This window comes from Anthonomus grandis, chromosome 6 (genome assembly GCF_022605725.1).
Source record: "Anthonomus grandis grandis chromosome 6, icAntGran1.3, whole genome shotgun sequence".
Taxonomy (NCBI): domain Eukaryota; kingdom Metazoa; phylum Arthropoda; class Insecta; order Coleoptera; family Curculionidae; genus Anthonomus; species Anthonomus grandis.
Window position 1 is genome coordinate 10,392,384 of NC_065551.1, and position 72,089 is coordinate 10,464,472.

Genomic DNA, 72,089 nt, shown 5'->3' on the forward strand with positions numbered 1-72,089 from the left:
TCAAAATATTTTTAAAAATCATTTAGGGTTAATCAAATTATATCTAAAAATTGAATTAAAATTAAATCGGAACAATCGCCAACGCTATTAGTTATTATATTTTCTTAACTCTGGTTGTGTTCAAACCGTAAAAAACATAATTTGGCTATCTCGTATATGCGAAATAGTAAATTTAAATTATATTCGAATAATAGATAACAGTAATACTGTGAAATATGATTATTTTTTTTTAAAACAATACATCAAAAAAATTTTAAAAATAATTTACAGGACATCAAATGAACTTCAAAAATTAAATTGGAATGAAATCGGACAATGCTATAATGATTAATTGTTCTATTTTCTTAACCCTGGTTATGTCCAAAACTAAAAAGGATTATTTGGATCAGCTTATATAACCTAAATATAAATTTTAAAATAAATTCGAATAATAGGTAACCGTAATTGAGTGAGATTTGATTATTTTTTTTGAACACAATACATTAAAATATTTTTAAAAATCATATAGGGGTAATCAAATTATATCTAAAAATTTAATCGGAACAATCGTTAACGCTTTTAGTTATTATATTTTCTTAATTCTGGTTGTGTTCAAACCGTAAAAAACATCATTTGGCTATCTCGTATATGCGAAATAGTAAATTTAAATTATATTCGAATAATAGATAACAGTAATACTGTGACATATAATAATTTTTTTTAAAAACAATACATCAAAAAAATTTTAAAAATAATTTACAGGACATCAAATGAACTTCAAAAATTAAATTGGAATGAAATCGGACAATGCTATAATGATTAATTGTTCTATTTTCTTAACCCTGGTTATGTCCAAAACTTAAAAAGGACCATTTGGGTCATCTTGTATATCCTAAATATTCATCTTAAAATAAATTTGAATAATAGATAACCGTAATTGAGTGAGATATGCCTATTTTTTTAAACACAATACATTAAAAAATTTGTAAAAATTATTTAGGGTTAAACAAATTATATCTAAAAATTAAATTGAAATCATATCGGAACATTACCTATAAGTAATAGTAATCGATTTTTTTTATCCTGGTTATGTCCAAAACATAAAAAGGATCATTTGAGTCATCTTGTATAACCTAAATAATAATTTTAATTTATATTTGAATAATAGATAACCGTAATTGAGTGAGATATGACTATTTTATTTAAACACAATACATCAAAATATTTTTAAAATTCATTTAGGGTTAATCAAATTATATCTAAAAATTGAATTAAAATTAAATCGGAACAATCGCCAACGCTAATAGTTATTATATTTTCTTAACTTTGGTTGTGTTCAAACCGTAAAAAACATCATTTGGCCATCTCCTATATGCGAAATAGTAAATTTAAATTATATTCGAATAATAGATAACAGTAATAGTGTGAAATATGATTATTTTTTTTTAAAACAATACATCAGAAAAATTTTAAAAATAATTTACAGGACATCAAATGAACTTCAAAAATTAAATTGGAATGAAATCGGACAATGCTATAATGATTAATTGTTCTATTTTCTTAACCCTGGTTATGTCCAAAACTTAAAAAGGACCATTTGGATCATCTTGTATATCCTAAATATTCATCTTAAAATAAATTTCAATAATAGATAACCGTAATTGAGTGAGATATGACTATTTTTTTAAAACACAATACATTAAAAAAATTTTAAAAATTATTTAGGGTTAAACAAATTATATCTAAAAATTAAATTGAAATCATATCGGAACATTACCTATAAGTAATAGTAATCGATTTTCTTTATCCTGGTTATGTCCAAAACATAAAAAGGATCATTTGAAGGACAAAATTAAATTGGAATGAAATCGGACAATGCTCTAATGATTAATTGTTCTATTTTCTTAACCCTGGTTATGTCCAAAACTTAAAAAGGACCATTTCGGTCATCTTGTAATATTCATCTTAAAATAAATTTGAATAATAGATAACCGTAATTGAGTGAGATATGACTATTTTTTTAAAACACAATACATTAAAAAATTATTTAGGGTTAAACAAATTATATCTAAAAATTAAATTGAAATCATATCGGAACATCACCTATAAGTAATAGTAATCGATTTTCTTTATCCTGGTTATGTCCAAAACATAAAAAGGATTATTTGAGTCATCTTGTATAACCTAAATAATAATTTTAAAATAAATTTGAATAATAGATAACCGTAATTGAGTGAGATATGACTATTTTATTAAAACACAATACATAAAACTATTTTTAAACGTTTTATTATATATTTTTAACGCTATTAGTTATTATATTTTCTTAACTCTGGTTGTGTTCAAACCGTAAAAAACATCATTTGGCTATCTCGTATATGCGAAATAGTAAATTTAAATTATATTCGAATAATAGATAACAGTAATACTGTGAAATATAATTATTTTTTTTAAAAACAATACATCAAAAAAATTTTAAAAATAATTTACAGGACATCAAATGAATTTCAAAAATGAAATCGGACAATGCTATAATGATTAATTGTTCTATTTTCTTAACCCTGGTTATGTCCAAAACTTAAAAGGATCATTTGGGTCATCTTGTATAACCTAAATATTCATTTTAAAATAAATTTAAATAATAGATAACCGTAATTGAGTGAGATATGACTATTTTCTTTAAACACAATACATCAAAATATTTTTAAAAATCATTTAGGGTTAATCAAATTATATCTAAAAATTAAATTAAAATTAAATCGGAACAATCGTTAACGCTTTTAGTTATTATCTTTTCTTAATTCTGGTTGTGTTCAAACCGTAAAAAACATCATTTGGCTATCTCGTATATGCGAAACAGTAAATTTAAATTATATTCGAATAATAGATAACAGTAATAGTGTGAAAGATTAAAAACAATACATCAAAAAAATTTTAAAAATAATTTACAGGACATCAAACAAACTTCAAAAATTAAATTGGAATGAAATCGGACAATGCTATAATGAATAATTGTTCTATTTTCTTAACCCTGGTTATGTCCAAAACTTAAAAAGGATTATTTGGGTCATCTTGTATAACCTAAATATTAATTTTTCAATAAATTTGAATAATAGATAACCGTAATGGAGTGAGATATGACTATTTTTTTAAAACACAATACAATAAACTATTTTTAAAAATCATTTAAAATTAATCAAATTAAATCTAAAAATTGAATTAAAATTAAATCGGAACACTCGCCAACGCTATTAGTTATTATCTTTTCTTAATTCTGGTTGTGTTCAAACCGTAAAAAACATCATTTGGCTATGTCGTATATGCGAAATAGTAAATTTAAATTATATTCGAATAATAGATAACAGTAATAGTGTGATATATGATTATTTTTTTTAAAAACAATACATCAAAAAAATTTTAAAAATAATTTACAGGACATCAAATGAACTTCAAAAATTAAATTGGAATGAAATCGGACAATGCTATAATGATTAATTGTTCTATTTTCTTAACCCTGGTTATGTCCAAAACTTAAAAGGATCATTTGGGTCATCTTGTATAACCTAAATATTCATTTTAAAATAAATTTAAATAATAGATAACCGTAATTGAGTAAGATATGACTTTTTTTTTTAAACACAATACATCAAAATATTTTTAAAAATCATTTAGGGTTGATCAAGTTATATCTAAAAATTAAATTAAAATTAAATTGGAACAATCGTTAACGCTATTAGTTATTATATTTTCTTAATTCTGGTTGTGTTCAAACCGTAAAAAACATCATTTGGCTATCTTGTATATGCGAAATAGTAAATTTAAATTATATTCGAATAATAGATAACAGTAATACTGTGAAATATAATTATTTTTTTTTAAAACAATACATCAAAAAAATTTTAAAAATAATTTACAGGACATCAAATGAACTTCAAAAATGAAATCGGACAATGCTATAATGATTAATTGTTCTATTTTCTTAACCCTGGTTATGTCCAAAACTTAAAAGGATCATTTGGGTCATCTTGTATAACCTGAATATTCATTTTAAAATAAATTTAAATAATAGATAACCGTAATTGAGTGAGATATGACTATTTTCTTTAAACACAATACATCAAAAAATTTTTAAAAATCATTTAGGGTTAATCAAATTATATCTAAAAATTAAATCGGAACAATCGTTAACGCTATTAGTTATTATATTTTCTTAATTCTGGTTGTGTTCAAACCGTAAAAAACATCATTTGGCTATCTCGTATATGCGAAATAGTAAATTTAAATTATATTCGAATAATAGATAACAGTAATAGTGTGAAATATGATTATTTTTTTTAAAAACAATACATCAGAAAAATTTTAAAAATAATTTACAGGACATCAAATGAACTTCAAAAATTAAATTGGAATGAAATCGGACAATGCTATAATGATTAATTGTTCTATTTTCTTAACCCTGGTTATGTCCAAAACTTAAAAAGGATCAATTGGGTCATCTTGTATAATTTAAATATGAATTTTAAAATAAATTTGAATAATAGGTAACCGTAATTGAGTGAGATATGATTATTTTTTTTTAAACACAATACATTAAAAAATTTTAGAAAATTATTTAGGGTTAAACAAATTATATCTAAAAATTAAATTGAAATCATATCGGAACATTAGCTATGGGTAATAGTAATCGATTTTCTTTATCCTGGTTATGTCCAAAACATAAAAAGGATCATTTGAGTCATCTTGTATAACCTAAATAATAATTTTAATTTATATTTGAATAAAAGATAACCGTAATTGAGTGAGATATGATTATTTTTTTTAAACACAATACATTAAAAAATTTTAGAAAATTATTTAGGGTCAAACAAATTATATCTAAAAATTAAATTGAAATCATATCGGAACATTAGCTATAGGTAATAGTAATCGATTTTCTTTATCCTGGTTATGTCCAAAACATAAAAAGGATCATTTGAGTCATCTTGTATAACTATCTAAAGGATTATTTGGGTCATCTTGTATAACCTAAATATTAATTTTAAAATAAATTTGAATAATAGATAACCGTAATTGAGTGAGATATGACTATTTTTTTAAAACACAATACATAAATCTTTTTTTAAAAATCATTTAGGGTTAATCAAATTAAATCTAAAAATTGAATTAAAATTAAATCGGAACAATCGCCAACGCTATTAGTTATTATATTTTCTTAACTCTGGTTGTGTTCAAACCGTAAAAAACATCATTTGGCTATCTCGTATAGGCGAAATAGTAAATTTAAATTATATTCGAATAATAGATAACAGTAATAGTGTGAAATATGATTATTTTTTTTAAAAACAATACATTAAAAAAATTTTAAAAATAATTTAGAGGACATCAAATGAACTTCAAAAATTAAATTGGAATGAAATCGGACAATGCTATAATGATTAATAATTGTTCTATTTTCTTAACCCTGGTTATGTCCAAAACTTAAAAGGATCATTTGGGTCATCTTGTATAACCTAAATATTCATTTTAAAATAAATTTAAATAATAGATAACCGTAATTGAGTAAGATATGACTTTTTTTTTTAAACACAATACATCAAAATATTTTTAAAAATCATTTAGGGTTGATCAAGTTATATCTAAAAATTAAATTAAAATTAAATTGGAACAATCGTTAACGCTATTAGTTATTATATTTTCTTAATTCTGGTTGTGTTCAAACCGTAAAAAACATCATTTGGCTATCTTGTATATGCGAAATAGTAAATTTAAATTATATTCGAATAATAGATAACAGTAATACTGTGAAATATAATTATTTTTTTTTAAAACAATACATCAAAAAAATTTTAAAAATAATTTACAGGACATCAAATGAACTTCAAAAATGAAATCGGACAATGCTATAATGATTAATTGTTCTATTTTCTTAACCCTGGTTATGTCCAAAACTTAAAAGGATCATTTGGGTCATCTTGTATAACCTGAATATTCATTTTAAAATAAATTTAAATAATAGATAACCGTAATTGAGTGAGATATGACTATTTTCTTTAAACACAATACATCAAAAAATTTTTAAAAATCATTTAGGGTTAATCAAATTATATCTAAAAATTAAATCGGAACAATCGTTAACGCTATTAGTTATTATATTTTCTTAATTCTGGTTGTGTTCAAACCGTAAAAAACATCATTTGGCTATCTCGTATATGCGAAATAGTAAATTTAAATTATATTCGAATAATAGATAACAGTAATAGTGTGAAATATGATTATTTTTTTTAAAAACAATACATCAGAAAAATTTTAAAAATAATTTACAGGACATCAAATGAACTTCAAAAATTAAATTGGAATGAAATCGGACAATGCTATAATGATTAATTGTTCTATTTTCTTAACCCTGGTTATGTCCAAAACTTAAAAAGGATCAATTGGGTCATCTTGTATAATTTAAATATGAATTTTAAAATAAATTTGAATAATAGGTAACCGTAATTGAGTGAGATATGATTATTTTTTTTTAAACACAATACATTAAAAAATTTTAGAAAATTATTTAGGGTTAAACAAATTATATCTAAAAATTAAATTGAAATCATATCGGAACATTAGCTATGGGTAATAGTAATCGATTTTCTTTATCCTGGTTATGTCCAAAACATAAAAAGGATCATTTGAGTCATCTTGTATAACCTAAATAATAATTTTAATTTATATTTGAATAAAAGATAACCGTAATTGAGTGAGATATGATTATTTTTTTTAAACACAATACATTAAAAAATTTTAGAAAATTATTTAGGGTCAAACAAATTATATCTAAAAATTAAATTGAAATCATATCGGAACATTAGCTATAGGTAATAGTAATCGATTTTCTTTATCCTGGTTATGTCCAAAACATAAAAAGGATCATTTGAGTCATCTTGTATAACTATCTAAAGGATTATTTGGGTCATCTTGTATAACCTAAATATTAATTTTAAAATAAATTTGAATAATAGATAACCGTAATTGAGTGAGATATGACTATTTTTTTAAAACACAATACATAAAACTTTTTTTAAAAATCATTTAGGGTTAATCAAATTAAATCTAAAAATTGAATTAAAATTAAATCGGAACAATCACCAACGCTATTAGTTATTATATTTTCTTAACTCTGGTTGTGTTCAAACCGTAAAAAACATAATTTGGCTATCTCGTATAGGCAAAATAGTAAATTTAAATTATATTCGAATAATAGATAACAGTAATAGTGTGAAATATGATTATTTTTTTTAAAAACAATACATCAAAAAAATTTTAAAAATAATTTAGAGGACATCAAATGAACTTCAAAAATTAAATTGGAATGAAATCGGACAATGCTATAATGATTAATAATTGTTCTATTTTCTTAACCCTGGTTATGTCCAAAATCTAAAAATTAAATTGAAATCATATCGGAACATTACCTATAAGTAATAGTAATCGATTTTCTTTATCCTGGTTATGTCCAAAACATAAAAAGGATCATTTGAAGGACAAAATTAAATTGGAATGAAATCGGACAATGCTATAATGATTAATTGTTCTATTTTCTTAACCCTGGTTATGTCTAAAACTTAAAAAGGATTATTTGGGTCATCTTGTATAACCTAAATATTAATTTTTCAATAAATTTGAATAATAGATAACCGTAATTGAGTGAGATATGACTATTTTTTTAAAACACAATACATTAAACTATTTTTAAAAATCATTTAAAATTAATCAAATTAAATCTAAAAATTGAATTAAAATTAAATCGGAACACTCGCCAACGCTATTAGTTATTATCTTTTCTTAATTCTGGTTGTGTTCAAACCGTAAAAAACATCATTTGGCTATGTCGTATATGCGAAATAGTAAATTTAAATTATATTCGAATAATAGATAACAGTAATAGTGTGATATATGATTATTTTTTTTAAAAACAATACATCAAAAAAATTTTAAAAATAATTTACAGGACATCAAATGAACTTCAAAAATTAAATTGGAATGAAATCGGACAATGCTATAATGATTAATTGTTCTATTTTCTTAACCCTGGTTATGTCCAAAACTTAAAAGGATCATTTGGGTCATCTTGTATAACCTAAATATTCATTTTAAAATAAATTTAAATAATAGATAACCGTAATTGAGTGAGATATGACTATTTTTTTTTAAACACAATACATCAAAATATTTTTAAAAATCATTTAGGGTTGATCAAGTTATATCTAAAAATTAAATTAAAATTAAATCGGAACAATCGTTAACGCTATTAGTTATTATATTTTCTTAATTCTGGTTGTGTTCAAACCGTAAAAAACATCATTTGGCTATCTTGTATATGCGAAATAGTAAATTTAAATTATATTCGAATAATAGATAACAGTAATACTGTGAAATATAATTATTTTTTTTTAAAACAATACATCAAAAAAATTTTAAAAATAATTTACAGGACATCAAATGAACTTCAAAAATGAAATCGGACAATGCTATAATGATTAATTGTTCTATTTTCTTAACCCTGGTTATGTCCAAAACTTAAAAGGATCATTTGGGTCATCTTGTATAACCTGAATATTCATTTTAAAATAAATTTAAATAATAGATAACCGTAATTGAGTGAGATATGACTATTTTCTTTAAACACAATACATCAAAAAATTTTTAAAAATCATTTAGGGTTAATCAAATTATATCTAAAAATTAAATCGGAACAATCGTTAACGCTATTAGTTATTATATTTTCTTAATTCTGGTTGTGTTCAAACCGTAAAAAACATCATTTGGCTATCTCGTATATGCGAAATAGTAAATTTAAATTATATTCGAATAATAGATAACAGTAATAGTGTGAAATATGATTATTTTTTTTAAAAACAATACATCAGAAAAATTTTAAAAATAATTTACAGGACATCAAATGAACTTCAAAAATTAAATTGGAATGAAATCGGACAATGCTATAATGATTAATTGTTCTATTTTCTTAACCCTGGTTATGTCCAAAACTTAAAAAGGATCAATTGGGTCATCTTGTATAATTTAAATATGAATTTTAAAATAAATTTGAATAATAGGTAACCGTAATTGAGTGAGATATGATTATTTTTTTTTAAACACAATACATTAAAAAATTTTAGAAAATTATTTAGGGTTAAACAAATTATATCTAAAAATTAAATTAAAATCATATCGGAACATTAGCTATGGGTAATAGTAATCGATTTTCTTTATCCTGGTTATGTCCAAAACATAAAAAGGATCATTTGAGTCATCTTGTATAACCTAAATAATAATTTTAATTTATATTTGAATAAAAGATAACCGTAATTGAGTGAGATATGATTATTTTTTTTAAACACAATACATTAAAAAATTTTAGAAAATTATTTAGGGTCAAACAAATTATATCTAAAAATTAAATTGAAATCATATCGGAACATTAGCTATAGGTAATAGTAATCGATTTTCTTTATCCTGGTTATGTCCAAAACATAAAAAGGATCATTTGAGTCATCTTGTATAACTATCTAAAGGATTATTTGGGTCATCTTGTATAACCTAAATATTAATTTTAAAATAAATTTGAATAATAGATAACCGTAATTGAGTGAGATATGACTATTTTTTTAAAACACAATACATAAATCTTTTTTTAAAAATCATTTAGGGTTAATCAAATTAAATCTAAAAATTGAATTAAAATTAAATCGGAACAATCGCCAACGCTATTAGTTATTATATTTTCTTAACTCTGGTTGTGTTCAAACCGTAAAAAACATCATTTGGCTATCTCGTATAGGCGAAATAGTAAATTTAAATTATATTCGAATAATAGATAACAGTAATAGTGTGAAATATGATTATTTTTTTTAAAAACAATACATTAAAAAAATTTTAAAAATAATTTAGAGGACATCAAATGAACTTCAAAAATTAAATTGGAATGAAATCGGACAATGCTATAATGATTAATAATTATTCTATTTTCTTAACCCTGGTTATGTCCAAAATCTAAAAATTAAATTGAAATCATATCGGAACATTACCTATAAGTAATAGTAATCGATTTTCCTTATCCTGGTTATGTCCAAAACATAAAAAGGATCATTTGAAGGACAAAATTAAATTGGAATGAAATCGGACAATGCTCTAATGATTAATTGTTCTATTTTCTTAACCCTGGTTATGTCCAAAACTTAAAAAGGACCATTTCGGTCATCTTGTAATATTCATCTTAAAATAAATTTGAATAATAGATAACCGTAATTGAGTGAGATATGACTATTTTTTTAAAACACAATACATTAAAAAATGTTTTAAAATTATTTAGGGTTAAACAAATTATATCTAAAAATTAAATTGAAATCATATCGAAACATTAGCTATGGGTAATAGTAATCGATTTTCTTTATCCTGGTTATGTCCAAAACATAAAAAGGATCATTTGAGTCATCTTGTATAACCTAAATAATAATTTTAATTTATATTTGAATAATAGATAACCGTAATTGAGTGAGATATGACTATTTTATTTAAACACAATACATCAAAATATTTTTAAAAATCATTTAGGGTTAATCAAATTATATCTAAAAATTGAATTAAAATTAAATTGGAACAATCGCCAACGCTATTAGTTATTATATTTTCTTAACTCTGGTTGTGTTCAAACCGTAAAAAACATCATTTGGCTATCTCGTATATGCGAAATAGTAAATTTAAATTGAATTCGAATAATAGATAACAGTAATACTGTGAAATATGATTATTTTTTTTTAAAACAATACATCAAAAAAATTTTAAAAATAATTTACAGGACATCAAATGGACTTCAAAAATTAAATTGGAATGAAATCGGACAATGCTATAATGATTAATTGTTCTATTTTCTTAACCCTGGTTATGTCCAAAACTTAAAAAGGATTATTTGGATCAGCTTGTATAACCTAAATATAAATTTTAAAATAAATTCGAATAATAGGTAACCGCAATTGAGTGAGATATGATTATTTTTTTTAAACACAATACATTAAAATATTTTTAAAAATCATATAGGGGTAATCAAATTATATCTAAAAATTTAATCGGAACAATCGTTAACGCTTTTAGTTATTATATTTTCTTAATTCTGGTTGTGTTCAAACCGTAAAAAACATCATTTGGCTATCTCGTATATGCGAAATAGTAAATTTAAATTATATTCAAATAATAGATAACAGTAATACTGTGACATATAATAATTTTTTTTAAAAACAATACATCAAAAAAATTTTAAAAATAATTTACAGGACATCAAATGAACTTCAAAAATTAAATTGGAATGAAATCGGACAATGCTATAATGATTAATTGTTCTATTTTCTTAACCCTGGTTATGTCCAAAACTTAAAAAGGACCATTTGGGTCATCTTGTATATCCTAAATATTCATCTTAAAATAAATTTGAATAATAGATAACCGTAATTGAGTGAGATATGACTATTTTTTTAAAACACAATACATTAAAAAATTTTTAAAAATTATTTAGGGTTAAACAAATTATATCTAAAAATTAAATTGAAATCATATCGGAACATTACCTATAAGTAATAGTAATCGATTTTTTTTATCCTGGTTATGTCCAAAACATAAAAAGGATCATTTGAGTCATCTTGTATAACCTAAATAATAATTTTAATTTATATTTGAATAATAGATAACCGTAATTGAGTGAGATATGACTATTTTATTTAAACACAATACATCAAAATATTTTTAAAAATCATTTAGGGTTAATCAAATTATATCTAAAAATTGAATTAAAATTAAATCGGAACAATCGCCAACGCTATTAGTTATTATATTTTCTTTACTCTGGTTGTGTTCAAACCGTAAAAAACATCATTTGGCTATCTCGTATATGCGAAACAGTAAATTTAAATTATATTCGAATAATAGATAACAGTAATAGTGTAAAAGATTAAAAACAATACATCAAAAAAATTTTAAAAATAATTTACAGGACATCAAATAAACTTCAAAAATTAAATTGGAATGAAATCGGACAATGCTATAATGATTAATTGTTCTATTTTCTTAACCCTGGTTATGTCCAAAACTTAAAAAGGATTATTTGGGTCATCTTGTATAACCTAAATATTAATTTTTCAATAAATTTGAATAATAGATAACCGTAATTGAGTGAGATATGACTATTTTTTTAAAACACAATACATTAAACAATTTTTAAAAATCATTTAGAATTAATCAAATTAAATCTAAAAATTGAATTAAAATTAATTCGGAACACTCGCCAACGCTATTAGTTATTATCTTTTCTTAATTCTGGTTGTGTTCAAACCGTAAAAAACATCATTTGGCTATCTCGTATATGCGAAACAGTAAATTTAAATTATATTCGAATAATAGATAACAGTAATAGTGTGAAAGATTAAAAACAATACATCAAAAAAATTTTAAAAATAATTTACAGGACATCAAATAAACTTCAAAAATTAAATTGGAATGAAATCGGACAATGCTATAATGATTAATTGTTCTATTTTCTTAACCCTGGTTATGTCCAAAACTTAAAAGGATCATTTGGGTCATCTTGTATAACCTAAATATTTATTTTAAAATAAATTTAAATAATAGATAACCGTAATTGAGTGAGATATGACTATTTTTTTTAAACACAATACATCAAAATATTTTTAAAAATCATTTAGGGTTGATCAAGTTATATCTAAAAATTAAATTAAAATTAAATCGGAACAATCGTTAACGCTATTAGTTATTATCTTTTCTTAATTCTGGTTGTGTTCAAACCGTAAAAAACATCATTTGGCTATTTTGTATATGCGAAATAGTAAACTTAAATTATATTCGAATAATAGATAACAGTAATAGAATGAGATATGACTATTTTTTTAAAACACAATACATGACACTATTTTTAAAAATCATTTAGGGTTAATCAAATTAAATCTAAAAATTGAATTAAAATTAAATCGGAACAATCGCCAACGCTATTAGTTATTATATTTTCCTAACTCTAGTTGTGTTCAAGCCGTAAAAAACATCATTTGGCTATCTCGTATATGCGAAATAGTAAATTTAAATTATATTCGAATAATAGATAACAGTATTAGTGTGAAATATGATTATTTTTTTTAAAAACAATACATCAGAAAAATTTTAAAAATAATTTACAGGACATCAAATGAACTTCAAAAATTAAATTGGAATGATATCGGACAATGCTATAATGATTAATTGTTTTATTTTCTTAACCCTGGTTATGTCCAAAACTTAAAAAGGATCATTTGGGTCATCTTGTATAACCAAATATTAATTTTAAAATAAATTTGAATAATAGATAACCGTAATTGAGTGAGATATGACTATTTTTTTTTTAAAATTTTTCATAATACTATTTTTAAAAATTATTTAGGGTTAATCAAATTATATTTAAAAATTGAATTAAAATTAAATCGGAACAATCGCCAACGCTATTAGTTAATATATTTTCTTAACTTTGGTTGTGTTTAAACCGTAAATAACATCATTTGGCCATCTCGTATATGCGAAATAGTAAATTTAAATTATATTCGAATAATAGATAACAGTAATAGTGTGAAATATGATTATTTTTTTTTAAAACAATACATCAGAAAAATTTTAAAAATAATTTACAGGACATCAAATGAACTTCAAAAATTAAATTGGAATGAAATCGGACAATGCTATAATGATTAATTGTTCTATTTTCTTAACCCTGGTTATGTCCAAAATTTAAAAAGGATTATTTGGGTCAGCTTGTATAACCTAAATATGAATTTTAAAATAAATTCGAATAATAGGTAATCGTAATTGAGTGAGATATGATTATTTTTTTTAAACACAATACATTAAAATATTTTTAAAAATCATATAGGGGTAATCAAATTATATCTAAAAATGTAATCGGAACAATCGTTAACGCTATTAGTTATTATATTTTCGTAATTCTGGTTGTGTTCAAACCGTAAAAAACATCATTTGGCTATCTTGTATATGCGAAATAGTAAATTTAAATTATATTCGAATAATAGATAACAGTAATAGTATGAAATATGATTATTTTTTTTTCAAACAATACATCAGAAAAATTTTAAAAATAATTTACAGAACATCAAATGAACTTCAAAAATTAAATTGGAATGAAATCGGACAATGCTATAATGATTATTTGTTCTATTTTCTTAACCCTGGTTATGTCCAAAACTTAAAAAGGATTATTTGGATCAGCTTGTATAACTTAAATATAAATTTTAAAATAAATTCGAATAATAGGTAACCGTAATTGAGTGAGATATGATTATTTTTTTTAAACACAATACATTAAAATATTTTTAAAAATCATATAGGGGTAATCAAATTATATCTAAAAATTTAATCGGAACAATCGTTAACGCTTTTAGTTATTATATTTTCTTAATTCTGGTTGTGTTCAAACCGTAAAAAACATCATTTGGCTATCTCGTATATGCGAAATAGTAAATTTAAATTATATTCAAATAATAGATAACAGTAATACTGTGACATATAATAATTTTTTTTAAAAACAATACATCAAAATAATTTTAAAAATAATTTACAGGACATCAAATGAACTTCAAAAATTAAATTGGAATGAAATCGGACAATGCTATAATGATTAATTGTTCTATTTTCTTAACCCTGGTTATGTCCAAAACTTAAAAAGGACCATTTGGGTCATCTTGTATATCCTAAATATTCATTTTAAAATAAATTTGAATAATAGATAACCGTAATTGAGTGAGATATGACTATTTTTTTAAAACACAATACATTAAAAAATTCTTAAAAATTATTTAGGGTTAAACAAATTATATCTAAAAATTAAATTGAAATCATATCGGAACATTACCTATAAGTAATAGTAATCGATTTTATTTATCCTGGTTATGTCCAAAACATAAAAAGGATCATTTGAGTCATCTTGTATAACCTAAATAATAATTTTAATTTATATTTGAATAATAGATAACCGTAATTGAGTGAGATATGACTATTTTATTTAAACACAATACATCAAAATATTTTTAAAAATCATTTAGGGTTAATCAAATTATATCTAAAAATTGAATTAAAATTAAATCGGAACAATCGCCAACGCTATTAGGTATTATATTTTCTTAACTTTGGCTGTGTTCAAACCGTAAAAAACATCATTTGGCCATCTCCTATATGCGAAATAGTAAATTTAAATTATATTCGAATAATAGATAACAGTAATAGTGTGAAATATGATTTTTTTTTTTAAAACAATACATCAGAAAAATTTTAAAAATAATTTACAGGACATCAAATGAACTTCAAAAATTAAATTGGAATGAAATCGGACAATGCTATAATGATTAATTGTTCTATTTTCTTAACCCTGGTTATGTCCAAAACTTAAAAAGGACCATTTGGATCATCTTGTATATCCTAAATATTCATCTTAAAATAAATTTGAATAATAGATAACCGTAATTGTGTGAGATATGACTATTTTTTTAAAACACAATACATTAAAAAAATTTTAAAAATTATTTAGGGTTAAACAAATTATATCTAAAAATTAAATTGAAATGATATCGGAACATTACCTATAAGTAATAGTAATCGATTTTCTTTATCCTGGTTATGTCCAAAACATAAAAAGGATCATTTGAGACATCTTGTATAAGCTAAATAATAATTTTAATTTATATTTGAATAATAGATAACCGTAATAGAGTGAGATATGACTATTTTTTTAAAACACAATACATTAAAGAATTTTTAAAAATTATTTAGGGTTAAACAAATTATATCTAAAAATTAAATTGCAATCATATCGGAACATTACCTATAAGTAATAGTAATCGATTTTCTTTATCCTGGTTATGTCCAAAACATAAAAAGGATCATTTGAAGGACAAAATTAAATTGGAATGAAATCGGACAATGCTCTAATGATTAATTGTTCTATTTTCTTAACCCTGGTTATGTACAAAACTTAAAAAGGACCATTTCGGTCATCATGTAATATTCATCTTAAAATAAATTTGAATAATAGATAACCGTAATTGAGTGAGATATGACTATTTTTTTAAAACACAATACATTAAAAAATTTTTTAAAATTATTTAGGGTTAAACAAATTATATCTAAAAATTAAATTGAAATCATATCGGAACATTACCTATAAGTAATAGTAATCGATTTTCTTTATCCTGGTTATGTCCAAAACATAAAAAGGATCATTTGAGTCATCTTGTATAAGCTAAATAATAATTTTAATTTATATTTGAATAATAGATAACCGTAATTGAGTGAGATATGACTATTTTATTTAAACACAATACATCAAAATATTTTTAAAAATCATTTAGGGTTAATCAAATTATATCTAAAAATTGAATTAAAATTAAATCGGAACAATCGCCAACGCTATTAGTTATTATATTTTCTTAACTCTGGTTGTGTTCAAACCGTAAAAAACATCATTTGGCTATCTCGTATATGCGAAATAGAAAATTTAAATTATATTCGAATAATAGATAACAGTAATACTGTGAAATTTGATTATTTTTTTTTAAAACAATACATCAAAAAAATTTTAAAAATAATTTACAGGACATCAAATGAACTTCAAAAATTAAATTGGAATGAAATCGGACAATGCTATAATGATTAATTGTTCTATTTTCTTAACCCTGGTTATGTCCAAAACTTAAAAAGGACCATTTAGGTCATCTTGTATATCCTAAATATTCATCTTAAAATAAATTTGAATAATAGATAACCGTAATTGAGTGAGATATGACTATTTTTTTAAAACACAATACATTAAAAAATTTTTAAAAATTATTTAGGGTTAAACAAATTATATCTAAAAATTAAATTGAAATCATATCGGAACATTACCTATAAGTAATAATCGATTTTCTTTATCCTGGTTATGTCCAAAACATAAAAAGGATCATTTGAGTCATCTTGTATAACCTAAATAATAATTTTAAAATAAATTTGAATAATAGATAACCGTAATTGAGTGAGATATGACTATTTTTTTAAAACACAATACATAAAACTATTTTTAAACATCATTTAGGGTTAATCAAATTGAATTAAAATTAAATCGGAACAATCGCCAACGCTATTAGTTATTATATTTTCTTAACTCTGGTTGTGTTCAAACCGTAAAAAACATCATTTGGCTATCTCGTATATGCGAAATAGTAAATTTAAATTATATTCGAATAATAGATAACAGTAATACTGTGAAATATAATTATTTTTTTTAAAAACAATACATCAAAAAAATTTTAAAAATAATTTACAGGACATCAAATGAACTTCAAAAATGAAATCGGACAATGCTATAATGATTAATTGTTCTATTTTCTTAACCCTGGTTATGTCCAAAACTTAAAAGGATCATTTGGGTCATCTTGTATAACCTGAATATTCATTTTAAAATAAATTTAAATAATAGATAACCTTAATTGAGTGAGATATGACTATTTTCTTTAAACACAATACATCAAAATATTTTTAAAAATCATTTAGGGTTAATCAAATTATATCTAAAAATTAAATTAAAATTAAATCGGAACAATCGTTAACGCTTTTAGTTATTATCTTTTCTTTATTCTGGTTGTGTTCAAACCGTAAAAAACATCATTTGGCTATTTTGTATATGCGAAATAGTAAATTTAAATTATATTCGAATAATAGATAACAGTAATAGAGTGAGATATGACTATTTTTTTAAAACACAATACATAAAACTATTTTTAAAAATCATTTAGGGTTAATCAAATTAAATCTAAAAATTGAATTAAAATTAAATCGGAACAATCGACAACGCTATTAGTTATTATATTTTCTTAACTCTGGTTGTGTTCAAACCGTAAAAAACATCATTTGGCTATCTCGTATATGCGAAACAGTAAATTTAAATTATATTCGAATAATAGATAACAGTAATAGTGTGAAAGATTAAAAACAATACATCAAAAAAATTTTAAAAATAATTTACAGGACATCAAATAAACTTCAAAAATTAAATTGGAATGAAATCGGACAATGCTATAATGATTAATTGTTCTATTTTCTTAACCCTGGTTATGTCCAAAACTTAAAAAGGATTATTTGGGTCATCTTGTATAACCTAAATATTAATTTTTCAATAAATTTGAATAATAGATAACCGTAATTGAGTGAGATATGACTATTTTTTTAAAACACAATACATTAAACTATTTTTAAAAATCATTTAGAATTAATCAAATTAAATCTAAAAATTGAATTAAAATTAAATCGGAACACTCGCCAACGCTATTAGTTATTATCTTTTCTTAATTCTGGTTGTGTTCAAACCGTAAAAAACATCATTTGGCTATGTCGTATATGCGAAATAGTAAATTTAAATTATATTCGAATAATAGATAACAGTAATAGTGTGAAATATGATTATTTTTTTTTAAAACAATACATCAAAAAAATTTTAAAAATAATTTACAGGACATCAAATGAACTTCAAAAATTAAATTGGAATGAAATCGGACAATGCTATAATGATTAATTGTTCTATTTTCTTAACCCTGGTTATGTCCAAAACTTAAAAGGATCATTTGGGTCATCTTGTATAACCTAAATATTCATTTTAAAATAAATTTAAATAATAGATAACCGTAATTGAGTGAGATATGACTATTTTTTTTAAACACAATACATCAAAATATTTTTAAAAATCATTTAGGGTTGATCAAATTATATCTAAAAATTAAATTAAAATTAAATCGGAATAATCGTTAACGCTATTAGTTATTATCTTTTCTTAATTCTGGTTGTGTTCAAACCGTAAAAAACATCATTTGGCTATTTTGTATATGCGAAATAGTAAACTTAAATTATATTCGAATAATAGATAACAGTAATAGAGTGAGATATGACTATTTTTTTAAAACACAATACATGACACTATTTTTAAAAATCATTTAGGGTTAATCAAATTAAATCTAAAAATTGAATTAAAATTAAATCGGAACAATCGCCAACGCTATTAGTTAATATATTTTCCTAACTCTAGTTGTGTTCAAACCGTAAAAAACATCATTTGGCTATCTCGTATATGCGAAATAGTAAATTTAAATTATATTCGAATAATAGATAACAGTAATAGTGTGAAATAAGATTATTTTTTTTAAAAACAATACATCAGAAAAATTTTAAAAATAATTTACAGGACATCAAATGAACTTCAAAAATTAAATTGGAATGAAATCGGACAATGCTATAATGATTAATTGTTCTATTTTCTTAACTCTGGTTATGTCCAAAACTTAAAAAGGATTATTTGGATCAGCTTGTATAACCTAAATATGAATTTTAAAATAAATTCGAATAATAGGTAACCGTAATTGAGTGAGATATGATTATTTTTTTTAAACACAATACATTAAAATATTTTTAAAAATCATATAGGGGTAATCAAATTATATCTAAAAATGTAATCGAAACAATCGTTAGCGCTATTAGTTATTATATTTTCTTAATTCTGGTTGTGTTCAAACCGTAAAAAACATCATTTGGCTATTTTGTATATGCGAAATAGTAAATTTAAAATATATTCGAATAGTAGATAACAGTAATAGAGTGAGATATAATTAGTTTTTTAAAAAACAATTCATAAGAAAAATTTTAAAAATAATTTACAGTACATCAAATGAACTTCAAAAATTAAATTGGAATCAAATCGGACAACGCTATAATAATTAATTGTACTATTTTCCTAACCCTGGTTATGTCCAAAACTTAAAAAGGACCATTTGGGTCATCTTGTATAACCTAAATATTAATTTTAAAATAAATTTGAATAATAGATAACCGTAATTGAGTGAGATATGAATATTTTTTTAAAACACAACACGAAACTATTTTTAAAAATCATTTAGGGTTAATCAAATTATATCTAAAAATTAAATCGGAACAATCGTTAATGCTATTAGTTATTATATTTTTTTAATTCTGGTTGTGTTCAAACCGTAAAAAACATCATTTGGCTATCTTGTATATGCGAAATAGTAAATTTAAATTATATTCGAATAATAGATAACAGTAATACTGTGAAATATAATTATTTTTTTTTAAAAACAATACATAAAAAAATTTTAAAAATAATTTACAGGACATCAAATGAACTTCAAAAATGAAAGCGGACAATGCTATAATGATTAATTGTTCTATTTTCTTAACCCTGGTTATGTCCAAAACTTAAAAGGATCATTTGGGTCATCTTGTATAACCTAAATATTCATTTTAAAATAAATTTAAATAATAGATAACCGTAATTGAGTGAGATATGACTATTTTCTTTAAACACAATACATCAAAATATTTTTAAAAATCATTTAGGGTTAATCAAATTATATCTAAAAATTAAATTAAAATTAAATCGGAACAATCGTTAACGCTATTAGTTATTATCTTTTCTTAATTCTGGTTGTGTTCAAACCGTAAAAAACACCATTTGGCTATTTTGTATATGCGAAATAGTAAATTTAAATTATATTCGAATAATAGATAACAGTAATAGAGTGAGATATGACTATTTTTTTAAAACACAATACATAAAACTATTTTTAACAATCATTTAGGGTTAATCAAATTAAATCTAAAAATTGAATTAAAATTAAATCGGAACAATCGCCAACGCTATTAGTTATTATATTTTCTTAACTCTGGTTGTGTTCAAACCGTAAAAAACATCATTTGGCTATCTCGTATATGCGAAACAGTAAATTTAAATTATATTCGAATAAGAGATAACAGTAATAGTGTGAAAGATTAAAAACAATACATCAAAAAAATTTTAAAAATAATTTACAGGACATCAAATAAACTTCAAAAATTAAATTGGAATGAAATCGGACAATGCTATAATGATTAATTGTTCTATTTTCTTAACCCTGGTTATGTCCAAAACTTAAAAAGGATTATTTGGGTCATCTTGTATAACCTAAATATTAATTTTTCAATAAATTTGAATAATTGATAACCGTAATTGAGTGAGATATGACTATTTTTTTAAAACACAATACATTAAACTATTTTTAAAAATCATTTAGGATTAATCAAATTAAATCTAAAAATTGAATTAAAATTAAATCGGAACACTCGCCAACGCTATTAGTTATTATCTTTTCTTAATTCTGGTTGTGTTCAAACCGTAAAAAACATCATTTGGCTATGTCGTATATGCGAAATAGTAAATTTAAATTATATTCGAATAATAGATAACAGTAATAGTGTGAAATATGATTATTCTTTTTAAAAACAATACATCAAAAAAATTTTAAAAATAATTTACAGGACATCAAATGGACTTCAAAAATTAAATTGGAATGAAATCGGACAATGCTATAATGATTAATTGTTCTATTTTCTTAACCCTGGTTATGTCCAAAACTTAAAAGGATCATTTGGGTCATCTTGTATAACCTAAATATTCATTTTAAAATAAATTTAAATAATAGATAACGGTAATTGAGTGAGATATGACTATTTTTTTAAAACACAATACATGACACTATTTTTAAAAATCATTAAGGGTTAATCAAATTACATCTAAAAATTGAATTAAAATTAATTCGGAACAATCGCCAACGCTATTAGTTATTATATTTTCTTAACTCTGGTTGTGTTCAAACCGTAAAAAACATCATTTGGCTATCTCCTATATGCGAAATAGTAAATTTAAATTATATTCGAATAATAGATAACAGTAATACTGTAAAATATGATTATTTTTTTTAAAAACAATACATCAGAAAAATTTTAAAAATAATTTACAGGACATTAAATGAACTTCAAAAATTAAATTGGAATGAAATCGGACAATGCTATAATGATTAATTGTTTTATTTTCTTAACCCTGGTTATGTCCAAAACTTAAAAGGATCATTTGGGTCATCTTGTATAACCTAAATATTCATTTTAAAATAAATTTAAATAATAGATAACCGTAATTGAGTGAGATAAGACTATTTTTTTTAAACACAATACATCAAAATATTTTTAAAAATCATTTAGGGTTAATCAAATTATATCTAAAAATTAAATTAAAATTAAATCGGAACAATGCTATAATGATTAATTGTTCTATTTTCTTAACCCTGGTTATGTCCAAAACTTAAAAAGGATCATTTGGGTCATCTTGTATAACCTAAATATTAATTTTAAAATAAATTTGAATAATAGATAACCGTAATTGAGTGAGATATGACTATTCTCTTTTTTAAATTTTTCATAAAACTATTTTTAAAAATCATTTAGGGTTAATCAAATTAAATCTAAAAATTGAATTAAAATTGAATCGGAACAATCGCCAACGCTATTAGTTATTATATTTTCCTAACTCTAGTTGTGTTCAAACCGTAAAAAACATCATTTGGCTATCTCGTATATGCGAAATAGTAAATTTAAATTATATTCGAATAATAGATAACAGTAATAGTGTGAAATATGATTATTTTTTTTAAAAACAATACATCAGAAAAGTTTTAAAAATAATTTACAGGACATCAAATGAACTTCAAAAATTAAATTGGAATGAAATCGGACAATGCTATAATGATTAATTGTTTTATTTTCTTAACCCTGGTTATGTCCAAAAAGGATCATTTGGGTCATCTTGTATAACCTAAATATTCATTTTAAAATAAATTTAAATAATAGATAACCGTAATTGAGTGAGATATGACTATTTTTTTTAAACAGAATACATCAAAATATTTTTAAAAATCATTTAGGGTTAATCAAATTATATCTAAAAATTGAATTAAAATTAAATCGGAACAATCGCCAACGCTATTAGTTATTATATTTTCTTAACTCTGGTTGTGTTTAAACCGTAAAAAACATCATTTGGCTATCTCCTATATGCGAAATAGTAAATTTAAATTATATTCGAATAATAGATAACAGTAATACTGTAAAATATGATTATTTTTTTTAAAAACAATACATCAGAAAAATTTTAAAAATAATTTACAGGACATTAAATGAACTTCAAAAATTAAATTGGAATGAAATCGGACAATGCTATAATGATTAATTGTTTTATTTTCTTAACCCTGGTTATGTCCAAAACTTAAAAGGATCATTTGGGTCATCTTGTATAACCTAAATATTCATTTTAAAATAAATTTAAATAATAGATAACCGTAATTGAGTGAGATAAGACTATTTTTTTTAAACACAATACATCAAAATATTTTTAAAAATCATTTAGGGTTAATCAAATTATATCTAAAAATTAAATTAAAATTAAATCGGAACAATGCTATAATGATTAATTGTTCTATTTTCTTAACCCTGGTTATGTCCAAAACTTAAAAAGGATCATTTGGGTCATCTTGTATAACCTAAATATTAATTTTAAAATAAATTTGAATAATAGATAACCGTAATTGAGTGAGATATGACTATTCTCTTTTTTAAATTTTTCATAAAACTATTTTTAAAAATTATTTAGGGTTAATCAAATTATATTTAAAAATTGAATTAAAATTAAATCGGAACAATCGCCAACGCTATTAGTTATTATATTTTCTTGACTTTGGTTGTGTTCAAACCGTAAAAAACATCATTTGGCCATCTCGTATATGCGAAATAGTAAATTTAAATTATATTCGAATAATAGATAACAGTAATAGTGTGAAATATGATTATTTTTTTTAAACAATACATCAGAAAAATTTTAAAAATAATTTACAGGACATCAAATGAACTTCAAAAATTAAATTGGAATGAAATCGGACAATGCTATAATGATTAATTGTTCTATTTTCTTAACCCTGGTTATGTCCAAAACTTAAAAAGGATTATTTGGGTCAGCTTGTATAACCTAAATATGAATTTTAAAATAAATTCGAATAATAGGTAACCGTAATTGAGTGAGATATGACTATTTTTTTAAAACACAACACAAAACTATTTTTAAAAATCATTTAGGGTTAATCAAATTATATCTAAAAATTAAATCGGAACAATCGTTAATGCTATTAGTTATTATATTTTCTTAATTCTGGTTGTGTTCAAACCGTAAAAAACATTATTTGGCTATCTTGTATATGCGAAATAGTAAATTTAAATTATATTCGAATAATAGATAACAGTAATAGAGTAAAATATGATTTTTTTTTTAAAACAATACATCAGAAAAATTTCAAAAATAATTTACAGTACATTAAATGAACTACAAAAATTAAATTGGAATCAAATCGGACAATGCTATAATAATTAATTGTTCTATTTTCTTAACCCTGGTTATGTCCAATACTTAAAAGGATCATTTGGGTCATCTTGTATAACCTAAATATTCATTTTAAAATAAATTTAAATAATAGATAACCATAATTGAGTGAGATATGACTATTTTCTTTAAACACAATACATCAAAATATTTTTAAAAATCATTTAGGGTTAATCAAATTATATCTAAAAATTAAATTAAAATTAAATCGGAACAATCGTTAACGCTATTAGTTATTATCTTTTCTTAATTCTGGTTGTGTTCAAACCGTAAAAAACATCATTTGGCTATTTTGTATATGCGAAATAGTAAATTTAAATTATATTCGAATAATAGATAACAGTAATAGAGTGAGATATGAATATTTTTTTAAAACACAATACATAAAACTATTTTTAAAAATCATTTAGGGTTAATCAAATTAAATCTAAAAATTGAATTAAAATTAAATCGGAACAATCGCCAACGCTATTAGTTATTATATTTTCTTAACTCTGGTTGTGTTCAAACCGTAAAAAACATCATTTGGCTATCTCGTATATGCGAAACAGTAAATTTAAATTATATTCGAATAATAGAATTATATATAATAAATATATAATAAAAAATATAATATAAATATATAATAAAAATTGAATTAAAATTAAATCGGAACAATCGCCAACGCTATTAGTTATTATATTTTCCTAACTCTAGTTGTGTTCAAACCGTAAAAAACATCATTTGGCTATCTCGTATATGCGAAATAGTAAATTTAAATTATATTCGAATAATAGATAACAGTAATAGTGTGAAATATGATTATTTTTTTTAAAAACAATACATCAGAAAAATTTTAAAAATAATTTACAGGACATCAAATGAACTTCAAAAATTAAATTGGAATGAAATCGGACAATGCTATAATGATTAATTGTTTTATTTTCTTAACCCTGGTTATGTCCAAAACTTAAAAAGGATCATTTGGGTCATCTTGTATAACCTAAATATTCATTTTAAAATAAATTTAAATAATAGATAACCGTAATTGAGTGAGATATGACTATTTTTTTTAAACAGAATACATCAAAATATTTTTAAAAATCATTTAGGGTTAATCAAATTATATCTAAAACTTGAATTAAAATTAAATCGGAACAATCGCCAACGCTATTAGTTATTATATTTTCTTAACTCTGGTTGTGTTCAAACCGTAAAAAACATCATTTGGCTATCTTGTATATGCGAAATAGTAAATTTAAATTATATTCGAATAATAGATAACAGTAATAGTGTGAAATATGATTATTTTTTTTTAAAACAATACATCAGAAAAATTTTAAAAATAATTTACAGAACATCAAATGAACTTCAAAAATTAAATTGGAATAAAATCGGACAATGCTATAATGATTATTTGTTTCAATTTTCTTAACCCTGGTTATGTCCAAAACTTAAAAAGGACCATTTGGGTCATCTTGTATATCCTAAATATTCATCTTAAAATAAATTTGAATAATAGATAACCGTAATAGAGTGAGATATGACTATTTTTTTAAAACACAATACATTAAAGAATTTTTAAAAATTATTTAGGGTTAAACAAATTATATCTAAAAATTAAATTGCAATCATATCGGAACATTACCTATAAGTAATAGTAATCGATTTTCTTTATCCTGGTTATGTCCAAAACATAAAAAGGATCATTTTAGTCATCTTGTATAACCTAAATAATAATTTTAATTTATATTTGAATAATAGATAACCGTAATTGAGTGAGATATGACTATTTTATTTAAACACAATACATCAAAATATTTTGAAAAATCATTTATTCAAATTATATCTAAAAATTGAATTAAAATTAAATCGGAACAATCGCCAACGCTATTAGTTATTATATTTTCTTAACTTTGGTTGTGTTCAAACCGTAAAAAACATCATTTGGCCATCTCCTATATGCGAAATAGTAAATTTAAATTATATTCGAATAATAGATAACAGTAATAGTGTGAAATATGATTATTTTTTTTAAAAACAATACATCAAAAAAATTTTAAAAATAATTTAGAGAACATCAAATGAACTTCAAAAATTAAATTGGAATGAAATCGGACAATGCTATAATGATTAATTGTTCTATTTTCTTAACCCTGGTTATGTCCAAAACTTAAAAAGGATTATTTGCGTCATCTTGTATAACCTAAATATTAATTTTAAAATAAATTTGAATAATATATAACCGTAATTGAGTGAGATATGACTATTTTTTTTTAATTTTTCATAAAACTATTTTTAAAAATCATTTAGGGTTAATCAAATTATATCTAAAAATTGAATTAAATTAAATCGGAACACTCGCCAACGCTAGTAGTTATTATATTTTTTTAACTTTGGTTGTGTTCAAACCGTAAAAAACATCATTTGGCCATCTCGTATATGCGAAATAGTAAATTTAAATTATATTCGAATAATAGATAACAGTAATAGTGTGAAATATGAATATTTTTTTTTTAAACAATACAGCAGAAAAATTTTAAAAATAATTTACAAGACATCAAATGAACTTCAAAAATTAAATTGGAATGAAATCGGACAATGCTATAATGATTATTTGTTCTATTTTCTTAACCCTGGTTATGTCCAAAACTTAAAAAGGATTATTTGGATCAGCTTGTATAACCTAAATATAAATTTTAAAATAAATTCGAATAATAGGTAACCGTAATTGAGTGAGATATGATTATTTTTTTTAAACACAATACATTAAAATATTTTTAAAAATCATATAGGGGTAATCAAATTATATCTAAAAATTTAATCGGAACAATCGTTAACGCTTTTAGTTATTATATTTTCTTAATTCTGGTTGTGTTCAAACCGTAAAAAACATCATTTGGCTATCTCGTATATGCGAAATAGTAAATTTAAATTATATTCGAATAATAGATAACAGTAATACTGTGACATATAATAATTTTTTTTAAAAACAATACATCAGAAAAATTTTAAAAATAATTTACAGGACATCAAATGAACTTCAAAAATTAAATTGAAATGAAATCGGACAATGCTATAATGATTAATTGTTCTATTTTCTTAACCCTGGTTATGTCCAAAACTTAAAAAGGACCATTTGGGTCATCTTGTATATCCTAAATATTCATCTTAAAATAAATTTGAATAATAGATAACCGTAATTGAGTGAGATATGACTATTTTTTTAAAACACAATACATTAAAAAATTTTTAAAAATTATTTAGGGTTAAACAAATTATATCTAAAAATTAAATTGAAATCATATCGGAACATTACCTATAAGTAATAGTAATCGATTTTCTTTATCCTGGTTATGTCCAAAACATAAAAAGGATCATTTGAGTCATCTTGTATAACCTAAATATTAATTTTAATTTATATTTGAATAATAGATAACCGTAATTGAGTGAGATATGACTATTTTATTTAAACACAATACATCAAAATATTTTAAAAAATCATTTAGGGTTAATCAAATTATAACTAAAAATTGAATTAAAATTAAATCGGAACAATCGCCAACGCTATTAGTTATTATATTTTCTTAACTCTGGCTGTGTTCAAACCGTAAAAAACATCATTTGGCTATCTCGTATATGCGAAATAGTAAATTTAAATTATATTCGAATAATAGATAACAGTAATACTGTGAAATATAATTATTTTTTTTAAAAACAATACATCAAAAAAATTTTAAAAATAATTTACAGGACATCAAATGAACTTCAAAAATGAAATCGGACAATGCTATAATGATTAATTGTTCTATTTTCTTAACCCTGGTTATGTCCAAAACTTAAAAGGATCATTTGGGTCATCTTGTATAACCTAAATATTCATTTTAAAATAAATTTAAATAATAGATAACCGTAATTGAGTGAGATATGACTATTTTCTTTAAACACAATACATCAAAATATTTTTAAAAATCATTTAGGGTTAATCAAATTATATCTAAAAATTAAATCGGAACAATCGTTAACGCTATTAGTTATTATCTTTTCTTAATTCTGGTTGTGTTCAAACCGTAAAAAACATCATTTGGCTATCTCGTATATGCGAAATAGTAAATTTAAATTATATTCGAATAATAGATAACAGTAATAGTGTGAAATATGATTATTTTTTTTTAAAACAATACATCAGAAAAATTTTAAAAATAATTTACAGGACATCAAATGAACTTCAAAAATTAAATTGGAATGAAATCGGACAATGCTATAATGATTAATTGTTCTATTTTCTTAACCCTGGTTATGTCCAAAACTTAAAAAGGATCAATTGGGTCATCTTGTATAATTTAAATATGAATTTTAAAATAAATTTGAAAAATAGGTAACCGTAATTGAGTGAAATATGATTATTTTTTTTAAATACAATACATTAAAAAATTTTAGAAAATTATTTAGGGTTAAACAAATTATATCTAAAAATTAAATTGAAATCATATCGGAACATTAGCTATGGGTAATAGTAATCGATTTTCTTTATCCTGGTTATGTCCAAAACATAAAAAGGATCATTTGAGTCATCTTGTATAACTATCTAAAGGATTATTTGGGTCATCTTGTATAACCTAAATATTAATTTTAAAATAAATTTGAATAATAGATAACCGTAATTGAGTGAGATATGACTATTTTTTTAAAACACAATACATAAAACTATTTTTAAAAATCATTTAGGGTTAATCAAATTATATCTAAAAATTGAATTAAAATTAAATCGGAACAATCGCCAACGCTATTAGTTATTATATTTTCTTAACTTTGGTTGTGTTCAAACCGTAAAAAACATCATTTGGCCATCTCCTATATGCGAAATAGTAAATTTAAATTATATTCGAATAATAGATAACAGTAATAGTGTGAAATATGATTATTTTTTTTTTAAACAATACATCAGAAAAATTTTAAAAATAATTTACAGGACATCAAATGAACTTCAAAAATTAAATTGGAATGAAATCGGACAATGCTATAATGATTAATTGTTCTATTTTCTTAACCCTGGTTATGTCCAAAACTTAAAAAGGACCATTTGGGTCATCTTGTATATCCTAAATATTCATCTTAAAATAAATTTGAATAATAGATAACCGTAATTGAGTGAGATATGACTATTTTTTTAAAACACAATACATTAAAAAATTTTTAAAAATTATTTAGGGTTAAACAAATTATATCTAAAAATTAAATTGAAATAATATCGGAACATTACCTATAAGTAATAGTAATCGATTTTCTTTATCCTGGTTATGTCCAAAACATAAAAAGGATCATTTGAAGGACAAAATTAAATTGGAATGAAATCGGACAATGCTCTAATGATTAATTGTTCTATTTTCTTAACCCTGGTTATGTCCAAAACTTAAAAAGGACCATTTGGGTCATCTTGTATATCGTAAATATTCACTTTAAAATAAATTTGAATAATAGATAACCGTAATTGAGTGAGATATGACTATTTTTTTAAAACACAATACATAAAACTATTTTTAAAAATCATTTAGGGTTAATCAAATTAAATCTAAAAATTGAATTAAAATTAAATCGGAACAATCGCCAACGCTATTAGTTATTATATTTTCTTAACTCTGGTTGTGTTCAAACCGTAAAAAACATCATTTGGCTATCTCGTATAGGCGAAATAGTAAATTTAAATTATATTCGCATAATAGATAACAGTAATAGTGTGAAATATGATTATTTTTTTTAAAAACAATACATCAAAAAAATTTTAAAAATAATTTAGAGGACATCAAATGAACTTCAAAAATTAAATTGGAATGAAATCGGACAATGCTATAATGATTAATTGTTCTATTTTCTTAACCCTGGTTATGTCCAAAACTTAAAAAGGATTATTTGGGTCATCTTGTATAACCTAAATATTAATTTTAAAATAAATTTGAATAATATATAACCGTAATTGAGTGAGATATGACTATTTTTTTTTTAATTTTTCATAAAACTATTTTTAAAAATCATTTAGGGTTAATCAAATTATATCTAAAAATTGAATTGAATTAAATCGGAACACTCGCCAACGCTAGTAGTTATTATATTTTCTTAACTTTGGTTGTGTTCAAACCGTAAAAAACATCATTTGGCCATCTCGTATATGCGAAATAGTAAATTTAAATTATATTCGAATAATAGATAACAGTAATAGTGTGAAATATGATTATTTTTTTTTTAAACAATACATCAGAAAAATTTTAAAAATAATTTACAAGACATCAAATGAACTTCAAAAATTAAATTGGAATGAAATCGGACAATGCTATAATGATTACTTGTTCTATTTTTTTAACCCTGGTTATGTCCAAAACTTAAAAAGGATTATTTGGGTCACCTTGTATAACCTAAATATGAATTTTAAAATAAATTCGAATAATAGGTAACCGTAATTGAGTGAGATATGATTATTTTTTTAAACACAATACATTAAAATATTTTTAAAAATCATATAGGGGTAATCAAATTATATCTAAAAAGTTAATCGGAACAATCGTTAACGCTTTTAGTTATTATATTTTCTTAATTCTGGTTGTGTTCAAGCCGTAAAAAACATCATTTAGCTATCTTGTATATGCGAAATAGTAAATTTAAATTATATTCGAATAACAGATAACAGTAATAGTGTGAAATATGATTATTTTTTTTTCAAACAATACATCAGAAAAATTTTAAAAATAATTTACAGAACATCAAATGAACTTAAAAAATTAAATTGGAATGAAATCGGACAATGCTATAAGGATTATTTGTTCTATTTTCTTAACCCTGGTTATGTCCAAAACTTAAAAAGGACCATTTGGGTCATCTTGTATATCCTAAATATTCATCTTAAAATAAATTTGAATAATAGATAACCGTAATTGAGTGAGATATGACTATTTTTTTAAAACACAATACATTAAAAAATTTTTAAAAATTATTTAGGGTTAAACAAATTATATCTAAAAATTAAATTGAAATCATATCGGAACATTACCTATAAGTAATAGTAATCGATTTTCTTTATCCTGGTTATGTCCAAAACATAAAAAGGATCATTTGAGTCATCTTGTATAACCTAAATAATAATTTTAATTTATATTTGAATAATAGATAACCGTAATTGAGTGAGATATGACTATTTTATTTAAACACAATACATTAAAATATTTTAAAAAATCATTTAGGGTTAATCAAATTATAACTAAAAATTGAATTAAAATTAAATCGGAACAATCGCCAACGCTATTAGTTATTATATTTTCTTAACTCTGGTTGTGTTCAAACCGTAAAAAACATCATTTGGCTATCTCGTATATGCGAAATAGTAAATTTAAATTATATTCGAATAATAGATAACAGTAATACTGTGAAATATAATTATTTTTTTTAAAAACAATACATCAAAAAAATTTTAAAAATAATTTACAGGACATCAAATGAACTTCAAAAATGAAATCGGACAATGCTATAATGATTAATTGTTCTATTTTCTTAACCCTGGTTATGTCCAAAACTTAAAAGGATCATTTGGGTTATCTTGTATAACCTAAATATTCATTTTAAAATAAATTTAAATAATAGATAACCGTAATTGAGTGAGATATGACTATTTTCTTTAAACACAATACATCAAAATATTTTTAAAAATCATTTAGGGTTAATCAAATTATATCTAAAAATTAAATCGGAACAATCGTTAACGCTATTGGTTATTATCTTTTCTTAATTCTGGTTGTGTTCAAACCGTAAAAAACATCATTTGGCTATCTCGTATATGCGAAATAGTAAATTTAAATTATATTCGAATAATAGATAACAGTAATACTGTGACATATAAAAAATTTTTTTTTTAAAAACAATACATCAAAAAAATTTTTAAAATAATTTACAGGACATCAAATGAACTTCAAAAATTAAATTGGAATGAAATCGGACAATGCTATAATGATTAATTGCTCTATTTTCTTAACCCTGGTTATGTCCAAAACTTAAAAAGGACCATTTGGGTCATCTTGTATATCCTAAATATTCATCTTAAAATAAATTTGAATAATAGATAACCGTAATTGAGTGAGATATGACTATTTATTTAAAACACAATACATCAAAATATTTTTAAAAATCATTTAGGGTTAATCAAATTATATCTAAAAATTGAATTAAAATTAAATCGGAACAATCGCCAACGCTATTAGTTATTATATTTTCTTAACTCTGGTTGTGTTCAAACCGTAAAAAACATCATCTGGCTATCTCGTATATGCGAAATAGTAAATTTAATTTATATTCGAATAATAGATAACAGTAATACTGTGAAATATGATTATTTTTTTTTAAAACAATACATCAAAAAAAATTTAAAAATAATTTACAGGACATCAAATGAACTTCAAAAATTAAATTGGAATGAAATCGGACAATTCTATAATGATTACTTGTTCTATTTTCTTAACCCTGGTTATGTCCAAAACTTAAAAAGGATTATTTGGGTCATCTTGTATAACCTAAATATTAATTTTAAAATAAATTTGAATAATAGATAACCGTAATTGAGTGAGATATGACTATTTTTTTAAAACACAATACATAAAATTATTTTTAAAAATCATTTAGGGTTAATCAAATTAAATCTAAAAATTGAATTAAAATTAAATCGGAACAATCGCCAACGCTATTAGTTATTATATTTTCTTAACTCTGGTTGTGTTCAAACCGTAAAAAACATCATTTGGCTATCTCGTATATGCGAAATAGTAAATTTAAATTATATTCGAATAATAGATAACAGTAATACTGTGAAATATAATTATTTTTTTTAAAAACAATACATCAAAAAAATTTTAAAAATAATTTACAGGACATCAAATGAACTTCAAAAATGAAATCGGACAATGCTATAATGACTAATTGTTCTATTTTCTTAACCCTGGTTATGTCCAAAACTTAAAAGGATCATTTGGGTTATCTTGTATAACCTAAATATTCATTTTAAAATAAATTTAAATAATAGATAACCGTAATTGAGTGAGATATGACTATTTTCTTTAAACACAATACATCAAAATATTTTTAAAAATCATTTAGGGTTAATCAAATTATATCTAAAAATTAAATCGGAACAATCGTTAACGCTATTAGTTATTATCTTTTCTTAATTCTGGTTGTGTTCAAACCGTAAAAAACATCATTTGGCTATCTCGTATATGCGAAATAGTAAATTTAAATTATATTCGAATAATAGATAACAGTAATAGTGTGAAATATGATTATTTTTTTTAAAAACAATACATCAGAAAAATTTTAAAAATAATTTACAGGACATCAAATGAACTTCAAAAATTAAATTGGAATGAAATCGGACAATGCTATAATGATTAATTGTTCTATTTTCTTAACCCTGGTTATGTCCAAAACTTAAAAAGGATCAATTGGGTCATCTTGTATAATTTAAATATGAATTTTAAAATAAATTTGAAAAATAAGTAACCGTAATTGAGTGAAATATGATTATTTTTTTTAAATACAATACATTAAAAATTTTTAGAAAATTATTTAGGGTTAAACAAATTATATCTAAAAATTAAATTGAAATCATATCAAAACATAAAAAGGATCATTTGAGTCATCTTGTATAACTATCTAAAGGATTATTTGGGTCATCTTGTATAACCTAAATATTAATTTTAAAATAAATTTGAATAATAGATAACCGTAATTGAGTGAGATATGACTATTTTTTTAAAACACAATACATAAAACTATTTTTAAAAATCATTTAGGGTTAATCAAATTAAATCTAAAAATTGAATTAAAATTAAATCGGAACAATCGCCAACGCTATTAGTTATTATATTTTCTTAACTCTGGTTGTGTTCAAACCGTAAAAAACATCATTTGGCTATCTCGTATAGGCGAAATAGTAAATTTAAATTATATTCGAATAATAGATAACAGTAATAGTGTGAAATATGATTATTTTTTTTAAAAACAATACATCAAAAAAATTTTAAAAATAATTTACAAGACATCAAATGAACTTCAAAAATTAAATTGGAATGAAATCGGACAATGCTATAATGATTAATTGTTCTATTTTCTTAACCCTGGTTATGTCCAAAACTTAAAAAGGATTATTTGGGTCATCTTGTATAACCTAAATATTAATTTTAAAATAAATTTGAATAATATATAACCGTAATTGAGTGAGATATGACTATTTTTTTTTTAATTTTTCATAAAACTATTTTTAAAAATCATTTAGGGTTAATCAAATTATACCTAAAAATTGAATTAAATTAAATCGGAACACTCGCCGACGCTAGTAGTTATTATATTTTCTTAACTTTGGTTGTGTTCAAACCGTAAAAAACATCATTTGGCCATCTCGTATATGCGAAATAGTAAATTTAAATTATATTCGAATAATAGATAACAGTAAAAGTGTGAAATATGATTATTTTTTTTTTAAACAATACATCAGAAAAATTTTAAAAATAATTTACAAGACATCAAATGAACTTCAAAAATTAAATTGGAATGAAATCGGACAATGCTATAATGATTACTTGTTCTATTTTTTTAACCCTGGTTATGTCCAAAACTTAAAAAGGACCATTTGGGTCATCTTGTATATCCTAAATATTCATCTTAAAATAAATTTGAATAATAGATAACCGTAATTGAGTGAGATATGACTATTTATTTAAAACACAATACATTAAAAAATTTTTAAAAATTATTTAGGGTTAAACAAATTATATCTAAAAATTTAATCGGAACAATCGTTAACGCTTTTAGTTATTATATTTTCTTAATTCTGGTTGTGTTCAAACCGTAAAAAACATCATTTGGCTATCTCGTATATGCGAAATAGTAAATTTAAATTATATTCGAATAATAGATAACAGTAATACTGTGACATATAAAAAAAAATTTTTTTAAAAACAATACATCAAAAAAATTTTAAAAATAATTTACAGGACATCAAATGAACTTCAAAAATTAAATTGGAATGAAATCGGACAATGCTATAATGATTAATTGCTCTATTTTCTTAACCCTGGTTATGTCCAAAACTTAAAAAGGACCATTTGGGTCATCTTGTATATCCTAAATATTCATCTTAAAATAAATTTGAATAATAGATAACCGTAATTGAGTGAGATATGACTATTTATTTAAAACACAATACATCAAAATATTTTTAAAAATCATTTAGGGTTAATCAAATTATATCTAAAAATTGAATTAAAATTAAATCGGAACAATCGCCAACGCTATTAGTTATTATATTTTCTTAACTCTGGTTGTGTTCAAACCGTAAAAAACATCATCTGGCTATCTCGTATATGCGAAATAGTAAATTTAATTTATATTCGAATAATAGATAACAGTAATACTGTGAAATATGATTATTTTTTTTTAAAACAATACATCAAAAAAATTTTAAAAATAATTTACAGGACATCAAATGAACTTCAAAAATTAAATTGGAATGAAATCGGACAATTCTATAATGATTACTTGTTCTATTTTCTTAACCCTGGTTATGTCCAAAACTTAAAAAGGACCATTTGGGTCATCTTGTATATCCTAAATATTCATCTTAAAATAAATTTGAATAATAGATAACCATAATTGAGTGAGATATGACTATTTTTTTAAAACACAATACATTAAAAAATTTTTTAAAATTATTTAGGGTTAAACAAATTATATCTAAAAATTAAATTGAAATCATATCGGAATATTACCTATAAGTAATAGTAATCGATTTTCTTTATCCTGGTTATGTCCAAAACATAAAAAGGATCATTTGAAGGACAAAATTAAATTGGAATGAAATTGGACAATGCTCTAATGATTAATTGTTCTATTTTCTTAACCCTGGTTATGTCCAAAACTTAAAAAGGACCATTTGGGTCATCTTGTATATCGTAAATATTCACCTTAAAATAAATTTGAATAATAGATAACCGTAATTGAGTGAGATATGACTATTTTTTTAAAACACAATACATAAAACTATTTTTAAAAATCATTTAGGGTTAATCAAATTATATCTAAAAATTGAATTAAATTAAATCGGAACACTCGCCAACGCTAGTAGTTATTATATTTTCTTAACTTTGGTTGTGTTCAAACCGTAAAAAACATCATTTGGCTATCTCGTATAGGCGAAATAGTAAATTTAAATTATATTCGCATAATAGATAACAGTAATAGTGTGAAATATGATTATTTTTTTTAAAAACAATACATCAAAAAAATTTTAAAAATAATTTAGAGGACATCAAATGAACTTCAAAAATTAAATTGGAATGAAATCGGACAATGCTATAATAATTAATTGTTCTATTTTTTTAACCCTGGTTATGTCCAAAACTTAAAAAGGATTATTTGGGTCAGCTTGTATAACCTAAATATGAATTTTAAAATAAATTCGAATAATAGGTAACCGTAATTGAGTGAGATATGATTATTTTTTTTAAACACAATACATTAAAATATTTTTAAAAATCATATAGGGGTAATCAAATTATATCTAAAAAGTTAATCGGAACAATCGTTAACGCTTTTAGTTATTATATTTTCTTAATTCTGGTTGTGTTCAAACCGTAAAAAACATCATCTGGCTATCTCGTATATGCGAAATAGTAAATTTAATTTATATTCGAATAATAGATAACAGTAATACTGTGAAATATGATTATTTTTTTTTAAAACAATACATCAAAAAAATTTTAAAAATAATTTACAGGACATCAAATGAACTTCAAAAATTAAATTGGAATGAAATCGGACAATGCTATAATGATTAATTGTTCTATTTTCTTAACCCTGGTTATGTCCAAAACTTAAAAAGGATCAATTGGGTCATCTTGTATAATTTAAATATGAATTTTAAAATAAATTTGAAAAATAGGTAACCGTAATTGAGTGAAATATGATTATTTTTTTTAAATACAATACATTAAAAATTTTTAGAAAATTATTTAGGGTTAAACAAATTATATCTAAAAATTAAATTGAAATCATATCAAAACATAAAAAGGATCATTTGAGTCATCTTGTATAACTATCTAAAGGATTATTTGGGTCATCTTGTATAACCTAAATATTAATTTTAAAATAAATTTGAATAATAGATAACCGTAATTGAGTGAGATATGACTATTTTTTTAAAACACAATACATAAAACTATTTTTAAAAATCATTTAGGGTTAATCAAATTAAATCTAAAAATTGAATTAAAATTAAATCGGAACAATCGCCAACGCTATTAGTTATTATATTTTCTTAACTCTGATTGTGTTCAAACCGTAAAAAACATCATTTGGCTATCTCGTATAGGCGAAATAGTAAATTTAAATTATATTCGAATAATAGATAACAGTAATAGTGTGAAATATGATTATTTTTTTTAAAAACAATACATCAAAAAAATTTTAAAAATAATTTACAAGACATCAAATGAACTTCAAAAATTAAATTGGAATGAAATCGGACAATGCTATAATGATTAATTGTTCTATTTTCTTAACCCTGGTTATGTCCAAAACTTAAAAAGGATTATTTGGGTCATCTTGTATAACCTAAATATTAATTTTAAAATAAATTTGAATAATATATAACCGTAATTGAGTGAGATATGACTATTTTTTTTTTTAATTTTTCATAAAACTATTTTTAAAAATCATTTAGGGTTAATCAAATTATACCTAAAAATTGAATTAAATTAAATCGGAACACTCGCCGACGCTAGTAGTTATTATATTTTCTTAACTTTGGTTGTGTTCAAACCGTAAAAAACATCATTTGGCCATCTCGTATATGCGAAATAGTAAATTTAAATTATATTCGAATAATAGATAACAGTAATAGTGTGAAATATGATTATTTTTTTTTTAAACAATACATCAGAAAAATTTTAAAAATAATTTACAAGACATCAAATGAACTTCAAAAATTAAATTGGAATGAAATCGGACAATGCTATAATGATTACTTGTTCTATTTTTTTAACCCTGGTTATGTCCAAAACTTAAAAAGGACCATTTGGGTCATCTTGTATATCCTAAATATTCATCTTAAAATAAATTTGAATAATAGATAACCGTAATTGAGTGAGATATGACTATTTATTTAAAACACAATACATTAAAAAATTTTTAAAAATTATTTAGGGTTAAACAAATTATATCTAAAAATTTAATCGGAACAATCGTTAACGCTTTTAGTTATTATATTTTCTTAATTCTGGTTGTGTTCAAACCGTAAAAAACATCATTTGGCTATCTCGTATATGCGAAGTAGTAAATTTAAATTATATTCGAATAATAGATAACAGTAATACTGTGACATATAAAAAAAAATTTTTTTAAAAACAATACATCAAAAAAATTTTAAAAATAATTTACAGGACATCAAATGAACTTCAAAAATTAAATTGGAATGAAATCGGACAATGCTATAATGATTAATTGCTCTATTTTCTTAACCCTGGTTATGTCCAAAACTTAAAAAGGACCATTTGGGTCATCTTGTATATCCTAAATATTCATCTTAAAATAAATTTGAATAATAGATAACCGTAATTGAGTGAGATATGACTATTTATTTAAAACACAATACATCAAAATATTTTTAAAAATCATTTAGGGTTAATCAAATTATATCTAAAAATTGAATTAAAATTAAATCGGAACAATCGCCAACGCTATTAGTTATTATATTTTCTTAACTCTGGTTGTGTTCAAACCGTAAAAAACATCATCTGGCTATCTCGTATATGCGAAATAGTAAATTTAATTTATATTCGAATAATAGATAACAGTAATACTGTGAAATATGATTATTTTTTTTTAAAACAATACATCAAAAAAATTTTAAAAATAATTTACAGGACATCAAATGAACTTCAAAAATTAAATTGGAATGAAATCGGACAATTCTATAATGATTACTTGTTCTATTTTCTTAACCCTGGTTATGTCCAAAACTTAAAAAGGACCATTTGGGTCATCTTGTATATCCTAAATATTCATCTTAAAATAAATTTGAATAATAGATAACCGTAATTGAGTGAGATATGACTATTTTTTTAAAACACAATACATTAAAAAATTTTTAAAAATTATTTAGGGTTAAACAAATTATATCTAAAAATTAAATTGAAATCATATCGGAACATTACCTATAAGTAATAGTAATCGATTTTCTTTATCCTGGTTATGTCCAAAACATAAAAAGGATCATTTGAAGGACAAAATTAAATTGGAATGAAATTGGACAATGCTCTAATGATTAATTGTTCTATTTTCTTAACCCTGGTTATGTCCAAAACTTAAAAAGGACCATTTGGGTCATCTTGTATATCGTAAATATTCACCTTAAAATAAATTTGAATAATAGATAACCGTAATTGAGTGAGATATGACTATTTTTTTAAAACACAATACATAAAACTATTTTTAAAAATCATTTAGGGTTAATCAAATTATATCTAAAAATTGAATTAAATTAAATCGGAACACTCGCCAACGCTAGTAGTTATTATATTTTCTTAACTTTGGTTGTGTTCAAACCGTAAAAAACATCATTTGGCTATCTCGTATAGGCGAAATAGTAAATTTAAATTATATTCGCATAATAGATAACAGTAATAGTGTGAAATATGATTATTTTTTTTAAAAACAATACATCAAAAAAATTTTAAAAATAATTTAGAGGACATCAAATGAACTTCAAAAATTAAATTGGAATGAAATCGGACAATGCTATAATAATTAATTGTTCTATTTTTTTAACCCTGGTTATGTCCAAAACTAAAAAGGATTATTTGGGTCAGCTTGTATAACCTAAATATGAATTTTAAAATAAATTCGAATAATAGGTAACCGTAATTGAGTGAGATATGATTATTTTTTTTAAACACAATACATTAAAATATTTTTAAAAATCATATAGGGGTAATCAAATTATATCTAAAAAGTTAATCGGAACAATCGTTAACGCTTTTAGTTATTATATTTTCTTAATTCTGGTTGTGTTCAAACCGTAAAAAACATCATCTGGCTATCTCGTATATGCGAAATAGTAAATTTAATTTATATTCGAATAATAGATAACAGTAATACTGTGAAATATGATTATTTTTTTTTAAAACAATACATCAAAAAAATTTTAAAAATAATTTACAGGACATCAAATGAACTTCAAAAATTAAATTGGAATGAAATCGGACAATTCTATAATGATTACTTGTTCTATTTTCTTAACCCTGGTTATGTCCAAAACTTAAAAAGGACCATTTGGGTCATCTTGTATATCCTAAATATTCATCTTAAAATAAATTTGAATAATAGATAACCGTAATTGAGTGAGATATGACTATTTTTTTAAAACACAATACATTAAAAAATTTTTAAAAATTATTTAGGGTTAAACAAATTATATCTAAAAATTAAATTGAAATCATATCGGAACATTACCTATAAGTAATAGTAATCGATTTTCTTTATCCTGGTTATGTCCAAAACATAAAAAGGATCATTTGAAGGACAAAATTAAATTGGAATGAAATTGGACAATGCTCTAATGATTAATTGTTCTATTTTCTTAACCCTGGTTATGTCCAAAACTTAAAAAGGATTATTTCGGTCATCTTGTATAACCTAAATATTAATTTTAAAATAAATTTGAATAATATATAAACGTAATTGAGTGAGATATGACTATTTTTTTTTTAAATTTTTCATAAAACTATTTTTAAAAATCATTTAGGGTTAATCAAATTATATCTAAAAATTGAATTAAATTAAATCGGAACACTCGCCAACGCTAGTAGTTATTATATTTTCTTAACTTTGGTTGTGTTCAAACCGTAAAAAACATCATTTGGCCATCTCGTATATGCGAAATAGTAAATTTAAATTATATTCGAATAATAGATAACAGTAATAGTGTGAAATATGATTATTTTTTTTTTAAACAATACATCAGAAAAATTTTAAAAATAATTTACAAGACATCAAATGAACTTCAAAAATTAAATTGGAATGAAATCGGACAATGCTATAATGATTACTTGTTCTATTTTTTTAACCCTGGTTATGTCCAAAACTTAAAAAGGATTATTTGGGTCAGCTTGTATAACCTAAATATGAATTTTAAAATAAATTCGAATAATAGGTAACCGTAATTGAGTGAGATATGATTATTTTTTTTAAACACAATACATTAAAATATTTTTAAAAATCATATAGGGGTAATCAAATTATATCTAAAAAGTTAATCGGAACAATCGTTAACGCTTTTAGTTATTATATTTTCTTAATTCTGGTTGTGTTCAAACCGTAAAAAACATCATTTGGCTATCTTGTATATGCGAAATAGTAAATTTAAATTATATTCGAATAATAGATAACAGTAATAGTGTGAAATATGATTATTTTTTTTTCAAACAATACATCAGAAAAATTTTAAAAATAATTTACAGAACATCAAATGAACTTCAAAAATTAAATTGGAATGAAATCGGACCATGCTATAATGATTATTTGTTCTATTTTCTTAACCCTGGTTATGTCCAAAACTTAAAAAGGATTATTTGGATCAGCTTGTATAACCTAAATATAAATTTTAAAATAAATTCGAATAATAGGTAACCGTAATTGAGTGAGATATGATTATTTTTTTTAAACACAATACATTAAAATATTTTTAAAAATCATATAGGGGTAATCAAATTATATCTAAAAATTTAATCGGAACAATCGTTAACGCTTTTAGTTATTATATTTTCTTAATTCTGGTTGTGTTCAAACCGTAAAAAACATCATTTAGCTATCTCGTATATGCGAAATAGTAAATTTAAATTATATTCGAATAATAGATAACAGTAATACTGTGACATATAATAATTTTTTTTAACAACAATACATCAAAAAAATTTTAAAAATAATTTACAGGACATCAAATGAACTTCAAAAATTAAATTGGAATGAAATCGGACAATGCTATAATGATTAATTGCTCTATTTTCTTAACCCTGGTTATGTCCAAAACTTAAAAAGGACCATTTGGGTCATCTTGTATATCCTAAATATTCATCTTAAAATAAATTTAAATAATAGATAACCGTAATTGAGTGAGATATGACTATTTATTTAAAACACAATACATTAAAAAAATTTTAAAAATTATTTAGGGTTAAACAAATTATATCTAAAAATTAAATTGAAATCATATCGGAACATTACCTATAAGTAATAGTAATCGATTTTCATTATCCTGGTTATTTCCAAAACATAAAAAGGATCCTTTGAGTAATCTTGTATAACCTAAATAATAATTTTAATTTATATTTGAATAATAGATAACCGTAATTGAGTGAGATATGACTATTTTATTTAAACACAATACATCAAAATATTTTTAAAAATCATTTAGGGTTAAACAAATTATATCTAAAAATTAAATTGAAATCATATCGGAACATTACCTATAAGTAATAGTAATCGATTTTCTTTATCCTGGTTATTTCCAAAACTTAAAAAGGATCATTTGGGTCATCTTGTATAACCTAAATATTCATTTTAAAATAAATTTGAATAATAGATAACCGTAATTGAGTGAGATATGACTATTTTTTTAAAACACAAAACAAAACTATTTTTAAAAATCATTTAGGGTTAATCAAATTATATCTAAAAATTAAATCGAAACAATCGCCAACGCTATTAGTTATTATATTTTCTTAACTCTGGTTGTGTTCAAACCGTAAAAAACATAATTTGGATATCTCGTATATGCGAAATAGTAAATTTAAATTATATTCGAATAATAGATAACAGTAATACTGTGAAATATAATTATTTTTTTTTAAAAACAATACATCAAAAAAATTTAAAAAATAATTTACAGGACATCAAATGAACTTCAAAAATGAAAGCGGACAATGCTATAATGATTAATTGTTCTATTTTCTTAACCCTGGTTATGTCCAAAACTTAAAAGGATCATTTGGGTCATCTTGTATAACCTAAATATTCATTTTAAAATAAATTTAAATAATAGATAACCGTAATTGAGTGAGATATGACTATTTTCTTTAAACACAATACATCAAAATATTTTTAAAAATCATTTAGGGTTAATCAAATTATATCTAAAAATTAAATTAAAATTAAATCGGAACAATCGTTAACGCTATTAGTTATTATCTTTTCTTAATTCTGGTTGTGTTCAAACCGTAAAAAACATCATTTGGCTATTTTGTATATGCGAAATAGTAAATTTAAATTATATTCGAATAATAGATAACAGTAATAGAGTGAGATATGACTATTTTTTTAAAACACAATACATAAAACTATTTTTAAAAATCATTTAGGGTTAATCAAATTAAATCTAAAAATTGAATTAAAATTAAATCGGAACAATCGCCAACGCTATTAGTTATTATATTTTCTTAACTCTGGTTGTGTTCAAACCGTAAAAAACATCATTTGGCTATCTCGTATATGCGAAACAGTAAATTTAAATTATATTCGAATAATAGATAACAGTAATAGTGTGAAAGATTAAAAACAATACATCAAAAAAATTTTAAAAATAATTTACAGGACATCAAATAAACTTCAAAAATTAAATTGGAATGAAATCGGACAATGCTATAATGATTAATTGTTCTATTTTCTTAACCCTGGTTATGTCCAAAACTTAAAAAGGATTATTTGGGTCATCTTGTATAACCTAAATACTCATTTTAAAATAAATTTAAATAATAGATAACAATAATTGAGTGAGATATGACTATTTTTTTAAAACACAATACATGACACTATTTTTAAAAATCATTTAGGGTTAATCAAATTAAATCTAAAAATTGAATTAAAATTAAATCGGAACAATCGTTAACGCTATTAGTTATTATCTTTTCTTAATTCTGGTTGTGTTCAAACCGTAAAAAACATCATTTGGCTATTTTGTATATGCGAAATAGTAAATTTAAATTATATTCGAATAATAGATAACAGTAATAGAGTGAGATATGACTATTTTTTTAAAACACAATACATAAAACTATTTTTAAAAATCATTTAGGGTTAATCAAATTAAATCTAAAAATTGAATTAAAATTAAATCGGAACAATCGCCAACGCTATTAGTTATTATATTTTCTTAACTCTGGTTGTGTTCAAACCGTAAAAAACATCATTTGGCTATCTCGTATATGCGAAACAGTAAATTTAAATTATATTCGAATAATAGATAACAGTAATAGTGTGAAAGATTAAAAACAATACATCAAAAAAATTTTAAAAATAATTTACAGGACATCAAATAAACTTCAAAAATTAAATTGGAATGAAATCGGACAATGCTATAATGATTAATTGTTCTATTTTCTTAACCCTGGTTATGTCCAAAACTTAAAAAGGATTATTTGGGTCATCTTGTATAACCTAAATATTAATTTTTCAATAAATTTGAATAATAGATAACCGTAATTGAGTGAGATATGACTATTTTTTTAAAACACAATACATTAAACTATTTTTAAAAATCATTTAGGATTAATCAAATTAAATCTAAAAATTGAATTAAAATTAAATCGGAACACTCGCCAACGCTATTAGTTATTATCTTTTCTTAATTCTGGTTGTGTTCAAACCGTAAAAAACATCATTTGGCTATGTCGTATATGCGAAATAGTAAATTTAAATTATATTCGAATAATAGATAACAGTAATAGTGTGAAATATGATTATTCTTTTTAAAAACAATACATCAAAAAAATTTTAAAAATAATTTACAGGACATCAAATGAACTTCAAAAATTAAATTGGAATGAAATCGGACATTGCTATAATGATTAATTGTTCTATTTTCTTAACCCTGGTTATGTCCAAAACTTAAAAGGATCATTTGGGTCATCTTGTATAACCTAAATACTCATTTTAAAATAAATTTAAATAATAGATAACAATAATTGAGTGAGATATGACTATTTTTTTAAAACACAATACATGACACTATTTTTAAAAATCATTTAGGGTTAATCAAATTAAATCTAAAAATTGAATTAAAATTAAATCGGAACAATCGCCAACGCTATTAGTTATTATATTTTTCTAACTCTAGTTGTGTTCAAACCGTAAAAAACATCATTTGGCTATCTCGTATATGCGAAATAGTAAATTTAAATTATATTCGAATAATAGATAACAGTAATAGTGTGAAATATGATTATTTTTTTTAAAAACAATACATCAGAAAAATTTTAAAAATAATTTACAGGACATCAAATGAACTTCAAAAATTAAATTGGAATGAAATCGGACAATGCTATAATGATTAATTGTTTTATTTTCTTAACCCTGGTAATGTCCAAAACTTAAAAAGGATCATTTGGGTCATCTTGTATAACCTAAATATTCATTTTAAAATAAATTTAAATAATAGATAACCGTAATTGAGTGAGATATGACTATTTTTTTTAAACAGAATACATCAAAATATTTTTAAAAATCATTTAGGGTTAATCAAATTATATCTAAAAATTGAATTAAAATTAAATCGGAACAATCGCCAACGCTATTAGTTATTATATTTTCTTAACTCTGGTTGTGTTCAAACCGTAAAAAACATCATTTGGCTATCTTGTATATGCGAAATAGTAAATTTAAATTATATTCGAATAATAGATAACAGTAATAGTGTGAAATATGATTATTTTTTTTTAAAACAATACATCAGAAAAATTTTAAAAATAATTTACAGAACATCAAATGAACTTCAAAAATTAAATTGGAATAAAATCGGACAATGCTATAATGATTATTTGTTCTATTTTCTTAACCCTGGTTATGTCCAAAACTTAAAAAGGACCATTTGGGTCATCTTGTATATCCTAAATATTCATCTTAAAATAAATTTGAATAATAGATAACCGTAATAGAGTGAGATATGACTATTTTTTTAAAACACAATACATTAAAGAATTTTTAAAAATTATTTAGGGTTAAACAAATTATATCTAAAAATTAAATTGCAATCATATCGGAACATTACCTATAAGTAATAGTAATCGATTTTCTTTATCCTGGTTATGTCCAAAACATAAAAAGGATCATTTTAGTCATCTTGTATAACCTAAATAATAATTTTAATTTATATTTGAATAATAGATAACCGTAATTGAGTGAGATATGACTATTTTATTTAAACACAATACATCAAAATATTTTTAAAAATCATTTAGGGTTAATCAAATTATATCTAAAAATTGAAATAAAATTAAATCGGAACAATCGCCAACGCTATTAGTTATTATATTTTCTTAACTTTGGTTGTGTTCAAACCGTAAAAAACATCATTTGGCCATCTCCTATATGCGAAATAGTAAATTTAAATTATATTCGAATAATAGATAACAGTAATAGTGTGAAATATGATTATTTAAAAAAAAACAATACATCAAAAAAATTGTAAAAATAATTTACAGGACATCAAATGAACTTCAAAAATTAAATTGGAATGAAATCGGACAATGCTATAATGATTAATTGTTCTATTTTCTTAACCCTGGTTATGTCCAAAACTTAAAAAGGACCATTTGGGTCATCTTGTATATCCTAAATATTCATCTTAAAATAAATTTGAATAATAGATAACCGTAATTGAGTGAGATATGACTATTTTTTTAAAACACAATACATTAAAAAAATTTTAAAAATTATTTAGGGTTAAACAAATTATATCTAAAAATTAAATTGAAATCATATCGGAACATTAGCTATAGGTAATAGTAATCGATTTTCTTTATCCTGGTTATGTCCAAAACATAAAAAGGATCATTTGAGTCATCTTGTATAACTATCTAAAGGATTATTTGGGTCATCTTGTATAACCTAAATATTAATTTTAAAATAAATTTGAATAATAGATAACCGTAATTGAGTGAGATGACTATTTTTTTAAAACACAATACATAAAACTATTTTTAAAAATCATTTAGGGTTAATCAAATTAAATCTAAAAATTGAATTAAAATTAAATCGGAACAATCGCCAACGCTATTAGTTATTATATTTTCTTAACTCTGGTTGTGTTCAAACCGTAAAAAACATCATTTGGCTATCTCGTATAGGCGAAATAGTAAATTTAAATTATATTCGAATAATAGATAACAGTAATAGTGTGAAATATGATTATTTTTTTTAAAAACAATACATCAAAAAAAATTTAAAAATAATTTAGAGGACATCAAATGAACTTCAAAAATTAGATTGGAATGAAATCGGACAATGCTATAATGATTAATTGTTCTATTTTCTTAACCCTGGTTATGTCCAAAACTTAAAAAGAATTATTTGGGTCATCTTGTATAACCTAAATATTAATTTTAAAATAAATTTGAATAATATATAACCGTAATTGAGTGAGATATGACTATTTTTTTTTTAAATTTTTCATAAAATTATTTTTAAAAATCATTTAGGGTTAATCAAATTATATCTAAAAATTGAATTAAATTAAATCGGAACACTCGCCAACGCTAGTAGTTATTATATTTTCTTAACTTTGGTTGTGTTCAAACCGTAAAAAACATCATTTGGCCATCTCGTATATGCGAAATAGTAAATTTAAATTGTATTCGAATAATAGATAACAGTAATAGTGTGAAATATGATTATTTTTATTTAAAACAATACATCAGAAATATTTTAAAAATAATTTACAGGACATCAAATGAACTTCAAAAATTAAATTGGAATGAAATCGGACAATGCTATAATGATTAATTGTTCTATTTTCTTAACCCTGGTTATGTCCAAAACTTAAAAAGGATTATTTGGATCAGCTTGTATAACCTAAATATAAATTTTAAAATAAATTCGAATAATAGGTAACCGTAATTGAGTGAGATATGATTATTTTTTTTAAACACAATACATTAAAATATTTTTAAAAATCATATAGGGGTAATCAAATTATATCTAAAAAGTTAATCGGAACAATCGTTAACGCTTTTAGTTATTATATTTTCTTAATTCTGGTTGTGTTCAAACCGTAAAAAACATCATTTGGCTATCTTGTATATGCGAAATAGTAAATTTAAATTATATTCGAATAATAGATAACAGTAATAGTGTGAAATATGATTATTTTTTTTTCAAACAATACATCAGAAAAATTTTAAAAATAATTTACAGAACATCAAATGAACTTCAAAAATTAAATTGGAATGAAATCGGACAATGCTATAATGATTATTTGTTCTATTTTCTTAACCCTGGTTATGTCCAAAACTTAAAAAGGATTATTTGGATCAGCTTGTATAACCTAAATATAAATTTTAAAATAAATTCGAATAATAGGTAACCGTAATTGAGTGAGATATGATTATTTTTTTTAAACACAATACATTAAAATATTTTTAAAAATCATATAGGGGTAATCAAATTATATCTAAAAATTTAATCGGAACAATCGTTAACGCTTTTAGTTATTATATTTTCTTAATTCTGGTTGTGTTCAAACCGTAAAAAACATCATTTGGCTATCTCGTATATGCGAAATAGTAAATTTAAATTATATTCGAATAATAGATAACAGTAATACTGTGACATATAATAATTTTTTTTAAAAACAATACATCAAAAAAATTTTAAAAATAATTTACAGGACATCAAATGAACTTCAAAAATTAAATTGGAATGAAATCGGACAATGCTATAATGATTAATTGCTCTATTTTCTTAACCCTGGTTATGTCCAAAACTTAAAAAGGACCATTTGGGTCATCTTGTATATCCTAAATATTCATCTTAAAATAAATTTGAATAATAGATAACCGTAATTGAGTGAGATATGACTATTTATTTAAAACACAATACATTAAAAAATTTTTAAAAATTATTTAGGGTTAAACAAATTATATCTAAAAATTAAATTGAAATCATATCGGAACATTACCTATAAGTAATAGTAATCGATTTTCTTTATCCTGGTTATTTCCAAAACATAAAAAGGATCCTTTGAGTCATCTTGTATAACCTAAATAATAATTTTAATTTATATTTGAATAATAGATAACCGTAATTGAGTGAGATATGACTATTTTATTTAAACACAATACATCAAAATATTTTTAAAAATCATTTAGGGTTAAACAAATTATATCTAAAAATTAAATTGAAATCATATCGGAACATTACCTATAAGTAATAGTAATCGATTTTCTTTATCCTGGTTATTTCCAAAACTTAAAAAGGATCATTTGGGTCATCTTGTATAACCTAAATATTCATTTTAAAATAAATTTGAATAATAGATAACCGTAATTGAGTGAGATATGACTATTTTTTTAAAACACAAAACAAAACTATTTTTAAAAATCATTTAGGGTTAATCAAATTATATCTAAAAATTAAATCGAAACAATCGCCAACGCTATTAGTTATTATATTTTCTTAACTCTGGTTGTGTTCAAACCGTAAAAAACATAATTTGGATATCTCGTATATGCGAAATAGTAAATTTAAATTATATTCGAATAATAGATAACAGTAATACTGTGAAATATAATTATTTTTTTTTAAAAACAATACATCAAAAAAATTTAAAAAATAATTTACAGGACATCAAATGAACTTCAAAAATGAAAGCGGACAATGCTATAATGATTAATTGTTCTATTTTCTTAACCCTGGTTATGTCCAAAACTTAAAAGGATCATTTGGGTCATCTTGTATAACCTAAATATTCATTTTAAAATAAATTTAAATAATAGATAACCGTAATTGAGTGAGATATGACTATTTTCTTTAAACACAATACATCAAAATATTTTTAAAAATCATTTAGGGTTAATCAAATTATATCTAAAAATTAAATTAAAATTAAATCGGAACAATCGTTAACGCTATTAGTTATTATCTTTTCTTAATTCTGGTTGTGTTCAAACCGTAAAAAACATCATTTGGCTATTTTGTATATGCGAAATAGTAAATTTAAATTATATTCGAATAATAGATAACAGTAATAGAGTGAGATATGACTATTTTTTTAAAACACAATACATAAAACTATTTTTAAAAATCATTTAGGGTTAATCAAATTAAATCTAAGAATTGAATTAAAATTAAATCGGAACAATCGCCAACGCTATTAGTTATTATATTTTCTTAACTCTGGTTGTGTTCAAACCGTAAAAAACATCATTTGGCTATCTCGTATATGCGAAACAGTAAATTTAAATTATATTCGAATAATAGATAACAGTAATAGTGTGAAAGATTAAAAACAATACATCAAAAAAATTTTAAAAATAATTTACAGGACATCAAATAAACTTCAAAAATTAAATTGGAATGAAATCGGACAATGCTATAATGATTAATTGTTCTATTTTCTTAACCCTGGTTATGTCCAAAACTTAAAAAGGATTATTTGGGTCATCTTGTATAACCTAAATACTCATTTTAAAATAAATTTAAATAATAGATAACAATAATTGAGTGAGATATGACTATTTTTTTAAAACACAATACATGACACTATTTTTAAAAATCATTTAGGGTTAATCAAATTAAATCTAAAAATTGAATTAAAATTAAATCGGAACAATCGTTAACGCTATTAGTTATTATCTTTTCTTAATTCTGGTTGTGTTCAAACCGTAAAAAACATCATTTGGCTATTTTGTATATGCGAAATAGTAAATTTAAATTATATTCGAATAATAGATAACAGTAATAGAGTGAGATATGACTATTTTTTTAAAACACAATACATAAAACTATTTTTAAAAATCATTTAGGGTTAATCAAATTAAATCTAAAAATTGAATTAAAATTAAATCGGAACAATCGCCAACGCTATTAGTTATTATATTTTCTTAACTCTGGTTGTGTTCAAACCGTAAAAAACATCATTTGGCTATCTCGTATATGCGAAACAGTAAATTTAAATTATATTCGAATAATAGATAACAGTAATAGTGTGAAAGATTAAAAACAATACATCAAAAAAATTTTAAAAATAATTTACAGGACATCAAATAAACTTCAAAAATTAAATTGGAATGAAATCGGACAATGCTATAATGATTAATTGTTCTATTTTCTTAACCCTGGTTATGTCCAAAACTTAAAAAGGATTATTTGGGTCATCTTGTATAACCTAAATATTAATTTTTCAATAAATTTGAATAATAGATAACCGTAATTGAGTGAGATATGACTATTTTTTTAAAACACAATACATTAAACTATTTTTAAAAATCATTTAGGATTAATCAAATTAAATCTAAAAATTGAATTAAAATTAAATCGGAACACTCGCCAACGCTATTAGTTATTATCTTTTCTTAATTCTGGTTGTGTTCAAACCGTAAAAAACATCATTTGGCTATGTCGTATATGCGAAATAGTAAATTTAAATTATATTCGAATAATAGATAACAGTAATAGTGTGAAATATGATTATTCTTTTTAAAAACAATACATCAAAAAAATTTAAAAAATAATTTACAGGACATCAAATGAACTTCAAAAATTAAATTGGAATGAAATCGGACAATGCTATAATGATTAATTGTTCTATTTTCTTAACCCTGGTTATGTCCAAAACTTAAAAGGATCATTTGGGTCATCTTGTATAACCTAAATACTCATTTTAAAATAAATTTAAATAATAGATAACAATAATTGAGTGAGATATGACTATTTTTCTAAAACACAATACATGACACTATTTTTAAAAATCATTTAGGGTTAATCAAATTAAATCTAAAAATTGAATTAAAATTAAATCGGAACAATCGCCAACGCTATTAGTTATTATATTTTCCTAACTCTAGTTGTGTTCAAACCGTAAAAAACATCATTTGGCTATCTCGTATATGCGAAATAGTAAATTTAAATTATATTCGAATAATAGATAACAGTAATAGTGTGAAATATGATTATTTTTTTTAAAAACAATACATCAGAAAAATTTTAAAAATAATTTACACGACATCAAATGAACTTCAAAAATTAAATTGGAATGAAATCGGACAATGCTATAATGATTAATTGTTTTATTTTCTTAACCCTGGTAATGTCCAAAACTTAAAAAGGATCAATTGGGTCATCTTGTATAACCTAAATATTCATTTTAAAATAAATTTAAATAATAGATAACCGTAATTGAGTGAGATATGACTATTTTTTTTAAACAGAATACATCAAAATATTTTTAAAAATCATTTAGGGTTAATCAAATTATATCTAAAAATTGAATTAAAATTAAATCGGAACAATCGCCAACGCTATTAGTTATTATATTTTCTTAACTCTGGTTGTGTTCAAACCGTAAAAAACATCATTTGGCTATCTTGTATATGCGAAATAGTAAATTTAAATTATATTCGAATAATAGATAACAGTAATAGTGTGAAATATGATTATTTTTTTTTAAAACAATACATCAGAAAAATTTTAAAAATAATTTACAGAACATCAAATGAACTTCAAAAATTAAATTGGAATAAAATCGGACAATGCTATAATGATTATTTGTTCTATTTTCTTAACCCTGGTTATGTCCAAAACTTAAAAAGGACCATTTGGGTCATCTTGTATATCCTAAATATTCATCTTAAAATAAATTTGAATAATAGATAACCGTAATAGAGTGAGATATGACTATTTTTTTAAAACACAATACATTAAAGAATTTTTAAAAATTATTTAGGGTTAAACAAATTATATCTAAAAATTAAATTGCAATCATATCGGAACATTACCTATAAGTAATAGTAATCGATTTTCTTTATCCTGGTTATGTCCAAAACATAAAAAGGATCATTTTAGTCATCTTGTATAACCTAAATAATAATTTTAATTTATATTTGAATAATAGATAACCGTAATTGAGTGAGATATGACTATTTTATTTAAACACAATACATCAAAATATTTTTAAAAATCATTTAGGGTTAATCAAATTATATCTAAAAATTGAAATAAAATTAAATCGGAACAATCGCCAACGCTATTAGTTATTATATTTTCTTAACTTTGGTTGTGTTCAAACCGTAAAAAACATCATTTGGCCATCTCCTATATGCGAAATAGTAAATTTAAATTATATTCGAATAATAGATAACAGTAATAGTGTGAAATATGATTATTTTTTTTAAAAACAATACATCAGAAAAATTGTAAAAATAATTTACAGGACATCAAATGAACTTCAAAAATTAAATTGGAATGAAATCGGACAATGCTATAATGATTAATTTTTCCATTTTCTTAACCCTGGTTATGTCCAAAACTTAAAAAGGATTATTTGCCTCTTCTTGTATAACCTAAATATTAATTTTAAAATAAATTTGAATAATATATAACCGTAATTGAGTGAGATATGACTATTTTTTTAAAACACAATACATAAAACTATTTTTAAAAATCATTTAGGGTTAATCATATTAAATCTAAAAATTGAATTAAAATTAAATCGGAACAATCGCCAACGCTATTAGTTATTATATTTTCTTAACTCTGGTTGTGTTCAAACCGTAAAAAACATCATTTGGCTATCTCGTATAGGCGAAATAGTAAATTTAAATTATATTCGAATAATAGATAACAGTAATAGTGTGAAATATGATTATTTTTTTTAAAAACAATACATCAAAAAAATTTTAAAAATAATTTAGAGAACATCAAATGAACTTCAAAAATTAAATTGGAATGAAATCGGACAATGCTATAATGATTAATTGTTCTATTTTCTTAACCCTGGTTATGTCCAAAACTTAAAAAGGATTATTTGCCTCATCTTGTATAACCTAAATATTAATTTTAAAATAAATTTGAATAATATATAACCGTAATTGAGTGAGATATGACTATTTTTTTTTTAATTTTTCATAAAACTATTTTTAAAAATCATTTAGGGTTAATCAAATTATATCTAAAAATTGAATTAAATTAAATCGGAACAATCGCTTTTTTTTAATTCGAATTTTTTAAACAATACATCAGAAAAATTTTAAAAATAATTTACAAGACATCAAATGAACTTCAAAAATTAAATTGGAATGAAATCGGACAATGCTATAATGATTATTTGTTCTATTTTCTTAACCCTGGTTATGTCCAAAACTTAAAAAGGATCATTTGGGTCATCTTGTATAACCTAAATATTCATTTTAAAATAAATTTAAATAATAGATAACCGTAATTGAGTGAGATATGACTATTTTTTTAAAACACAATACATTAAAAAAATTTTAAAAATTATTTAGGGTTAAACAAATTATATCTAAAAATTAAATTGTAATCATATCGGAACATTACCTATAAGTAATAGTAATCGATTTTCTTTATCCTGGTTATGTCCAAAACATAAAAAGGATTATTTGAAGGACAAAATTAAATTGGAATGAAATCGGACAATGCTCTAATGATTAATTGTTCTATTTTCTTAACCCTGGTTATGTCCAAAACTTAAAAAGGACCATTTGGGTCATCTTGTATATCCTAAATATTCATCTTAAAATAAATTTGAATAATAGATAACCGTAATTGAGTGAGATATGACTATTTTTTTAAAACACAATACATAAAACTATTTTTAAAAATCATTTAGGGTTAATCATATTAAATCTAAAAATTGAATTAAAATTAAATCGGAACAATCGCCAACGCTATTAGTTATTATATTTTCTTAACTCTGGTTGTGTTCAAACCGTAAAAAACATCATTTGGCTATCTCGTATAGGCAAAATAGTAAATTTAAATTATATTCGAATAATAGATAACAGTAATAGTGTGAAATATGATTATTTTTTTTAAAAACAATACATCAAAAAAATTTTAAAAATAATTTAGAGAACATCAAATGAACTTCAAAAATTAAATTGGAATGAAATCGGACAATGCTATAATGATTAATTGTTCTATTTTCTTAACCCTGGTTATGTCCAAAACTTAAAAAGGACCATTTGGATCATCTTGTATATCCTAAATATTCATCTTAAAATAAATTTGAATAATAGATAACCGTAATTGTGTGAGATATGACTATTTTTTTAAAACACAATACATTAAAAAAATTTTAAAAATTATTTAGGGTTAAACAAATTATATCTAAAAATTAAATTGAAATGATATCGGAACATTACCTATAAGTAATAGTAATCGATTTTCTTTATCCTGGTTATGTCCAAAACTTAAAAAGGATTATTTGCCTCATCTTGTATAACCTAAATATTAATTTTAAAATAAATTTAAATAATAGATAACCGTAATTGAGTGAGATATGACTATTTTTTTTAAAAACAATACATCAAAAAAATTTTAAAAATAATTTACAGGACATCAAATGAACTTCAAAAATGAAATCGGACAATGCTATAATGATTAATTGTTCTATTTTCTTAACCCTGGTTATGTCCAAAACTTAAAAGGATCATTTGGGTCATCTTGTATAACCTAAATATTCATTTTAAAATAAATTTAAATAATAGATAACCGTAATTGAGTGAGATATGACTATTTTCTTTAAACACAATACATCAAAATATTTTTAAAAATCATTTAGGGTTAATCAAATTATATCTAAAAATTAAATCGGAACAATCGTTAACGCTATTAGTTATTATCTTTTCCTAATTCTGGTTGTGTTCAAACCGTAAAAAACATCATTTGGCTATCTCGTATATGCGAAATAGTAAATTTAAATTATATTCGAATAATAGATAACAGTAATAGTGTGAAATATGATTATTTTTTTTTAAAAACAATACATCAGAAAAATTTTAAAAATAATTTACAGGACATCAAATGAACTTCAAAAATTAAATTGGAATGAAATCGGACAATGCTATAATGATTAATTGTTCTATTTTCTTAACCCTGGTTATGTTCAAAACTTAAAAAGGATCAATTGGGTCATCTTGTATAATTTAAATATGAATTTTAAAATAAATTTGAAAAATAGGTAACCGTAATTGAGTGAAATATGATTATTTTTTTTAAATACAATACATTAAAAAATTTTAGAAATTTATTTAGGGTTAAACAAATTATATCTAAAAATTAAATTGAAATCATATCGGAACATTAGCTATGGGTAATAGTAATCGATTTTCTTTATCCTGGTTATGTCCAAAACATAAAAAGGATCATTTGAGTCATCTTGTATAACCTAAATAATAATTTTAATTTATATTTGAATAAAAGATAACCGTAATTGAGTGAGATATGATTATTTTTTTTAAACACAATACATTAAAAAATTTTAGAAAATTATTTAGGGTTAAACAAATTATATCTAAAAATTAAATTGAAATCATATCGGAACATTAGCTATAGGTAATAGTAATCGATTTTCTTTATCCTGGTTATGTCCAAAACATAAAAAGGATCATTTGAGTCATCTTGTATAACTATCTAAAGGATTATTTGGGTCATCTTGTATAACCTAAATATTAATTTTAAAATAAATTTAAATAATAGATAACCGTAATTGAGTGAGATATGACTATTTTTTTAAAACACAATACATAAAACTATTTTTAAAAATCATTTAGGGTTAATCAAATTATATCTAAAAATTGAATTAAAATTAAATCGGAACAATCGCCAACGCTATTAGTTATTATATTTTCTTAACTTTGGTTGTGTTCAAACCGTAAAAAACATCATTTGGTTATCTCCTATATGCGAAATAGTAAATTTAAATTATATTCGAATAATAGATAACAGTAATAGTGTGAAATATGATTATTTTTTTTTTTAAACAATACATCAGAAAAATTTTAAAAATAATTTACAGGACATCAAATGAACTTCAAAAATTAAATTGGAATGAAATCGGACAATGCTATAATGATTAATTGTTCTATTTTCTTAACCCTGGTTATGTCCAAAACTTAAAAAGGACCATTTGGGTCATCTTGTATATCCTAAATATTCATCTTAAAATAAATTTGAATAATAGATAACCGTAATTGAGTGAGATATGACTATTTTTTTAAAACACAATACATTAAAAAATTTTTAAAAATTATTTAGGGTTAAACAAATTATATCTAAAAATTAAATTGAAATCATATCGGAACATTACCTATAAGTAATAGTAATCGATTTTCTTTATCCTGGTTATGTCCAAAACATAAAAAGGATCATTTGAGTCATCTTGTATAACCTAAATAATAATTTTAATTTATATTTGAATAATAGATAACCGTAATTGAGTGAGATATGACTATTTTATTTAAACACAATACATTAAAATATTTTAAAAAATCATTTAGGGTTAATCAAATTATAACTAAAAATTGAATTAAAATTAAATCGGAACAATCGCCAACGCTATTAGTTATTATATTTTCTTAACTCTGGTTGTGTTCAAACCGTAAAAAACATCATTTGGCTATCTCGTATATGCGAAATAGTAAATTTAAATTATATTCGAATAATAGATAACAGTAATACTGTGAAATATAATTATTTTTTTTAAAAACAATACATCAAAAAAATTTTAAAAATAATTTACAGGACATCAAATGAACTTCAAAAATGAAATCGGACAATGCTATAATGATTAATTGTTCTATTTTCTTAACCCTGGTTATGTCCAAAACTTAAAAGGATCATTTGGGTCATCTTGTATAACCTAAATATTCATTTTAAAATAAATTTAAATAATAGATAACCGTAATTGAGTGAGATATGACTATTTTCTTTAAACACAATACATCAAAATATTTTTAAAAATCATTTAGGGTTAATCAAATTATATCTAAAAATTAAATCGGAACAATCGTTAACGCTATTAGTTATTATATTTTCTTAATTCTGGTTGTGTTCAAACCGTAAAAAACATCATTTGGCTATCTCGTATATGCGAAATAGTAAATTTAAATTATATTCGAATAATAGATAACAGTAATACTGTGACATATAATAATTTTTTTTAAAAACAATACATCAAAAAAATTTTAAAAATAATTTACAGGACATCAAATGAACTTCAAAAATTAAATTGGAATGAAATCGGACAATGCTATAATGATTAATTGCTCTATTTTCTTAACCCTGGTTATGTCCAAAACTTAAAAAGGACCATTTGGGTCATCTTGTATATCCTAAATATTCATCTTAAAATAAATTTGAATAATAGATAACCGTAATTGAGTGAGATATGACTATTTATTTAAAACACTATTGTGTTTTAAATAAATAGCCATAATAGCCCCCATCATGTATTCATTAAAAAATTTTTAAAAATTATTTAGGGTTAAACAAATTATATCTAAAAATTAAATTGAAATCATATCGGAACATTACCTATAAGTAATAGTAATCGATTTTCTTTATCCTGGTTATTTCCAAAACATAAAAAGGATCCTTTGAGTCATCTTGTATAACCTAAATAATAATTTTAATTTATATTTGAATAATAGATAACCGTAATTGAGTGAGATATGACTATTTTATTAAACACAATACATCAAAATATTTTTAAAAATCATTTAGGGTTAAACAAATTATATCTAAAAATTAAATTGAAATCATATCGGAACATTACCTATAAGTAATAGTAATCGATTTTCTTTATCCTGGTTATTTCCAAAACTTAAAAAGGATCATTTGGGTCATCTTGTATAACCTAAATATTCATTTTAAAATAAATTTGAATAATAGATAACCGTAATTGAGTGAGATATGACTATTTTTTTAAAACACAAAACAAAACTATTTTTAAAAATCATTTAGGGTTAATCAAATTATATCTAAAAATTAAATCGAAACAATCGCCAACGCTATTAGTTATTATATTTTCTTAACTCTGGTTGTGTTCAAACCGTAAAAAACATAATTTGGATATCTCGTATATGCGAAATAGTAAATTTAAATTATATTCGAATAATAGATAACAGTAATACTGTGAAATATAATTATTTTTTTTTAAAAACAATACATCAAAAAAATTTAAAAAATAATTTACAGGACATCAAATGAACTTCAAAAATGAAAGCGGACAATGCTATAATGATTAATTGTTCTATTTTCTTAACCCTGGTTATGTCCAAAACTTAAAAGGATCATTTGGGTCATCTTGTATAACCTAAATATTCATTTTAAAATAAATTTAAATAATAGATAACCGTAATTGAGTGAGATATGACTATTTTCTTTAAACACAATACATCAAAATATTTTTAAAAATCATTTAGGGTTAATCAAATTATATCTAAAAATTAAATTAAAATTAAATCGGAACAATCGTTAACGCTATTAGTTATTATCTTTTCTTAATTCTGGTTGTGTTCAAACCGTAAAAAACATCATTTGGCTATTTTGTATATGCGAAATAGTAAATTTAAATTATATTCGAATAATAGATAACAGTAATAGAGTGAGATATGACTATTTTTTTAAAACACAATACATAAAACTATTTTTAAAAATCATTTAGGGTTAATCAAATTAAATCTAAGAATTGAATTAAAATTAAATCGGAACAATCGCCAACGCTATTAGTTATTATATTTTCTTAACTCTGGTTGTGTTCAAACCGTAAAAAACATCATTTGGCTATCTCGTATATGCGAAACAGTAAATTTAAATTATATTCGAATAATAGATAACAGTAATAGTGTGAAAGATTAAAAACAATACATCAAAAAAATTTTAAAAATAATTTACAGGACATCAAATAAACTTCAAAAATTAAATTGGAATGAAATCGGACAATGCTATAATGATTAATTGTTCTATTTTCTTAACCCTGGTTATGTCCAAAACTTAAAAAGGATTATTTGGGTCATCTTGTATAACCTAAATACTCATTTTAAAATAAATTTAAATAATAGATAACAATAATTGAGTGAGATATGACTATTTTTTTAAAACACAATACATGACACTATTTTTAAAAATCATTTAGGGTTAATCAAATTAAATCTAAAAATTGAATTAAAATTAAATCGGAACAATCGTTAACGCTATTAGTTATTATCTTTTCTTAATTCTGGTTGTGTTCAAACCGTAAAAAACATCATTTGGCTATTTTGTATATGCGAAATAGTAAATTTAAATTATATTCGAATAATAGATAACAGTAATAGAGTGAGATATGACTATTTTTTTAAAACACAATACATAAAACTATTTTTAAAAATCATTTAGGGTTAATCAAATTAAATCTAAAAATTGAATTAAAATTAAATCGGAACAATCGCCAACGCTATTAGTTATTATATTTTCTTAACTCTGGTTGTGTTCAAACCGTAAAAAACATCATTTGGCTATCTCGTATATGCGAAACAGTAAATTTAAATTATATTCGAATAATAGATAACAGTAATAGTGTGAAAGATTAAAAACAATACATCAAAAAAATTTAAAAAATAATTTACAGGACATCAAATAAACTTCAAAAATTAAATTGGAATGAAATCGGACAATGCTATAATGATTAATTGTTCTATTTTCTTAACCCTGGTTATGTCCAAAACTTAAAAAGGATTATTTGGGTCATCTTGTATAACCTAAATATTAATTTTTCAATAAATTTGAATAATAGATAACCGTAATTGAGTGAGATATGACTATTTTTTTAAAACACAATACATTAAACTATTTTTAAAAATCATTTAGGATTAATCAAATTAAATCTAAAAATTGAATTAAAATTAAATCGGAACACTCGCCAACGCTATTAGTTATTATCTTTTCTTAATTCTGGTTGTGTTCAAACCGTAAAAAACATCATTTGGCTATGTCGTATATGCGAAATAGTAAATTTAAATTATATTCGAATAATAGATAACAGTAATAGTGTGAAATATGATTATTCTTTTTAAAAACAATACATCAAAAAAATTTTAAAAATAATTTACAGGACATCAAATGAACTTCAAAAATTAAATTGGAATGAAATCGGACAATGCTATAATGATTAATTGTTCTATTTTCTTAACCCTGGTTATGTCCAAAACTTAAAAGGATCATTTGGGTCATCTTGTATAACCTAAATACTCATTTTAAAATAAATTTAAATAATAGATAACAATAATTGAGTGAGATATGACTATTTTTTTAAAACACAATACATGACACTATTTTTAAAAATCATTTAGGGTTAATCAAATTAAATCTAAAAATTGAATTAAAATTAAATCGGAACAATCGCCAACGCTATTAGTTATTATATTTTCCTAACTCTAGTTGTGTTCAAACCGTAAAAAACATCATTTGGCTATCTCGTATATGCGAAATAGTAAATTTAAATTATATTCGAATAATAGATAACAGTAATAGTGTGAAATATGATTATTTTTTTTAAAAACAATACATCAGAAAAATTTTAAAAATAATTTACAGGACATCAAATGAACTTCAAAAATTAAATTGGAATGAAATCGGACAATGCTATAATGATTAATTGTTTTATTTTCTTAACCCTGGTAATGTCCAAAACTTAAAAAGGATCAATTGGGTCATCTTGTATAACCTAAATATTCATTTTAAAATAAATTTAAATAATAGATAACCGTAATTGAGTGAGATATGACTATTTTTTTTAAACAGAATACATCAAAATATTTTTAAAAATCATTTAGTGTTAATCAAATTATATCTAAAAATTGAATTAAAATTAAATCGGAACAATCGCCAACGCTATTAGTTATTATATTTTCTTAACTCTGGTTGTGTTCAAACCGTAAAAAACATCATTTGGCTATCTTGTATATGCGAAATAGTAAATTTAAATTATATTCGAATAATAGATAACAGTAATAGTGTGAAATATGATTATTTTTTTTTAAAACAATACATCAGAAAAATTTTAAAAATAATTTACAGAACATCAAATGAACTTCAAAAATTAAATTGGAATAAAATCGGACAATGCTATAATGATTAATTGTTCTATTTTCTTAACCCTGGTTATGTCCAAAACTTAAAAGGATCATTTGGGTCATCTTGTATAACCTAAATACTCATTTTAAAATAAATTTAAATAATAGATAACAATAATTGAGTGAGATATGACTATTTTTTTAAAACACAATACATGACACTATTTTTAAAAATCATTTAGGGTTAATCAAATTAAATCTAAAAATTGAATTAAAATTAAATCGGAACAATCGCCAACGCTATTAGTTATTATATTTTCTTAACTCTGGTTGTGTTCAAACCGTAAAAAACATCATTTGGCTATCTCGTATATGCGAAACAGTAAATTTAAATTATATTCGAATAATAGATAACAGTAATAGTGTGAAAGATTAAAAACAATACATCAAAAAAATTTAAAAAATAATTTACAGGACATCAAATAAACTTCAAAAATTAAATTGGAATGAAATCGGACAATGCTATAATGATTAATTGTTCTATTTTCTTAACCCTGGTTATGTCCAAAATTTAAAAAGGATTATTTGGGTCATCTTGTATAACCTAAATATTAATTTTTCAATAAATTTGAATAATAGATAACCGTAATTGAGTGAGATATGACTATTTTTTTAAAACACAATACATTAAACTATTTTTAAAAATCATTTAGGATTAATCAAATTAAATCTAAAAATTGAATTAAAATTAAATCGGAACACTCGCCAACGCTATTAGTTATTATCTTTTCTTAATTCTGGTTGTGTTCAAACCGTAAAAAACATCATTTGGCTATGTCGTATATGCGAAATAGTAAATTTAAATTATATTCGAATAATAGATAACAGTAATAGTGTGAAATATGATTATTCTTTTTAAAAACAATACATCAAAAAAATTTTAAAAATAATTTACAGGACATCAAATGAACTTCAAAAATTAAATTGGAATGAAATCGGACAATGCTATAATGATTAATTGTTCTATTTTCTTAACCCTGGTTATGTCCAAAACTTAAAAGGATCATTTGGGTCATCTTGTATAACCTAAATACTCATTTTAAAATAAATTTAAATAATAGATAACAATAATTGAGTGAGATATGACTATTTTTTTAAAACACAATACATGACACTATTTTTAAAAATCATTTAGGGTTAATCAAATTAAATCTAAAAATTGAATTAAAATTAAATCGGAACAATCGCCAACGCTATTAGTTATTATATTTTCCTAACTCTAGTTGTGTTCAAACCGTAAAAAACATCATTTGGCTATCTCGTATATGCGAAATAGTAAATTTAAATTATATTCGAATAATAGATAACAGTAATAGTGTGAAATATGATTATTTTTTTTAAAAACAATACATCAGAAAAATTTTAAAAATAATTTACAGGACATCAAATGAACTTCAAAAATTAAATTGGAATGAAATCGGACAATGCTATAATGATTAATTGTTTTATTTTCTTAACCCTGGTAATGTCCAAAACTTAAAAAGGATCAATTGGGTCATCTTGTATAACCTAAATATTCATTTTAAAATAAATTTAAATAATAGATAACCGTAATTGAGTGAGATATGACTATTTTTTTTAAACAGAATACATAAAAATATTTTTAAAAATCATTTAGGGTTAATCAAATTATATCTAAAAATTGAATTAAAATTAAATCGGAACAATCGCCAACGCTATTAGTTATTATATTTTCTTAACTCTGGTTGTGTTCAAACCGTAAAAAACATCATTTGGCTATCTTGTATATGCGAAATAGTAAATTTAAATTATATTCGAATAATAGATAACAGTAATAGTGTGAAATATGATTATTTTTTTTTAAAACAATACATCAGAAAAATTTTAAAAATAATTTACAGAACATCAAATGAACTTCAAAAATTAAATTGGAATAAAATCGGACAATGCTATAATGATTATTTGTTCTATTTTCTTAACCCTGGTTATGTCCAAAACTTAAAAAGGACCATTTGGGTCATCTTGTATATCCTAAATATTCATCTTAAAATAAATTTGAATAATAGATAACCGTAATAGAGTGAGATATGACTATTTTTTTAAAACACAATACATTAAAGAATTTTTAAAAATTATTTAGGGTTAAACAAATTATATCTAAAAATTAAATTGCAATCATATCGGAACATTACCTATAAGTAATAGTAATCGATTTTCTTTATCCTGGTTATGTCCAAAACATAAAAAGGATCATTTTAGTCATCTTGTATAACCTAAATAATAATTTTAATTTATATTTGAATAATAGATAACCGTAATTGAGTGAGATATGACTATTTTATTTAAACACAATACATCAAAATATTTTTAAAAATCATTTAGGGTTAATCAAATTATATCTAAAAATTGAAATAAAATTAAATCGGAACAATCGCCAACGCTATTAGTTATTATATTTTCTTAACTTTGGTTGTGTTCAAACCGTAAAAAACATCATTTGGCCATCTCCTATATGCGAAATAGTAAATTTAAATTATATTCGAATAATAGATAACAGTAATAGTGTGAAATATGATTATTTTTTTTAAAAACAATACATCAGAAAAATTGTAAAAATAATTTACAGGACATCAAATGAACTTCAAAAATTAAATTGGAATGAAATCGGACAATGCTATAATGATTAATTTTTCTATTTTCTTAACCCTGGTTATGTCCAAAACTTAAAAAGGATTATTTGCCTCATCTTGTATAACCTAAATATTAATTTTAAAATAAATTTGAATAATATATAACCGTAATTGAGTGAGATATGACTATTTTTTTAAAACACAATACATAAAACTATTTTTAAAAATCATTTAGGGTTAATCATATTAAATCTAAAAATTGAATTAAAATTAAATCGGAACAATCGCCAACGCTATTAGTTATTATATTTTCTTAACTCTGGTTGTGTTCAAACCGTAAAAAACATCATTTGGCTATCTCGTATAGGCGAAATAGTAAATTTAAATTATATTCGAATAATAGATAACAGTAATAGTGTGAAATATGATTATTTTTTTTAAAAACAATACATCAAAAAAATTTTAAAAATAATTTAGAGAACATCAAATGAACTTCAAAAATTAAATTGGAATGAAATCGGACAATGCTATAATGATTAATTGTTCTATTTTCTTAACACTGGTTATGTCCAAAACTTAAAAAGGATTATTTGCCTCATCTTGTATAACCTAAATATTAATTTTAAAATAAATTTGAATAATATATAACCGTAATTGAGTGAGATATGACTATTTTTTTTTTAATTTTTCATAAAACTATTTTTAAAAATCATTTAGGGTTAATCAAATTATATCTAAAAATTGAATTAAATTAAATCGGAACAATCGCTTTTTTTTAATTCGAATTTTTTAAACAATACATCAGAAAAATTTTAAAAATAATTTACAAGACATCAAATGAACTTCAAAAATTAAATTGGAATGAAATCGGACAATGCTATAATGATTATTTGTTCTATTTTCTTAACCCTGGTTATGTCCAAAACTTAAAAAGGATCATTTGGGTCATCTTGTATAACCTAAATATTCATTTTAAAATAAATTTAAATAATAGATAACCGTAATTGAGTGAGATATGACTATTTTTTTTAAAACACAATACATTAAAAAAATTTTAAAAATTATTTAGGGTTAAACAAATTATATCTAAAAATTAAATTGTAATTATATCGGAACATTACCTATAAGTAATAGTAATCGATTTTCTTTATCCTGGTTATGTCCAAAACATAAAAAGGATTATTTGAAGGACAAAATTAAATTGGAATGAAATCGGACAATGCTCTAATGATTAATTGTTCTATTTTCTTAACCCTGGTTATGTCCAAAACTTAAAAAGGACCATTTGGGTCATCTTGTATATCCTAAATATTCATCTTAAAATAAATTTGAATAATAGATAACCGTAATTGAGTGAGATATGACTATTTTTTTAAAACACAATACATAAAACTATTTTTAAAAATCATTTAGGGTTAATCATATTAAATCTAAAAATTGAATTAAAATTAAATCGGAACAATCGCCAACGCTATTAGTTATTATTTTTCTTAACTCTGGTTGTGTTCAAACCGTAAAAAACATCATTTGGCTATCTCGTATAGGCAAAATAGTAAATTTAAATTATATTCGAATAATAGATAACAGTAATAGTGTGAAATATGATTATTTTTTTTAAAAACAATACATCAAAAAAATTTTAAAAATAATTTAGAGAACATCAAATGAACTTCAAAAATTAAATTGGAATGAAATCGGACAATGCTATAATGATTAATTGTTCTATTTTCTTAACCCTGGTTATGTCCAAAACTTAAAAAGGACCATTTGGATCATCTTGTATATCCTAAATATTCATCTTAAAATAAATTTGAATAATAGATAACCGTAATTGTGTGAGATATGACTATTTTTTTAAAACACAATACATTAAAAAAATTTTAAAAATTATTTAGGGTTAAACAAATTATATCTAAAAATTAAATTGAAATGATATCGGAACATTACCTATAAGTAATAGTAATCGATTTTCTTTATCCTGGTTATGTCCAAAACTTAAAAAGGATTATTTGCCTCATCTTGTATAACCTAAATATTAATTTTAAAATAAATTTAAATAATAGATAACCGTAATTGAGTGAGATATGACTATTTTTTTTAAAAACAATACATCAAAAAAATTTTAAAAATAATTTACAGGACATCAAATGAACTTCAAAAATGAAATCGGACAATGCTATAATGATTAATTGTTCTATTTTCTTAACCCTGGTTATGTCCAAAACTTAAAAGGATCATTTGGGTCATCTTGTATAACCTAAATATTCATTTTAAAATAAATTTAAATAATAGATAACCGTAATTGAGTGAGATATGACTATTTTCTTTAAACACAATACATCAAAATATTTTTAAAAATCATTTAGGGTTAATCAAATTATATCTAAAAATTAAATCGGAACAATCGTTAACGCTATTAGTTATTATCTTTTCCTAATTCTGGTTGTGTTCAAACCGTAAAAAACATCATTTGGCTATCTCGTATATGCGAAATAGTAAATTTAAATTATATTCGAATAATAGATAACAGTAATAGTGTGAAATATGATTATTTTTTTTTAAAAACAATACATCAGAAAAATTTTAAAAATAATTTACAGGACATCAAATGAACTTCAAAAATTAAATTGGAATGAAATCGGACAATGCTATAATGATTAATTGTTCTATTTTCTTAACCCTGGTTATGTCCAAAACTTAAAAAGGATCAATTGGGTCATCTTGTATAATTTAAATATGAATTTTAAAATAAATTTGAATAATAGATAACCGTAATTGAAAGAGAACTGACTATTTTTTTAAAACACAATACATAAAACTATTTTTAAAAATCATTCAGGGTTAATCAAATTATATCTAAAAATTGAATTAAAATTAAATCGGAACAATCGCCAACGCTATTAGTTATTATATTTTCTTAACTCTGGTTGTGTTCAAACCGTAAAAAACATCATTTGGCTATCTCGTATATGCGAAATAGTAAATTTAAATTATATTCGAATAATAGATAACAGTAATACTGTGAAATATAATTATTTTTTTTAAAAACAATACATCAAAAAAATTTTAAAAATAATTTACAGGACATCAAATGAACTTCAAAAATGAAATCGGACAATGCTATAATGATTAATTGTTCTATTTTCTTAACCCTGGTTATGTCCAAAACTTAAAAGGATCATTTGGGTCATCTTGTATAACCTAAATATTCATTTTAAAATAAATTTAAATAATAGATAACCGTAATTGAGTGAGATATGACTATTTTCTTTAAACACAATACATCAAAATATTTTTAAAAATCATTTAGGGTTAATCAAATTATATCTAAAAATTAAATCGGAACAATCGTTAACGCTATTAGTTATTATCTTTTCCTAATTCTGGTTGTGTTCAAACCGTAAAAAACATCATTTGGCTATCTCGTATATGCGAAATAGTAAATTTAAATTATATTCGAATAATAGATAACAGTAATAGTGTGAAATATGATTATTTTTTTTAAAAACAATACATCAGAAAAATTTTAAAAATAATTTACAGGACATCAAATGAACTTCAAAAATTAAATTGGAATGAAATCGGACAATGCTATATGATTAATTGTTCTATTTTCTTAACCCTGGTTATGTCCAAAACTTAAAAAGGATCAATTGGGTCATCTTGTATAATTTAAATATGAATTTTAAAATAAATTTGAAAAATAGGTAACCGTAATTGAGTGAAATATGATTATTTTTTTTAAATACAATACATTAAAAAATTTTAGAAAATTATTTAGGGTTAAACAAATTATATCTAAAAATTAAATTGAAATCATATCGGAACATTAGCTATGGGTAATAGTAATCGATTTTCTTTATCCTGGTTATGTCCAAAACATAAAAAGGATCATTTGAGTCATCTTGTATAACCTAAATAATAATTTTAATTTATATTTGAATAAAAGATAACCGTAATTGAGTGAGATATGATTATTTTTTTTAAACACAATACATTAAAAAATTTTAGAAAATTATTTAGGGTTAAACAAATTATATCTAAAAATTAAATTGAAATCATATCGGAACATTAGCTATAGGTAATAGTAATCGATTTTCTTTATCCTGGTTATGTCCAAAACATAAAAAGGATCATTTGAGTCATCTTGTATAACTATCTAAAGGATTATTTGGGTCATCTTGTATAACCTAAATATTAATTTTAAAATAAATTTGAATAATAGATAACCGTAATTGAGTGAGATATGACTATTTTTTTAAAACACAATACATAAAACTATTTTTAAAAATCATTTAGGGTTAATCAAATTATATCTAAAAATTGAATTAAAATTAAATCGGAACAATCGCCAACGCTATTAGTTATTATATTTTCTTAACTTTGGTTGTGTTCAAACCGTAAAAAACATCATTTGGCCATCTCCTATATGCGAAATAGTAAATTTAAATTATATTCGAATAATAGATAACAGTAATAGTGTGAAATATGATTATTTTTTTTTTAAACAATACATCAGAAAAATTTTAAAAATAATTTACAGGACATCAAATGAACTTCAAAAATTAAATTGGAATGAAATCGGACAATGCTATAATGATTAATTGCTCTATTTTCTTAACCCTGGTTATGTCCAAAACTTAAAAAGGACCATTTGGGTCATCTTGTATAACCTAAATATTCATTTTAAAATAAATTTAAATAATAGATAACCGTAATTGAGTGAGATATGACTATTTATTTAAAACACAATACATTAAAAAAATTTTAAAAATTATTTAGGGTTAAACAAATTATATCTAAAAATTTAATCGGAACAATCGTTAACGCTTTTATTTATTATATTTTCTTAATTCTGGTTGTGTTCAAACCGTAAAAAACATCATTTGGCTATCTCGTATATGCGAAATAGTAAATTTAAATTATATTCGAATAATAGATAACAGTAATACTGTGACATATAATAATTTTTTTTAAAAACAATACATAAAAAAAATTTTAAAAATAATTTACAGGACATCAAATGAACTTCAAAAATTAAATTGGAATGAAATCGGACAATGCTATAATGATTAATTGCTCTATTTTCTTAACCCTGGTTATGTCCAAAACTTAAAAAGGACCATTTGGGTCATCTTGTATATCCTAAATATTCATCTTAAAATAAATTTGAATAATAGATAACCGTAATTGAGTGAGATATGACTATTTATTTAAAACACAATACATTAAAAAAATTTTAAAAATTATTTAGGGTTAAACAAATTATATCTAAAAATTAAATTGAAATCATATCGGAACATTACCTATAAGTAATAGTAATCGATTTTCTTTATCCTGGTTATTTCCAAAACATAAAAAGGATCCTTTGAGTCATCTTGTATAACCTAAATAATAATTTTAATTTATATTTGAATAATAGATAACCGTAATTGAGTGAGATATGACTATTTTATTTAAACACAATACATCAAAATATTTTTAAAAATCATTTAGGGTTAATCAAATTGAATTAAAATTAAATCGGAACAATCGCCAACGCTATTAGTTATTATATTTTCTTAACTCTGGTTGTGTTCAAACCGTAAAAAACATCATTTGGCTATCTCGTATAGGCGAAATAGTAAATTTAAATTATATTCGAATAATAGATAACAGTAATAGTGTGAAATATGATTATATTTTTTAAAAACAATACATCAAAAAAATTTTAAAAATAATTTAGAGGACATCAAATGAACTTCAAAAATTAAATTGGAATGAAATCGGACAATGCTATAATGATTAATAATTGTTCTATTTTCTTAACCCTGGTTATGTCCAAAATCTAAAAATTAAATTGAAATCATATCGGAACATTACCTATAAGTAATAGTAATCGATTTTCTTTATCCTGGTTATGTCCAAAACATAAAAAGGATCATTTGAAGGACAAAATTAAATTGGAATGAAATCGGACAATGCTCTAATGATTAATTGTTCTATTTTCTTAACCCTGGTTATGTCCAAAACTTAAAAAGGACCATTTCGGTCATCTTGTAATATTCATCTTAAAATAAATTTGAATAATAGATAACCGTAATTGAGTGAGATATGACTATTTTTTTAAAACACAATACATTAAAAAAAATTTTAAAATTATTTAGGGTTAATCAAATTATATTTAAAAATTAAATTGAAATCATATCGGAACATTACCTATAAGTAATAGTAATCGGTTTTCTTTATCCTGGTTATGTCCAAAACATAAAAAGGATCATTTGAGTCATCTTGTATAACCTAAATATTAATTTTAATTTATATTTGAATAATAGATAACCGTAATTGAGTGAGATATGACTATTTTATTTAAACACAATACATCAAAATATTTTTAAAAATCATTTAGGGTTAATCAAATTATATCTAAAAATTGAATTAAAATTAAATTGGAACAATCGCCAACGCTATTAGTTATTATATTTTCTTAACTCTGGTTGTGTTCAAACCGTAAAAAACATCATTTGGCTATCTCGTATATGCGAAATAGTAAATTTAAATTGAATTCGAATAATAGATAACAGTAATACTGTGAAATATGATTATTTTTTTTTAAAACAATACATCAAAAAAATTTTAAAAATAATTTACAGGACATCAAATGGACTTCAAAAATTAAATTGGAATGAAATCGGACAATGCTATAATGATTAATTGTTCTATTTTCTTAACCCTGGTTATGTCCAAAACTTAAAAAGGATTATTTGGATCAGCTTGTATAACCTAAATATAAATTTTAAAATAAATTCGAATAATAGGTAACCGTAATTGAGTGAGATATGATTATTTTTTTTAAACACAATACATTAAAATATTTTTAAAAATCATATAGGGGTAATCAAATTATATCTAAAAATTTAATCGGAACAATCGTTAACGCTTTTAGTTATTATATTTTCTTAATTCTGGTTGTGTTCAAACCGTAAAAAACATCATTTGGCTATCTCGTATATGCGAAATAGTAAATTTAAATTATATTCGAATAATAGATAACAGTAATACTGTGACATATAATAATTTTTTTTAAAAACAATACATCAAAAAAATTTTAAAAATAATTTACAGGACATCAAATGAACTTCAAAAATTAAATTGGAATGAAATCGGACAATGCTATAATGATTAATTGTTCTATTTTCTTAA